The 72,089-nt window shown below is 42.5% G+C and overlaps 1 protein-coding gene across 1 annotated transcript; it reads left to right on the forward strand.

Moving 5' to 3' along the window:
* The first annotated feature begins 432 nt into the window (after window positions 1-432).
* LOC121554694 (transmembrane protein 163-like) lies at window positions 433-46,523 on the forward strand. Its single transcript, XM_041868386.2, has 8 exons — window positions 433-913; window positions 2,412-2,531; window positions 15,877-15,920; window positions 16,370-16,461; window positions 23,374-23,470; window positions 33,243-33,354; window positions 38,590-38,731; window positions 45,956-46,523. The coding sequence occupies exons 1-8, from the start codon at window positions 730-732 to the stop codon at window positions 46,014-46,016; spliced, it is 852 nt and encodes a 283-aa protein (XP_041724320.1). The 5' UTR covers window positions 433-729; the 3' UTR covers window positions 46,017-46,523.
* The last annotated feature ends 25,566 nt before the right edge of the window (window positions 46,524-72,089 follow it).

Raw genomic sequence — 72,089 nt, forward strand, 5'->3', positions numbered from 1 at the left:
CACTTTGCAAAGAGGATATTTATGTTAGCAAGAAGCTGTTTACCTGAGAGTGATTCACAGTCCAATGTCCCATACTGTCCAGGCATAATAATAGACATAAAATGTTTGTCTATTAGGCTAACATGATCATTGGTCCAGACTAGAGTGCATTTTTGTGCCTTGGTTCTCCTTGTTTTTTTGTTGTTGCATTTTGGGGATATTTGGCCCTAATTCATGTGCAGGAACACTCCATGGACTGATATAGGCCACTACATAAATACAAAAGCACATATATTTATCATTTTATGTATTTGTTTTCTTTTAACATTCTTCTGTCTTATGAGACATCGGTGCTCCTATTTGGAATCGGCTACAGTGCGCCTGTACAATTCGATGCTGTCTCTATAACTAACTGGGACAGATGTTGTTCATCATGCGCTGCGGAGTGGAACCGGGAACTGTTGTCGCGTGGCAAACATGTCTACAGTCTCCTGTCTCCACTGATAAGCAGCCTTGACATGACCATGGGTACGGATTCCACACAACCCAGAGGTCTCGTTAACTAAACTAGATTCGTAATTAGAGTCCTCTTGCTGCTGTCTTCTCACTTGACTTCGAATTCATTTCTGGCATTGGGGGACGCTATTGATACGCACAATATTGCGCTCGCTATCAGGCGCGTGAGGACCGCACTTCACGCTTTGGTGTGAGATTTTTGGAGTTGCCAAATTGGTACCGCAATTTAGGACAATGACGGACTCCACAGCCCCATACCCGGTGAGCACCATCCCGGATCCAACTATTGTCGATCCGTCGACTGTGAACTGCCAGTGCGACCCGACAAATCAACAGCCACCCAAAAGAGCAAGTCAGGGGGAACCTAAATTCAAGATGGACCAGGAGATGAAGATTAGTGATAGCGTGGAGGGGCAAGGTAGGCGGATAACTATGAGAAATCTAACAAAAATGTGTGTTATCTGTGCGCCTTCCTTGGATAATATTGCAAAGAAAATAAAGAATATAATATCTATTGTTTTTGAATTATTCAAGGAACGTTTTTATGAATGCTTTGTGCAGCAGAAAGTATTGCAGTCCACTAACACAATATAATAGTCTGTCGATAGTACAAAGTAAACCAACATTCTATGTACGTTTCGTATTGTTTTTCTTTTAGCAGAAGTATCTCAATAAACTAAACTGTCATAGCAATGCATTTGAGTTACTCTAAACGCTTATGGGCTACTCCCAGCACGTGTCAATAATTACCATTATACATTATAAGTAGTCTCTTTAAGCAGACTAGAAACAATTATGGATAAGACTTTACTTAAAGGGGGTATAGTAAGGCATCCATAACACATTTATGAAGTTTTACACTGACTGACAAACTGCTTGATAATAGCAGGGCACTATCTCCATCACTGATCCAACACATCTAAGCAACACATCTCTGAGATCATTGTCTCAATGACTGACCATTATAGTATAGCCTACATGCTGGCACTCTGATCAGCTGACTCTAAAATAAAATAATGTTCACACCCTCTAGCTCCTATATGCAATTAACCTAATTCAAAACACATTTTAAAGGACTATGTAGTCACTCAATTAATTGATCAATTCACCCTGAGATTGATTTGAATTAAACTAATAGGAATCCATAGAATAGAATAGAATAACTTTATTTTCCCCGGAGATAACTTTGATCAGTTTGCATATTGTTTAGTTTGTTTGAGGGTATCAACATGTTACAGAGTGAATTATTGTAAGGTATAAAATATAAAAATAGTGAATCCAAACGTTTCCTTACGCACACCTTTCCAGTGATTTAACCTCTCTGCTCAACGTGAAGGTCAGATCAGGGATATATTTATGATTCTGTTGCAAAATGTTTCGTCTGTTGCAAAACATTTTGCAACAGAAACGGTTTACTCCAAACGGAAAAAGTTTTGCAACGAAAAAGAGCGTTTCTATTGGACAAATTCAGGTAGGTCCCTCCCCATTTCATTCCATTTGTTCTGGTTGCTTCTGTTTGGTTCTTAAATGGTAAAATGGTTTCTGTTGTAGTGAATCCACCCCAGGCTCGTGAGGTTGCAGTCGGTAGGACTCAGCTAGTGACCAACTTAATGTAATGTCTTGAAGTGAATTCCTTTATGGCCCACAGTACCTCATCATTATCACTATTGTGAAACAGTAGTTTACTGTGTAACCATACACTATTATCACACCAGCTCCAGTCCTCACACCTTTGGGCTTTCAGTAGGCTTCAATACAAGGATGCTTCAAATTCGTGTATTGCTTCATTTTTCTTTGTTCCATAAACCAGGAAGCTTCATAGCATTCAAATAACCTTAAGTCTATTGTAGGCAATGGATAAAATATAATTATATGAGTGCTAAAAGCGTTCCAGAATACTGTGTTCCTTTTGACAGGCTTGCTGGAGAGCAGCATGAGGCTAAAGCCCCACGAAGCTCAAAGCTACCGCAAGAAAGCATTGTGGGTCTCCTGGGTTTCCATCTTTGTGACGCTGATCCTGGCAGTAGCAGCTTTCAGTGAGTATACGTTTCTTCGTTCTCTCGTTCTCTCTGAGGGATGAAGGGAATTAGCCTGGTCCCAGATCTGTTTCTGCTGCCTTTCCAACTCTGGTGAGTTGATAAGACATCACAAACAGATCTGGGACCAGGCTTTGAGGCAATGCCTTGCTGGTGATGATTTTTATATTCGACAATGTTCCCAATAGACTGTGATGAACCTGTCAATTTTGCAACTCTTATGACTATAGATAGCACGCCACCTGTTGTATGGGTGTATCTACTCTAACACATAAAATACAGTACACATACCAAACTGCAAATATTTACTAAACATACACTACATGGCCAAAAGTATGTGGACACCCCTTCAAATTAGTGGATTCAGCTATTTCAGACACACCCGTTGCTGACAGGTGTATAAAACTGAGCACACAGCCATGCAATCTCCATAGACAAACATTGGCAGTAGAATGGCCTTACTGAAGAGCTCAGAGACTTTCAACGTGGCACAGTAATAGGATGCCACCTTTCCAACAAGTCAGTTCGTCAAATTTCTGCCCTGCTAGAGCTGCCGCGGTCAACTGTAAGTGCTGTTATTGTGACGTGGAAACGTCTAGGAGCAACAACAGTTCAGCCGCAAAGTGGTAGGCCAAACAAGCTCACAGAACGGAACCGCTGAGTGCTGAAGCGTGTAGCGCGTGAAAATCGTCTGTCCTTGGTTGCAACACTCACTACCGAGTTCCAAACTGCCTCTGGAAGCAACATCAGCACAATAACTGTTCGTCGGGAGCTTCATGAAATGGGTTTCCATGGCCGAGCAGCCGCACACAAGCCTAAGATCACCATGGGCAATGCCAAGCGTCGGCTGGAGTGGTGTAACGCTCGCTGCCGTTGGACTATGGAGCAGTGGAGAGGTTTTTCTGGAGTGATGAATCACTCTTCACCTTCTGGCAGTCCAAAGGATGAATCTGGGTTTGGCAGATTCAAGGAGAACGCTACCTGCCCGTATGCATAATGCCAACTGTAAAGTTTGGTGGAGGAGGAATAATGGTCTGGGGCTGTTTTTCATGGTTCGGGTTAGGTCCCTTAGTTCCAGGGAAGGGAAATCGTAAGGCTACAGCATACAATGACATTCTAGACAATTCTGTGCTTCCAACTTTGTGGCAACAGTTTGGGGAAGGCCCTTTCCTGTTTCAGCATGACAATGCGCCCGTGCACAAAGCGAGGTCCATACAGAAATGGTTTGCTGAGATCGGTGTGGAAGAACTTGACTGGCCTGCACAGAGCCCTGACCTGAACCCCATCGAACACCTTTGGGATGAATTGGAACGCAGACTGCGAGCCAGGCCTAATGGCTCAACATCGGTGCCCGACCTCACTAATGCTCTTGTGGCTGAATGGAAGCAAGTCCCCGCAGTAATGTTCCAACATCTAGTGGAAAGCCTTCCCAGAAGAGTGGAGGCTGTTATAGCAGCAAAGGGGGGACCAACTCCATATTAATGCCTATGATTTTGGAATGAGATGTTCGACGAGCAGGTGTCCACATACTTTTGTAGTGTATCTTACAATGTTTTGACTCCTGAAATGTGCATAATGCTATTCAAATGGTTTATGATGGTCTAATATCAGTAAACAAAGCTTGGTAGCCATTTGGCTAAAGTAGAAACAGATCTGACTGCCAAGCTACAGTAAATTGACAGGAATAGAATATACACTTTATTGTCCACACACACAGTTCAGTGCCTAGAGTCAGTCCTCCGGTTGCCAGTTCAGTTAGGCACAGAGTGGACACTTTTCTTTCATGCCTGGCCATGGGATTCGAACCAACAACCATACGGCTACTGGTCTGCCTCTCTAACCTCTATGCCACCTGCCTACCCCGGAGGCTTTAATTGTGCTGGTGGTCATGGAGAGTTATTTCTAGACTGTTACTAGTTTGTGTTTCTATTGGTCTTTCCTCCTCAATGTAACACTACATCATCTGTGAGCTGGACACATTGACAATAAAGCAAACAAACAAAGCATGTTCGAATAGTTCTTGAAAAGCTCAGATTTCTCAGTATTATATTAGAGTATAGTAACTTCTATAGCTCTCACAAGCTCTTTTTTGTGTGTGTGTTTGGAGGAAGTTACTTTACTTTTAAGACCACTCTCATTCCCTCTCTCTCTCTCTCTCTCTCTCTCTCTCTCTCTCTCTCTCTCTCTCTCTCTCTCTCTCGGTTAAAAAAACTCTCTCTTTCTCTCGCTCTTTCTCTCGCTCTCTCTCACTCTCGCTCTCTTTCTCCCTGCTTAGTAAACAATGCTTAGTACATGATGTTCTGTTCATAGCATGACCCAAGAACCTGCAATAAATGACATAAGTCCAAATAGTGGCTTTACAATCCAGCATTGTAAATATACTGTACATAGGTTGCGTCCCAAATGGCACCCTATTCCTTATGTAGTGCAGTACTTTTGACCAGGGCCCATATACGGAACAGGGTGCCATTTGGGATGCAGAGATACATTAACCACATATACACAGTACACACCTCTTCACAGTTCTGAATACAATGAAATCAAATATTGATTGACAATATTGCATTATCACATCAGTGGTGTAGGCTAAGTATACAACGTTATTTGATGGAATGGGATTATATGGCTCTGCTACCCTTTATGGAATGTTAAGTGTCCCGAGTGGCGCAGTGGTCTAAGGCGCTGCATCGCAGTGCTAGCTGTGCCACTAGAGATCCTGGTTCGAATCCAGGCTCTGTCGCAGCCGGCCGCGACCGGGAGACCCATGGGGCGGCGCGCAATTGGCCCGGCGTCGTCCAGGGTAGGGGAGGGAATGGCCGGCAGGGATGTAGCTCAGTTGGTAGAGCATGGCGTTTGCAACGCCAGGGTTGTGGGTTTGATTCCCACAGGGGGTAGGAAAAAATAAAATAAAAAATAATGTATGCATTCACTAACTGTAAGTCGCTCTGGATAAGAGCGTCTGCTAAATGACTGTAATGTAAAATGGTGTGTACTGTGTCACCTTCTTCAGTGTGTATGTTCTGAGTAAGAAAAGTGACTGATTGGCTATTATGGGTATCTATAGCACCTGGAGTCTTTCTCTATAGATGTCTACCTGAACGATGGCAACTCGGGTATGCAAACAGGAAAACAATAGCATTAAGCAAACACTGTTGCAACCAGCTCCGGTTTTGGTGGGAATTCTCAGTGAGGCATGCAGTTGCACAAATACACTTGGCTTGGGTCACATAGATTCCTTGCTGCCCAGATCAATAGGCCAATATGTGTGTGTGTGTTTGTTGTACAAGGTGAGCAACGTGGACAGCACACCTACAGTAGTTTACTTGTGTGTGTTATTTAATTGTCCTCTGCTTTCTGAGTCTTCATGTGATTTCAAAGATACTCAACTACAATTAAATCACACTACGGAAATTGTATTTTCTAAGCTGCTTGTCATCTGTGACAGGTTTTTAGGGGGAAAGGGGGAGGGAGGTAGGGAGGAAGACGTGTGCATGTGAAAACGTACACCAGCCAGGCTGTGATGTAGGAATTACGAACAAATATTCCACAGATACTTCACAGCTTCCTCAGGATCCAATTAACAAGCACTCAGTGGCACGTCGTCGGCTCTCATTTGCATTTCATTTGAGGCCAGTCGATGCATGGAGGCCCTTTCTCTCTCTCTCTCTCTCTCTCTCTCTCTCTCTCTCTCTCTCTCTCTCTCTCTCCCCTAATGTGTGTGTGTGTGTCAACTTTCTCAACTCTGACTGATTGACTGATGACTGACTTTGTGGTCGTTATGTAGCTCTAAGTAGTAAACAATTTGAATCTGCCATTATACAATATGAATGTCACTTTGGCATGTCAAGCCTTGTGATGATCCCTAAGCCATATTGGCCCTTGTCAAAAGTAGTGCACTTGAATAGGGTACCGTTTGGGACACAGCCTAGATATCATCCCAAATGTACGTTGCTTATGAAAACTCACCATATCATCCCACTTTATTTACCTTGTTGGTTTCATTCAGGTGTCAGTTTCTGTTTATTTTAGTTTTTCACTAGCAGCTCCCCTGTTCCAGGAGGAGCTACTGTTTCTCTCTTCCTTCCTGCCCCCTCATTCTTTGGATGTCATAGCATAATCAGGTCCCACAATTGCCATGTTTGTGTGTGTGCACTTTTTGAAAATGTGTTGTGCTTGTTGGATTACACTAAATAATACAGTACCTTTCGAATTTCAATAGCTTTTCCTTGGTTTGTTTTACAAATACCTTTTTCCTTTGACTGCTTTTTGGCTAGCCTGAATGTCAATTTCACAACACACATCACATTACCCAACACAGGGTTTAGTGAAATACCAGCCAAATGTCACCATGCTGTCTGTTCCCAGTGTTTTGAGTGGGAGTGCCCTACCACTCTAGGTGGTGGCTGAGGGACGGATGCCAGGGCACACAGCCCTGAGGCAGACCCTGAATACAGATCACATCGCTCTGTGTACCCTGGAGAGAGACAGAGAAAGACACACACACAAATATGCACAGATGCACGCACATGCAGTTATGTACGCACGCATACACGCACACCCACACCCACACCCACACCCACAACCACACACACATACATACACACGTAATTAAGATGCTACATAGAACTTCAAGGCCGCATGCACAGTAAAAACAAACCAAAAAGGACAAATCTAAACAAGAGGGAGAGAGAGCGAGAGAGGGAGAGAGTGGCATCACAGATTAAGTCATTCAGAACTGTGCGCCTCTAAGCCCCCAAAGAGTCTGCAGTCTAAAAATAAGAGCGGCAGGAGGTGCATGTGGAGAAAAAGAGAGAGAGAGGGAGGGGAGCTCTCCCTTCTCTGTTCCCACATGAACAGCAGGAGCAGGCAGAGGGAGGGAGGGAGGCTCAGAGTAGTGGGTGTGGAGGCATGGAGTTGACTGAGTGATGATTGTCTTCTGCCATGTCCACTTCACCTACCTGCCCTTGGATGGATAGGCTGGGTATTTGCTTCTTTTCACCTACTTTTACCATTTGATTAAGCCTGACTGGAGTGCCCAATGAGTTGTGATTTTACTTTTGGGAGGTGGAGGTAGTGTGGTTTGTTGGGCTTTGTCACATGACATCAAACGCAGTATGTCCTCATACCTGGGCAGGTCAATTCCTGAGGTGGGGGGTGTTGGTGGTGGTGTGCAGAAACTCCAGATTTGAAGCACACACACACACACACACACACATACTGAATTATTAAACAATGTATAATGTACTGTATTTCTGTAAATCACAATACAATTTCACATAGTTCACCAGCGCTTGTTTTGTCAGCAATTTTAAAATCATGCTGACCAAGCAAGCATTAAACCACACCAGTAAACAAATATACAAATTAAATCGTAATATTATAGAAACTATGGAATATTACGGGAAAACGCTGTGCGGATAGATTACCTTCTGATAGTAAATAGTGTAATCTGGGAGTGGAATTTGTCTCATGTTGGTAAACAAATGGCGGAATATTGTGGAATATGGCAGAATATTATGGGAAAAACACATTTGCAGTTATATTACCCTCTGATAGTAAAGAGTGTAATGTCGGTAAACTCAATTTCAACTGATTAACCTGCTGTCAATTGCTCCACCACTGATAGAGATGCAGCTGGCACAATGACACTGCTGTACGGACCATAGGTTAAGCCTAATGCTATTGGTGGTAAACACACTGGCATTGGCCCCAACACAACAGTGGCGTGTATTCATTGATGCTAAGGGAAGCCAGGTTTCCCCCAAATATTTACCATTAAAAAAAATAGATATATACACTACCAGTCAAAAGTTTGGACACAATTTTTTACATTGTAGAATAATAGTGAAGACATCAAAACTATGAAATAACACATATGGAATCACGTAGTAACCAGAAAAGTGTTAAACAAATCAAATAGACACCCTTTGCCTTGATAACAGCTTTGCACACTCTTGGCATTCTCTCAACCAGCTTCACCTGGAATGATTTTCCAACAGTCTTGAAGGAGTTCCCACATATGCTGAGCACTTGTTGGCTGCTATTCCTTCACTCTGCGGTCCGACTCATCCCAAACCATCTCAATTTGGTTGAGGTTGGGGGATTGTGGAGGCCAGGTCATGTGATGCAGCACTCCATCACTCTCCTTCTTGGTAAAATAGGCCTTACACAGCCTGGAGATGTGTTGGGTCATTGTCCTGTTGAAAAACAAATGATAGTCCCACTAAGCCCAAACCAGATGGGATTGCGTATCGCTGCAGAATGCTGTGGTAGTCATGCTGGTTAAGTGTGTCACCAGCAAAGCACCCCCACACCATAACACCTCCTCCTCCATGCTTTACGGTGGGAAATACACATGCGGAGATCATCCGGTCACCCACACCGCGTCTCACAAAGACATGGCGGTTGGAAACCGAAATCTCTAATTTGGACTCCAGACCAAAGGACACATTTCCACCGGTCTAAAGTCCATTGCTGGTGTTTTTTGGCCCAAGTAAGATTGGTGTCCTTTAGTAGTGTTTTCTTTGCAGCAATTTGATCATGAAGGCCTGATTCACACAGTCTACTCTGAACAGTTGATGTTGAGATGTGTCTGTTACTTGAACTCTGTGAAGCATTTATTTGGGCTGCAATTTCTGAGGCTGGTAACTCTAATGAACTTATCATCTGCAGCAGAGGTAACTCTGGGTCTTCCATTCCTGTGGCGGTCTTCATGAGAGCCAGTTTCATCATAGCGCTTGATGGTTTTTGCAACTGCACTTGAAGAAACTTTCAAAGTTCTTTAAATGTTCCGTATTGACTGACCATCATGTCTTAAAGTAATGATGACTGTCTTTTCTCTTCGCTTATTTGAGCTGTTCTTGTCATAATATGGACTTGGTCTTTTACCAAAAAGGGCTATATTCTGTGAATGGTCCTGGCGCAAACAAAAAAGTGTCAAGGGAAGCCAGTTTGGATTTGGCTTCACACCAATCACATCACAATAAAAACCAAACATAATTGACAGAAAAAAACTGGAATTGTTGCATCTCGTTGTGTTGTTGTCCACCAGTGGCTAGCTAGCCAGCTAGCTAAAATTGACAATTTCCTAAATTAGCCATGGATGGGATTTGGACTTGTGGTTTTACTTAATTCTCTGTACTGGCCTATGATTATAATGACGATTCTGAGCCAACCATATATTCATACATTGTGACCCTGGCCTGAGAGGATGGAAGTTCAATATGCAGCTAGATACAGTATAGTAGGCTAATGTTAACTAGCTGGCTCATCGTTGCCCATGAAAGGAAAACATAAAGTGTGTAGCCTACTGAGTCAGACCATTTCGGCAACATGAAAAAGAGGAGGATGGCATTGGCGTTTCTCTACAAGTGAGTCAATATGTTTTTCTAATTGCACACACACACACACGCACACACGCACACACGCACACACACACACACACGCACACACGCACACACGCACACACACACACACACACACACACACACACACACACACACACACACACACACACACACACACACACACACACACACACACACACACACACACACACACACACACACACACACACACACACACACACACACACACACACACACACACACACACACACCAGTACCATGGACAGCCACATCATATTTAGCTTATGTTGATTGGACTAAATTGTTTTTGTTATCTTTTAATTGTCACTGTATTAGACTAAGCATAGGTGATTTGATGATGTTGAAGTTGAAATGGTGGTGGAATAGTGGAGGCAGCTCCTGTTTTCTTTGCGACTTGCGGTAACTCTCCGTGTTCTAAATCAATCGTTGTTTAGTAGTCCGAAAATGTAGGAAACATTAACTTGCTAGACCATGCTGTAGGTCATGTAACTGTTTGTTACATGCAATATGCTTTGTGGACAGATGTTGCTCTCCGGTTTTGTGATGAAACCAAGTTGTGGTTGAATTTATTCTGCCACTCTGTCTTCTTATTGTCTCTGCCTTAGGCCTATATATCACAGTGGCAAGGCATATGACCTAACAGGTTATAGAGCAAACAACGCAATGATCACAACACATAGGTGGTAATATAGCTTTTTTCATGCTTGGCTTCCCCAGTGATTATACCCACACACTGCTACTACAACAATAGTCTGGCTGGGTAGCTTGTCTGTTCAGCGTATTTTCTGACACTGCCCACTGTCCCATATAGGATCTTTGAACCTTTCAAAACCTAGGCAGAGCTAGCATATTTGGTTTTAAAACTCTCTCCACTCCTGATGTATTTCTTGTGACTGTGAGATGGCATTCTCTTGGAAATTGTATGATTTAATATCATAAACCAATGTCACATGGGTATATCATAACACTTGTATATAATCTTTTTGTCAGATCTGTGATCCCTGTCCAAGAATATGCTACCCCCCAAAAATAAAAAATAAAAGAAAAGAAAATATAGAATATGCTACAAAGGATTTTATCATTGTAATTGTCAGTGTCAATGCAGACAGAGGATCTGACTGAGACAATTGACACAGAAATGAAGTAATCTGGAGTGGCTGTGAGGAACCAATGACATCTGTCTCTATGATGTGGAAAGGGACTGACTTAGGTCTCCGGAGAGACAGAGAGAGTGACACATCTCCCATCTGCCCTGATGTCTCTGTCACTCTGGGCGAGTACTGACTGGAGTAGATAGAGGCAGAGGGAGGCAGAGAGAGATTGAGGGAGAGAGAAAGACAGAGAGATGTACAGGTATGTGATTAGACAGAGAGAGATTAGTGTTGTTGTCACTAGTTGTGCGCTATAGCTTGGAAAGTAAAGAAATGTGACTCTGGGTGACATTATAAGGCTGTTTGTTTCCAACAATAGGACTGTTTTCCTCAAGAAATGGAGTGCTTATAATATATTGTTTGGCCATTGTAAACGAGATGAATTGGTAAACTAACTCCTCAACCTCAAATACCGCTGCCTGAGCCATTGAATTGCTAGCTTTTCGGTGGTGCAGCTGGTTAAGGTTTGTCAATAGGGAAGTTACGTGTGTTTGTGAGACAAGGGGTGTTTCTCAATATGCTCCGAGCGCGCAAATTGAACCACGGAACGGTCGGAGTACGAGTCAAAATCAAAGTATGTGAAACGGAACACGGAGGGCAATTCTCAGATGTGTACTTCGTTTGTACATATTTCGAAGCATGCGTCGACGCAAGCTTCAACTGAAATATTCCCAGTATTGTTGACGTAATAAGACGCAACCACATAAAAAACTACGCAAAATGTCCTGAAGTCAATGGCGGCTGGTTTTGAGCTGAAGTGAGAGAAAATGAACTCCAACTTCGGAATGAAAAGTTGCCCACTCACATCTCATATAATGCCTGACTACAATATTTTATATTGATATGTTAACCATAATGTGTTCATTTTGGCCTGTTTAACTGCATAGAATATCCACTATAGTGTGCGTAGACTGACGAAAAATGTGTAGCTAGCTACCCACAAAGAATTTGTAGCTAACACTGGCCATTTACCTTTCATAACAACATTTGTTTTAGGTTGTTTCTTACATGTAAAACTAGGTTGCATTTTCTTTATGTAGTTATCTTGTTTCGTCTGTATTGGTCAAAGGTAATGCAATAGCACGGGAGTGCGCAGTGCTTCTCAAATGTACATTTTTATGCATTCTCCACACTCTCGTCTTCACAAGAACGTACTCAAGAGAACGTCCTCGGAGTACGAACTCGACGCATGAGAGTTTGGAGCGCGATAGTATGCATATTGAGAAACACCCAGAGGCCCTCCTCGTAAACCCTTTCTCTGAGACACTTGATCTGGCTTGACAAGGTGAGGAGAATTGATCACTCCTGCCTTCATTGTAAATGACTGGTCACTAACCAGATCTGTCCTGTCACATGGAGACCCTGGTTGTGTCTGAAATGGCACCCTATTCCCTATATAGTGCTTGTTCAAAAGAAGTGCACTATATAGGGGACCATTTGGGGTGTAGTCCTTCTGTTCTCGGTGTGGCTGGTGTTCTGTCAGGGTGATGTGCCAGCCTCTGTCACCGTGATGACGACTGAAGGGTGGGAGGTCTGACATGTGACATATGGACTGGGATGACCCAGAAAGATCTGTCTGTCACCCACCGTGTGTCACTGTGTTTAGAAACATAAATGGATGGGGGCTTTACACCCCAGGAGGACTGCAGAAAGAGAAAACCTGGGTCTTGTTCATTACGGCACTCAAGCGAAATCGTTTTTAAATGAAAAACGAAAATGATAGTTTCTTATTGGACATGTCGAGGTAGTCCCTCCCTGTTTCAGTCAATTTTCTTCTGTTTGGTGCCTAATGAACACGAACTAGAATAAAAGCCTTATCATTATTGGTTTCTTAAATAAAATAGTACTGTAGTGGAAAGGCCAAATCAAAGTACACTCAGGGCGCTTTCACACCAAATTGGTTTGGAGCAGTTTTTCCGAAAACTGCAGAGTTTACCCCCTTAGTTCAGTTTCTTTGGACTGGTGTGAACACACTATCCGTACGCGGGAGCACACCAAACAACGCACCGCGGTTCGCTCAAAAAGTGTGGTCTCGGTCCAATTCCATTCATACCATGGTGCAGTTCGCTGCAGGTGAGAATGCAGTCTGGACCAAACACAGGAAAAGAACAAGAGGCTTGCAGTATTATTGGTTCTTTGACTGCGAGCATTTGATGAAATGCATGCATTATCATAAGTTGAAACATTTTGTGAGTAGCAGCGCATTTATGAGCGCATCCTATGCAGATTAGGGAAGACCGGGGCTACAAGGGATATAGGCTACTGCATATATTCACTGCACGTCGCAGTTACACACCAACTCGGTGGCCTTGTGGTTAGAGTGTCTACCCTGAGATCAAATCAAATCAAATTTTATTGGTGGCGTACGCATATTTTGTTATCGCAGGTGTAGCGAAGTGCTTGTGTTTCTAGCTCCAACAGTGCAATATACCTAACAATACAAAACAATACTCACAAATCCCAAACATTTAAATTAAGAAATATCAGAACGAGCAATGTCAGAGTCCTGAATATAAATATATATACAGTACCAGTCAAAAGTTTGGACACACCTACTCATTCCAGGGTTTTTCTTTATTTTTACTATTTTCTACATTGTAGAATAATAGTGAAGACATAAAAACTATGAAATAACACATATGGAATCATGTAGTAACCAAAAAAGTGTTAAACAAATCAAAGTATATTTTATACTTGAGATTCTTCAAATAGCCACCCTTTGCCTTGATGACAGCTTTGCACACGCTTGGCATTCTCTCAACCAGCTTCATGAGAATGCATTTCAATTAACAGGTGTGCCTTAAAGTTAATTTGTGGAATTTCTTTCCTTCTTAATGCGTTTGAGCCAATCAGTTGTGTTGTGACAAGGTAGGGGGAGTATACAGAAGATAGCCCTATTTGGTAAAATACCAAGTCCATATTATGGCAAGTACAGCTCAAATAAGCAAAGAGAAACGACAGTCCATCATTACTTTAAGACATGAAGGTCAGTCAATATGGAATATGTCAAGAAAACCATCAAGCGTTATGATGAAACTGGCTCTCATGAGGACCACCAGAGTTACCTCTGCTGCAGAGGATAAGTTCATTAAAGTTACCAGCCTCAGAAATTGCAGCCCAAATAAATGCTTCACAGAGTTCAAGTAACAGACACATCCCAACATCAACTGTTCAGAAGGGACTGTGTGAATCAGGCCTTCATGGTCGAATTGCTGCAAATAAACCACTATTAAAGGACACCAATAATAATAAGAGACCTGCTTGGGCCAAGAAACACGAGCAATGGACATTAGACCAGTGGAAATTTGTCCTTTGGTCCAAATGTGAGATTTTTGGTTCCAACGGCCTTGTCTTTGTGAGACGTGGTGTGGGTGAATGGATGATCTCTGCATGTGTATTTCCCACCGTAAAGCATGGAGGAGGAGGTGTTATGGTGTGGGGGTGCTTTGCTGGTGACACTGTCTGTGATTTATTTAGAATTCAAGGCATACTTAACCAGCATGGCTACCACAGCATTCTATAACGATATGCCATTCCATCTGGTTTGGGCTTAGTGGGACTATCATTTGTTTTTCAACAGGACAATGACCCAACACACCTCCAGGCTCTGTAAGGGCTATTTTACCAAGGAGCGTGATGGAGTGCTGCATCACATGACCTAGCCTTCACAATCCCCTGACCTCAACCCAATTGAGATGGTTTGGGATGAGTCGGACCGCAGAGTGAAAGAAAAGCAGCCAACAAGTGCTCAGCATATGTGGGAACACCTTCAAGACTGTTGGAAAAGCATTCCAGGTGAAGCTGGTTGAGAGAATGCCAAGAGTGTGCAAAGCTGTCATCAAGGCAAAGGGGTGGCTATTTGAAGAATCTCAAATATAAAATATATTTTGATTTGTTGAACACTTTTTTGGTTACTACATGATTCCATATGTGTTATTTCATAGTTGTGATGTCTTTACTATTATTCTACAATGTAGAAAATAGTAAAAATAAAGAAAAACCTGGAATGAGTAGGTGGGCCCTGGTCAAAAGTAGTGCATTAAATAGGGAATAGGATGCCATTTGGAAAGCAAAGCCAGTAGTCATTAGCCTGGACCGCATTAGTATGGACATTGTCTAGTCTTCAGTGCTGGGTAATCCCTCTGGGTTAGGGTTGGATGTGCTTTGAATTCCATTATTTCTCATGACCTGTATATGGTAATCACTCTGGAGTTCAACTTGGGGTAAAGGTGGGGGTAATGTAATGTAGCCTCAGGAAAAATCTGCGTTACAAACAGCTGTGTGTCCACATTGGTGGGGTACTCAGTCCTGCTCACTACTCGCCAATTAGAAGCAGCAGCCCCGTTGTTTTCAAGGGCAAACTAAGGATTTTAACCCTGTAAACCTGACAATGGTGTGGATGCTGAATGATAACACTACATTATATCTTACTACTACACCTGCTGAATATAACAGTGTTGTAGTTGCGCCATATAAGACCTGGGTTTAAATACTTTGAGCGTTTAATTGAGCCTGTCTGTTATTTTGGACTGCCAGATGGGCGGGGTTTGCACTTTTGGGACTATTCTATTGGTCCCATTGTCCCAGTCTTAGACAAGTTCAATCAAGTGCAGCTAAAGTAGTTAAAAGAAAACAAACACTTTTTGACTCCAGGGACTACCGGCAGGCTGAGTCGGTTTCGAGCAAACCGGCCGCCAGTGTTTGGTATGCAATGGGTATTCTCAAGTAGCACTGATATAAATGCATTTCATATATGAATGTTCTTCATGTATAGTAAAACTTGTTTTTCTCTTGTTTTTTCCCCAGCTGTTTCCTTCATGAGACACAGTGCCTCGGCTTTCGGATTCGCTGTAGGTACTTTTAAAATGCATTTAAAATTAATCTGCTATTGAGTGCTATAGGGCAGAGAGTTAGTCATTACCAACACGTTACAATCAGTGTGTTTGAGGGGGTCAGTTTGAGCAAGGCGAGGCACAGGATCACTGATCTTGATCACATAATGAGTAGTAGCTCTAGTTATTTGGGATGCAAGGTGATTTGTAGATGAATGATTCTGCGCAGACCAACTGCAATGTAGTCGATCTCAAAAACACACATTGGTTCCACAAGGGCCATATCGAGTCCTGCTGCCTTAGGAGTCTAAGCTTGTAATTTAGGCTAGATTGGCATTAGCTTTTAGTTATTGGGATGAGGATAACTAAAGGGTAAAAATGTTTAAGTGAACCCTTATTTCTCATGGGTTTCCGTTGAGTAGCTGGTCAGTCTTGTTGTGGATGTTGTTGTTGTTTACCCTCTGCAGTTTGACGCTGCCCTGGATGTGCTGTCCTCCATCATCGTGGTGTGGCGCTATAGTAACGCTGCCGCCGTTCACTCTGCACACAGAGAATACATGTGAGTAGATATATCACCGCCATATTTATCATATTTGTTGTTTTTGATGACCAGCAAAACTATATAAAGCCTACAAATTATACTGCATACTAACATTATGTTGTCTCTTCAACACATACTAATCTCTCTTCAGCACAAGCGCTGCAGTTATTACAATGCATTTCATTCTTGGTGCGGGGATTGGGACTGTAGTGTACAGTATTTACAACCCCAGCATTGTCTCTCATCCCCCTTACTCAGTGCACTGTAAATGGCAATGTGTGTGTGCCCATACAAAAAAAAGACAAATTTGCAGTTTCACATGTGAAAATCGGCCCTGGTCGATCCCTGAATGGGAGACCAGATGAACAGTTCCTTCAGAAAGTATTCATACCCCTTTAATTTTTCCACATTTTGTTGTGTTACAGCATGTATTTAAAATGGATTAAATTGAGATTTTGTGTCACTGGCCTACACACAATACCCCATAATGTCAAAGTGGAAATATATTTTTAAACTTTTGAGTCAATAAGTATTCAACCCCTTTGTTATGGCAAGCTTCAATAAATTCAGGGGTAAACATTTGCTTAACAGGTCACATTATAAGTCAACCCAGTATCACAGATTATTGTGAAATAGACACAAATTACTTATTCAAAATTTGTGACAGACACATGAAAAAAGTCAATTATTTTGTGTGCAGTACACAATTTTGTATACAGTGCATTTCAATCACAGATAAAGACAGTAGGTTACTTAAGACTGAAAGAATAATTAGCTACTTTGCAACACTTTACTACTTTAAAGCTACTTTGTAACTACTTAGCATGTTAGCTAACCCTTTCCCTAACCATAACCTTAACCTAACTCCTAAACCTTTACCTTAAACCCTAACCTTAACCCCTAGCCTAGCTAATGTTAGCCACCTAGCTAGCCTAGCTAATGTTAGATACAACAAATTAGAATTTGTTTAATGTACACAAATACAGTGGGGAAAAAAAGTATTTAGTCAGCCACCAATTGTGCAAGTTCTCCCACTTAAAAAGATGAGAGAGGCCTGTAATTTTCATCATAGGTACACGTCAACTATGACAGACAAATTGAGAATTTTTTTTCCAGAAAATCACATTGTAGGATTTTTAATGAATTTATTTGCAAATTATGGTGGAAAATAAGTATTTGGTCACCTACAAACAAGCAAGATTTCTGGCTCTCACAGACCTGTAACTTCTTCTTTAAGAGGCTCCTCTGTCCTCCACTCGTTACCTGTATTAATGGCACCTGTTTGAACTTGTTATCAGTATAAAAGACACCTGTCCACAACCTCAAACAGTCACACTCCAAACTCCACTATGGCCAAGACCAAAGAGCTGTCAAAGGACACCAGAAATTTTTTTTGTAGATCTGCACCAGGCTGGGAAGACTGAATCCGCAATAGGTAAGCAGCTTGGTTTGAAGAAATCAACTGTGGGAACAATTATTAGGAAATGGAAGACATACAAGACCACTGATAATCTCCCTCGATCTGGGGCTCCACACAAGATCTCACCCTGTGGGGTCAAAATGATCACAAGAACAGTGAGCAAAAATCCCAGAACCACACGGGGGGACCTAGTGAATGACCTGCAGAGAGCTGGGACCAAAGTAACAAAGCCTACCATCAGTAACACACTACGCCGCCAGGGACTCAAATCCCGCAGTGCCAGACGTGTCCCCCCTGCTTAAGCCAGTACATGTCCAGGCCCGTCTGAAGTTTGCTAGAGTGCATTTGGATGATCCAGAAGAGGATTGGGAGAATGTCATATGGTCAGATGAAACCAAAATATAACTTTTTGGTAAAAACTCAACTCGTCGTGTTTGGAGGACAAAGAATGCTGAGTTGCATCCAAAGAACACCATACCTACTGTGAAGCATGGGGGTGGAAACAACATGCTTTGGGGCTGTTTTTCTGCAAAGGGACCAGGACGACTGATCCGTGTAAAGGAAAGAATGAATGGGGCCATGTATCGTGAGATTTTGAGTGAACACCTCCTTCCATCAGCAAGGGCATTGAAGATGAAACGTGGCTGGGTCTTTCAGCATGACAATGATCCCAAACACACCGCCCGGGCAACGAAGGAGTGGCTTCGTAAGAAGCATTTCAAGGTCCTGGGTGGCCTAGCCAGTCTCCAGATCTCAACCCCCATAGAAAATCTTTGGAGGGGAGTTGAAAGTCTGTGTTGCCCAGCGACAGCCCCAAAACATCACTGCTCTAGAGGAGATCTGCATGGAGGAATGGGCCAAAATACCAGCAACAGTGTGTGAAAACCTTGTGAAGACTTACAGAAAACGTTTGACCTGTGTCATTGCCAACAAAGGGTATATAACAAAGTATTGAGAAACTTTTGTTATTGACCAAATACTTATTTTCCACCATAATTTGCAAATAAATTCATTAAAAATCCTACAATGTGATTTTCTGGATTTTTTTTTCTCATGTTGTCTGTCATAGTTGACGTGTACCTATGATGAAAATTACAGGCCTCTCTCATCTTTTTAAGTGGGAGAACTTGCACAATTGGTGGCTGACTAAATACTTTTTTTTCCCCACTGTACGTTAAGAAGAAAGAAAATTGTGTAATATACACGAAAAAGTGAATTTTTTTGTGTGCCTGTCCGAATTTTGAATAAGTAATTTTGTCTATTTCATAATAAACTGTGATGGTGTGTTCCATAAATTGCATGGACTCACTCTGTGTGCAATCATAGTGGTCCCTCAGTCTAGCAGTGAATTTCAAACACAGATTCAACCACAAAGACCAAGGAGGTTTTCCAATGCCTCGCAAAGAAGGGGACCTATTGGTAGATGTATTAAATTATAAAAAGCAGAAATTGAATATCCCTTTGAGCATGGTGAAGTCATTCATTACACTTTGTATGGTGTATCAATACACCCAGTCACTACAAAGATACAGGTGTCCTTCCTAAACCGCTCAGAGATTTCACCATGAGGCCAATGGTGACTTTAAAACAGTGACCGAATTTAATGGCTGTGATAGGAGAAAACTGAGGATGGATCAACAACATGGTAGTTACTCCACAATACTAAGCAGAGTGAAAAGAAGGAAGCCTGTACAGAAATATTGCAATAACATGCATCCATTTTGCAACAAGGCACTAAACTAATACTGCAAAAAATGTGTCTAAGCAGTTAACTTTTTGTCCTGAATATAAATCTAATACAACACATAACTGAGTACCACTCTCCATATTTTCAATCATAGTGGTGGCTGCATCATGTTATGGGTATGCTTGTAATCGTTAAGGACTGGGGAGTTTTTCAGGATACAAAAGAAACGGAATGGAGCTACTTGTAAATTTATGGCAAGACCTGAAAATGGTTGTCTAGCAATGATCAACAACCAATTTCACAGAGCTTGAAGAATCTTTTAAAGAATAATGGGAAAATGTTGCACAATCCAGGTGTGGAAAGCGCTTAGAGACTTACCCAGAAAGACTCACAGCTGTAATCACTGCCAAACAAAGTATTGACTCAGGGGTGTGAATACTTATGTAAATGAGATATTTCTGTATTTCATTTTCAATAAATTAGAAAAAAAAACTAACATGTTTTCACTTATTGTGTGTAGATGGGTGAGAAAAATCTATTGAATTCAGGCTTTAACACAACATAATGTGGAATAAGTCAAGGGGTATGAATACTTTCTGAAGGCACTGTAGCTGGAAGTGGGTGAAAAATAATAATGTGTAAAATGTAATGTGGGGAATTTAATTAAATAAAAAATATAAAAAATTAACATGTGAAATTTCATACGTCAGTTTTTCCCCTATATTCATTTAGCAGCGGTCGCCCACCACTGCTAAATTGTTGCCACTGCTGCAGAAAATATAACGTAATTTAAAATAGATATTTCTGCTGAGATGTCCTTAAAATGGATAGTCGTGGTCAAGGTAAAAATCCTACCTGAAATGCTGCATGTTTCCGAAAACCACGTCTGACTCGTGATTATTATACTTTTTTTTCACGTGATTTGACAGAGCCCTCTTTATAATAATAATAGATTCATTTTATATAGCGCTTTTCATTACAAGTAGAATCTGAAAGTCACTTAACAAAAAATATATATAATCATAATAATTTTTTTAAATGTAGGGATCTAACTGTAAGTCGCTCTGGATAAGAGCTAAATGACTAAAATGTAAATGTAAATCTGGCAGTTGGTGTTGGTCTTCCACAACTTCATGTGATAGGCAGTTCGGAAAAGTAGTATCTTGAGTGGAGGGAGCATTGATGGTGCAGTCAGGCAGGGAGGTAGAAAACATCTGACAGACAGGCCCCGGAGCTCTTCATCGGGCACATCGTTGTCTTTATGTTCACAGCTCCTCCTTCGTAGGTAGGCTGGATCGTCCACTACCAGAAGTGTAGCACCCACCTGGGTGATATTTTGGTGACTGTAAAAGTGCCAGTAAGACCACCACACCCCGGCAGTAGTCCGGAAAAGCCCCCTACGAGGCGAGCCTCTGCATCCCCTCGCACTGCCCCACCACCCCATCCTTTTACGCTGCTGCTACTCTGTTAATTATTTATGCATAGTCACTTTAACTCTACCCACATGTACATATTACTTCAACTACCTCAACTAGCCGGTGCCCCTGCACATTGACTCTGCACCGGTACCCCCCTGTATATATAGCCTCCCTACTGTTATTTTATTTTACTTCTGCTCTTTTTTTCTCAACACTTTTTTTGTTGTTGTTTAATTTTTACTTTTTTGTTAAAAATAAATGCACTGTTGGTTTAGGGCTGTAAGTAAGCATTTCACTGTAATGTCTGCACCTGTTGTATTCGGCGCATGTGGCCAATAAAATTTGATTTGATTTGATTTGATTTAGTCTGGTTTAACCAGGCTAACCAGCATCACAACGGCAGATTGACAGCCTCTGGTTTACTGTATAAGTCTATAGCCTGGTTAAACCAGCTTGAATGCTGCTTTCACCATTGTGAGGGCAGCATTCAATCTGGTTTAACCAGGCTAATATGAGCCTTCAGTTGTACCAGTGAACATGTCTTGGGTTCAGAATCCTAATTGGAAGGTTTGTGTTACCCAGCAGCTAGTAATTAGCCTCTCCTAGGTGTGTGTGGTGGGGGGTGAACATGTGTGCGCGTGTGTATGTGTGATCCCTCAGGGGAGAGGCCAGGGAGGAGTAAGGCACTAGGCCACTAGACAATAAAATTACCAGGTCTGGAGACGAATGAGCGAGCAGCGTGAATTTGCAGCATGTTTTTCTTCCACTGTAATTGGAGGAATATTGCTTTATTAGCCTGCTGACGTGACACACAGAGCAGGAGGGAAAGAGTAGACACAGATTGGATGAGTGTGTGTGTGTGTGTGTGTGCGCATCCTCAGACTAGTCAACTACAGTTCGGCCAAGTCCGGTCAAGTCCTTGCATTTGCGACTTTGTTATCAAAACTAAATTGACTGTCTTGTGATGTTTGAAGAAAATCTAACTTGCAATGTGCTTGATGCCAATTGCCTTGAGTTGATGAGACCAAAACAATTGACTTTTCTAAGCAGCAGGATCATAGCCCAATGATGATCAAACTGATGTTTCTGTCAGCTGAGCTGTTGGTTGGGCAGGTGCGTTGTGAGGGAGAGTCTCTGTTGTTGAGCTTTACACAGCTCTAGGAGGTCTCACACACACACACACACACACACACACACACACACACACATACACACACACACATACACACACACACATACACACACACACACACACACAGAGCTCTGGGTCTCTGTCTCTCCCGCTGCACCACTGAAACCATTCCTACATGGCTCCTCTCCTCTCGCTCTACTTTGTGTTGCCTAGTTACCTTCTGGCTTGGACCCAGGGGACTGAGTGCTGCTGAGTGTGAGCCAGCTGCGAGCATAAACATAAACATACACGCACACACGCATGCACTCCCACACACACACACACACACACACACACACACACACACACACACACACACACACACACACACACACACACACACACACACACACACACACACACACACACACACACACACACACACACACACACACACACACACACACACACACACACACACACACACTTTTCCATCCATTATGTTTTTGTCTGAACATCATGTATGTTATATCTATAATACACTGGCTACTTTCAACACTTTCTCTTGTTTTTGGCCTTTTCATGGGCTCTTTGTGATAATGTGTATGGTGTGTATAGTAAGTCTGCGCTAGGCTAGGAGATGAAGTAGGGGAGAGAGAGAGCAGACAGACAGTATAAACAGTGTGCTAACCCGACCATGCCTGACCACCCCAGATGACACAGTTGACAGATTGTAGAGCTTCTCCCAGCCAGGCTTACCTAATTGGATAAAACTGTGTTTAAAGAAAATCCCCTCTTCTCAAATGGATCCTCGGAGACTGTGTTCACTCTCTAAATCAGCGACGGAGAAAAGCAAAATAGTTGTTTATTTAACAGATGCCTTTTCTCTTCCACATGCATAGAAGTAATGGAGACTATTTGCTATTGTATTACGTTGCATTATGCTTGTATGATGGGTAGTTGCAGTAGGTCTACTTTGTCATGGAAAGGTCTCCCTGTGGCCAATGATTTAGGAATGTTTCAAAATACAATATATAATCCCTCACTCTCACATCTATATAAATGACTGGTAAATGTAAACGAGTGACATATCCTTTGTCTCATGGAACTGTAGATTTTCAAAGCAGAATATCCTTAATCACTGTTCTCTCACTCTCTTTCCTTCCATTTCCCCTCTATCTACCTCCCTCACTTTCTCTCCCCTCTCTCCCCCCTCCCTTCCTCTCTCTTGCTCCCCTCCTAACTCCCCCCTCCCTCCCTCTCCACCCCTATCTATCTCTCCCTCTCTCTACAGTTCCTGTGCGATCCTGGGTGTGGTCTTCATCCTGTCCTCCCTGTGTATCCTGGGAAAGGCAATCCATGACCTGGCTACCAAGCTACTGCCTGAAGTGGTAAGAGATACCATCTCCTGCCAATGTATCCTTGAGCAAGGCACTTACCCTTAACTGCATCTATAACTCTCAATCCAGGGGCGCTGCACTGCATCTATCTATCTATCTGTCTATTTTGATGTATTACTGAACGAAAAGCTATATGGAAGCCACATGAAAAGCTCTTTTTGGTGAACAGAGCCAAACTCAACGAAAAGACTCAAAGGTAGTGCACTATGTAGGGAATAGGGTGCCGTTTGAGACACAGCCCTACTCTCCACTCTGCTCCACATGTCTGGGCATGTGGTCGTTCATTAAGGCCAGCTCTGGGTACTGTAATACCCGCCCTTGTCAGCCTTGGCAGCGCCAGCAGCCTTGGCAAAGAGGTTTTACTGCAAAAAATGAACATCTGGTTGGAGCGCTGAAATTGCTTGTCAAAAACAGAGGAGTGTAACTCGGTTTTGTGACTTGTTTTTCTTGTTGCACAGCTTTGCTTGTGTCTTGTTCATGTCATGACAAATGTGTTGGGTGTAATTTGTCAAGGCAGTGGGAGTACAGACAGTGTACTGTACATTTCACTACTGGGACAACACAAATGCATCTACAAATCTTTACAAACTCTTATTGTATCGTTGTTGTTGTTGTTGGATGGACAATATAATAAAGATTCACTGAAATGCAACATACTGTATAGTAAATCAGTCTAAATCAACCGAAATATGTAGTCTTTTCCATCTTCAAAGTTGTCATTATGGCATCCAATGCCAAATGACACCATGTTCCCAACATAGTGCACTACTTTTGATCAGAGCCCTATGGGCGGGGTCAAAAGTAGTACACTTTATAGGGAATATGGTGCCATTTGGGACACAGCTTAGTATAAACTCAGAGAGCTAATATATAGTTTCATTCTTGTATCGCCAGACTGGTCACATCAGGTGTGAATTCCATTTACAAGACTCTCAGGTGGGAACATGCGAAGAGACAACACCTCCAGAATGGAGAGAGAGACAGAGAGAGAGAGAGAGAGTGAGGACCTATTCCCACTACGAGATATGAAGGAGAGTCTGAGGAACGGGGTGGCGAACGAGAATTCTACTTTCCAATTCACATTACATCCTTGCCTTACCTTTCATTGTGGCTGGCAATGCCACATTCTTGGTCCGCAGCTCAAATTGACCATAAATATCACAGTAGCCACTAGCCAGTAAGCACAAACTATTCAACAATGACAGAACCTTTTCTTCTAAAACATATTACACTGTTGAATAGTGCAACCAAACCATATTACACTGTTGAATAATGCAACAATTCACCAGCATGTACAGTGCTGTGAAAAAGTATTTGCCCCCGTTCTAATTTTCTCTACTTTTGCATATTTTCTATATTGAATGTTATCAGATCTTCAACCAAAACCTAATATTAGAAAAAGGGAACCTGAGTGAACAAACAACAATTACACACTTATTTCATTTATTTCATGAGCAAAGTTATGCAACACCCAATGCCCCTGTGTGAAAAGTAATTGCCCCCTTACACTCAATAACTGGTTGTGCCACCTTTAGCTGCAAGAACTCCAACCAAAGCTTCCTGTAGTTGTTGATCAGTCTCTCATGTCGCTGTGGAGGAATTTTGGCCCACTCTTCCATGCAGAACTGCTTTAACTCAGCGACATTTGTGGGTTTTCAAGCATGAACTGCTCGTTTCAAGTCCTGCCACAACATCTCAATTGGGATTAGGTCTGGACTTTGACTAGGCCATTCCAAAACTTCAAATGTGTTGCTTTTTAGCCATTTTCATGTAGATTTGATTGTGTGTTTTGGATCATTGTCTTGCTGCATGACCCAGCTGCGCTTCAGCTTCAGCTCACAGAAAGATGGTCTGACATTCTCCTATAGAATTATCTGATACAGAGCAGAATTCATGGTCCCTTCTATTAAGGCAAGTCATCCAGGTCCTGAGGCAGCAAAACATCCCCAAACCATCACACTACCACCACCATGCTTGACCGTTGGTATAAGGTTCTTACTGTGGAATGCAGTGTTTGGTTTTTGCCAGGCATAATGGGACCCATGTCATCCATATTAGGTTTTGGTTGAAAATCTGATAACATTCAGTATCAAAAATATGCAAAAATAGAGAAAATCAGAAAGGGGGCAAATACTTTTTCACAGCACTGTATGTGCAGACAATTAAAGGGTATATTTTCTCGTCTGTAGGCTACACTCATTACATTTTAGCTTCAAGACAACAGCACAGAGTTGCTATAACAGCATGTCTTCATAAAGTAATGTTAGCCTATCAAAAATGAACGATTAACCCTCTCATACGAATATAAAAGTACAGTAGGCCTACCTTTCAAAATTACAAGCAGTTTTTTAATTTATTTATTTATTATTATTTTAGGGGTTAGATCAGCTTTCATATTGCAGATAGATTGTAGCTTCCATCAATGTAATTGTCTGCATCATTTCGAATCCCCCATATTTTTTAGGTATATACACTACCGGTCAAACGTTTTAGAACACCTACTCATTCAAGGGTTTTTCTTTATTTTGACTATTTTCTACATTGTAGAATAATAGTGAAGACATCAAAACTATGAAATTACACATATGGAATCATGTAGTAACCAAAAAAGTGTCGAATCGAAAATATATTTTATATCTGAGATTCTTCAAATAGCCACCCTTTGCCTTGATGACAGCTTTGCACACTCTTGGCATTCTCTCAACCAGTTTCACCTGGAATGCTTTTCCAACAGTCTTGAAGGCATTCCCACATATGCTGAGCACTTGTTGGCTGCTTTTCCTTCACTCTGCCGTCCGACTCATCCCAAACCATCTCAATTTGGTTGAGGTCGGCAGATTGTGGAGGCCAGGTCATCTGATGCAGCATTCCATCACTCTCCTTCTTGGTAAAATAGCCCTTACACAGCCTGGAGGTGTGTTGGGTCATTGTCCTGTTGAAAAACTAATGATAGTCCCACTAAGCCACACACACCAGCCTCCACTGTAATAGAATGAGCAAAAAAGGTGTGGTCACTTCCTATTTTAATTGTGTCTTTATATCCTATTATAATTGTTTCACTTTTTAATTTACACACAGCTTGGATAGTAAAATGTATGCATGCATGACTGTAAGTCGCTTTGGATAAAATCGTCTGCTAAATGGCATTTATTATAAGCCCAAACCAGATGGGATGGAATATCGCTGCAGAATGCTGTGGTAGCCATGCTGGTTAAGTGTGCCTTGAATTCTAAGTAAATCACAGACAGTGTCACCAGCAAAGCACCCCCACACCATAACACCTCCTCCTCCATGCTTTACGGTGGGAAATACACATGTGGAGATCATCTGTTCACCCACACCGCGTCTCACAAAGACACAGCGGTTGGAAACAAAAATCTCAAATTTGGACTCCAGACCACAGGACACATGTATACCGGTCTAATGTCCATTGCTCGTGTTTCTTGGCCCAAGCAAGTCTCTTATTCTCATTGGTGTCCTTTAGTAGTGGTTTCTTTGCAGCATGAAGGCCTGATTCACACAGTCCCATCTGAACAGTTGATGTTGAGATGTGTCTGTTACTTGAACTCTGTGAAGCATTTATTTGGGCTGCAATTTCTGAGGCTGGTAACTCTAATGAACTGCAGCAGAGGTAACTCTGGGTCTTCCATTCCTGTGGCGGTCCTCATGAGAGCCAATTTCATCATAGCGCCTGATGATTTTTGCGACTGCACTTGAAGAAACTTTCAAAGTTCTTGAAATGTTCTGTATTGACTGACCTTCATGTCTTAAAGTAATGATGGACTGTCGTTTCTCTTTGCTTATTTGAGCTGTTCTTGTCATAATATGGACTTGGTCTTTTACCAAATAGGCCTATCTTCTGTATAGCGAAATGCTTATGCTTCTATCTCCGACAGTGCAGTAATATCTAACAATTACACAACATATACTCAATACACACAAAAAAGTAAGGAATGGGATTTAAGAATATATACATATATGGACAAGCAATGACAGAGCGGCATGGACTAAGATACAGAAGAATATTATAGAATAGAATGCAGTATATACATATGAGATGAGTAGTGCAAGATATGTAAACATTATTAAAGTGACTAGTGTTCCATTTCTTAAAGTGGCCAGTGATTTCAATAGGCAGCAGCAGCCTCCAATGTGCTAGTGATGGCTATTTAACAGTCTGATGGCCTTGAGATAGAAGCTGTTTTTCATTCTCTCGCTCCCAGCTTTGATGCACCTGTACTGACCTCACCTTCTGGATGATAGCGGGGTGAACAGGCAGTGGCTCGGGTGGTTGATGTCCTTGATGATCTTTTTGGCCTTCCTGTGACATCGGGAATTAATCAATCAACACAATAGTGATGACATACTGTATGAGTATATTTTTAATTACAGATGCAAAGGCCTAAACGATGCAACCCTGCATACAGTGAGCTCAGCCCTGTTAGTTTTATTTATCGCAGTTGTTGTCTTTTTGTCTGTGTAAAGAGTTTTAATGTTTTCATCCTCCCTAGGGCAAGGAGTTTTTTTTAAACCATATGACCTGATTCGAAAAAAATTATCTGGTCCCATCATAGCCCATATAAAACATTTTTTTACAGCTGATTTATTACTATGTCATACGCTGCAACTACGGTCCGGAGTTGGTTATATTAGCCTACTACCAGATCAGGAAAAACGATTTCCTCCCCACCACTCTGGGACCTGTGGTGCCATCTCTGAAATCACCACACAATGTTACAAATGAAAAAACATTTTACATGTCTTTGGTGGTGGGGATGGGCTTCCTTAGTTTTACATGGCTCAGTGCAGCCGGCAGCTACTGTAACAATTTCAAAATGTAACAGGTTGTTACTGCAATTTTAGATAATAAGTAAATAAAACAAGTCTCAAATATGATCCTTTTTTTAGTACCATTTATACTGAAGGACTGTTGGCTAAATAAGACAATTCTGTTTACACTGCCCTACTTCAACGGGGGCAACTGTCGGGCTAGTGTCGTGTGCTACCTTCGGAGGTAACGGTCGAGACGTAGCAAGTACGCACGTTTACATTTGAGCAATATGTGTAGCCGACTGTATTTTTACGAAAAGTGTAGTACGTGTGAAGAGGCTCAGAGAGGGAGAGAAACACAGTGAGAGAGAGAGACAGAGGGAGAGAGAGGGAGACAGTGAGAGACAGACATGTATGAGAGAGAAATAGAAAAAACTAGATCTGTGAAGAGAAATAAGTGTTTATCTGGCAGCTGTTGGTGTGTGAGAGAGAGAGCGAGAGAGAGAGAGAGAGAAAGAGAGAGAAAGAGAGAGAAAAGCGAGCAAGAGAAAACAGAGAGAGAGAAACAGAGAGATCTGTGAAGTGAAACAAGTTGTTGTGGTCTCTCTCTTCCTGTTGGGTAATTAAAGGAGGAATGTGGCAGAGCTCAGGTGTGAAGAGAGAACCGTGGCATTCACACTACTAGAATAGCTAGCTGCATTACTCTGTTGCCAGGCAATAAACAGCAGTCAGTCTGTGTAGAAACATCAGGGAGAGAATACATTCACTTAAGTCAAAGCTAAGAGCCCGTTTTTAATAATAGAAAGCAAACAAGGTAGCCTAAGGCCATTGATGTCATAAGCACTTCTGGTGTTTGGGGTTTTTTCATCATTGGACTTGTCACGATAAAATAAAGGAGGAGCAAATTGGTCTCCAAAAACAGGCTGACAGCAAAAATGCGAAATACTAACTACGACTGAAATAACAATGAAACAGGGAGAACACTTCTCAAGTACCTGTACATACGTCTCGCAATCAGACACTGATTCGTACTGCTTGGCATCGAGAAACTAGCAGAGAAAACTGAGCAAGGGAACACAGGGAAGTGAGGGCATAAATACACAGGTGAACAGGTAGACACAGGTGACACCAATAGGATCATGATTAGTCCAGACTGTGAGTGAGGAGGTGCCTACTGGACGCTCTAGCCGAAAAGTAGGGTTGATCCGAGCGTTCTGACCTAACAGCAGTCAAGCACCCAAGCTAACTGGCTAACGTTGGCTAGCTTGCTAGCTACTTCCAGACACAAATGAGAGAACAGCTCACTCTGACCATTTTACCTGCCCTAGCAGAGCTGGTTAGGCTGTTTTTATGTTATCCAAAGCATTGGTGACTGCAACTCTGCTGCTGGTAACAATTTAATTAAGTTTTTTTGCCAACGTTTACTGACACCGGCCATATTCAGCGGGTGTTGAGCGTTCGTAAATTCGTCAGTTATTCTGCACTCTGGCATCAGTCAGGAAGTTAAAGCTTGGTCGCAAATGGGTCTTCCAAATGGACAATGACCCCAAGCACACTTCCAAAGTTGTGGCAAAATGGCTTAAGGACAACAAAGTCAAGGTATTGGGGTGGCCATCACAAAGCCCTGACCTCAATCCTATAGAAAATGTGTGGGCAGAACTGAAAAAGCGTGAGCGAGCAAGAAGGCCTACAAACCTGACTCAGTTACACCAGCTCTGTCAGGAGGAATGGGCCAAAATTCACCCAACTTATTGTGGGAAGCTTGTGGAAGGCTACCCGAAACATTTGACCCAAGTTAAACAATTTAAAGGCAATGCTACCAAATACTATTTGAGTATATGTAAACTTCTGACCCACTGGGAATGTGATGAAAGAAATAAAAGCTGAAATAAATCATTTTCTCTACTATTATTCTGACATTTCACATTCTTAAAATAAAGTGGTGATCCTAACTGACCTAAAACAGGGATTTTGTACTAGGATTAAATGTCAGGAATTGTGAAAAACTGAGTTTAATTGTATTTGGCTAAGGTGTATGTAAACTTCCGATTTCAACTGCATGAGAGGGTTAATCATTTATTTTTGATAGGCTAACGTTACTTGATGAAGACATGCTGCTATAGCAACTCTGTGCTTTTGTCTTGAAGCTAAAATGTAATGAGTGTAGCCTACAGACGAGAAAATATACCCTTTAATTGTCTGCACATGCTTGTGAATTGTTGCATTATTCAAGAGTGTAATATGGTTTGGTTGCACTATTCAACAGTGTAATATATTTTAGAAGAAACATTTCTGTCATTGTTGAATAGTTTGTTCTTACTGGTAGTGGCTACTGTGATATTTATGGTCAATTTGAGCTGCGGACCAAGAATGTCGCATTGACAGCTACAATGAAAGGTAAGGTAAGGATGTAATGTGAATTGAAAATGTGAATTCTGTTTCGCCAGCCCCGCTCCTCAGACTCTCCATATTATAGTGAGAAAAGGGCCTGAGTTGTTGGGTGCTGGGGCTGTCGTTCCGAAACGGGTGTATTCAAATTCAGTTTAAGAGGAGACACACCTTCTACATTGGATTGGACACACCTTCTACATTGGCTGGATAGATTTACCATCGTAAGATAAGACAAGTGCACACTTCGGGAGAAGGGTAGAGAATTGGGACGTAGCCTATGAAGTGTGCATTTGATTCCTCACAGAAAAGCCTGGCCTGCCAACTGTAAATGTCAGGCACTGTGTTAGAATGTTGAGTGTGTCTCTCTGTCTGCATACCAAACAACACCCTATTCCCTACTACATAGTGCACTACTTTTGACCAGAGCCATATGGACCCTGGTCAAAAGTAGTGCACTAGATGGGGAAAAGGGTGCCATTTGCGACGCAACCTGTGCATGAGAGAGAGTGACTCACCCTCCTCCATACGGCCCTGATCTCTGTTTAGCCATCTCCCATCTCATCTCCTCAGATGGCTTTTAAATGCCACGTACCGGTGCTTTGTTCAACCGAAGCACCTCAGTGCTATGAATTTTCAATCTTAAAAGGAGTGTCAGAAGAAGTCATTGGGGGAGCAGGACTTCCCTTGCCTGGTTCCAGGTCTCTTTGTGCTGTATAGCTAGCTTCTACGGCCGTAGAAGATCAAATAGATCTGGGACCATCTAGGACTTTTTGAAGACTTAGCATAGCAGGATTGGGGTCAATTCAGTTCTCAATTCTGTAAATACAGGAAGTGGAATGATTCAATTCATGAATTGAAAAATCCTCATAGAAAACAATGGCATTTAAAAAAAGTTGATCTCATATAAACAGTTATCTTTATAGACTGTGTATACTCATAGCTAACTACATATATTTACTCAGGGGGCAACAATGGTTTTAGAAGTGGGTGGGACATAAACAAAAATGATTTGTCATCTAAAGCTCATTTCCGGCATATTACAGTATTACAGTGTCAGTGTGAGAACAACAAAGTTGAAATGAATTAGCTAGGGAAATTTACAGAGCAATACATGGCTATACAGACTCACATTGCGGTTAAAAAACGTCTGAATATCGGTCTTTAATCGCTTGGCTGCTGGTTTCATTTTGATTGATTATGGTCCAGTGTGAGTGAGACAAAAATAATAGCTAGTGAGCTAGCTAACTATTGGCTAGCTCTCTGCTATAGAAAGAGCGCCACACACATACACTGACAGCAGCTGCCTCAACTCTCCCGTGGTCCTAAAGCCAGCCTTTCAGTTTGATTTCACACAGCTTGCCCGACCGCTCCGAGGCATCCGCATGGTCCTAAAGAACACTGTTGCCTCTTTTTGTATCACAGTACAATGATAAAACTAGCAATGGAATTTCAGAATGTGAGGGGGTCATGACCTCCCCCATCCATAGTGGATGTTGCGCCCCTGCACTAACATCTCAGTAATATAGAACAAAGGTTTTTCTTTCTAAGCTCAACAATGACTCGGGAATATACTGTGTGTTTACTGGGCTTACAGGTTTCACTGTCCTTCTACTTAATTGTAGTCTATCTCTGGCTGTTCTTTGTTGCCTGTTTAAAAGCTTTGAGTCCCAACATCAAGCCAGCAGGATTTAGGGCTTCTAACCCCTTGTAAACATTGTGTGTTTGAGCTACAGACTGCTTGTTGCATTTGATTGGTCTATTTGTTCTGCATCAGCTGATACCAACCATTAGGCTGTGTGATTAACGGGTACTGAGCTAGAGCGGTGTTTGTAAGACAAGGGCGGATCCCGAAAACGGTTCTTTCAACAAAAACGTCCGAATGGTTTGACCTACTAACTATTATGACCCATATATGAAAAACTGAGACTCTCAAGAACACGCACATGTAACCTGTTTTGCTCTGACGCTCACAGGCCACACAAGAGTCGTTAGAAGGCAAGGGGTTCTTCTAGATAGAAGATCATAGGAAATCCCAGGACTATAATACTGTAATAAGCTTACATAGTTTCTGTCACAAACTCCAAACTCCACACAGTTGTCAGTTACTAGTTGGATATTCATTTCCCACTGAGCAGACAATTCCTGTACTTACAGCATTCTTATAAAAACAATTTTTTATCTGAAGCCTTATTTTTTAGTTTACATTTTTCAATAAAACTCATAAATGAAACTGTTTAATAAAATGGTAAAACACTTCAATGTGAGGCTAAATAGGAGGGCAGAGCAAGCAGATGAATGAAAGTAGTGAATTTTTTCACTGGGGGATTTAATGAGACTGATGAGGTTATTAACCTTGCAGAGATGCACCTTTTCATGCTTTCAAATCTATAGTGCAATATTAATGCTACTGCGGAGGCACTAAGTACTATGCAACACTTACCCACTCTCTCACTCTTTTTCTTTCTTTCTCTCTCCCTTTCTCTCTCTCTCTCTCACTCTTTTTCTTTCTTTCTCTCTCCCTTTCTCTCTCTCTCCCTCTTCATCACCTCTCTCTCTCTCACTGCCTCCTCTCCTCTCTCATCTGCTTCTCTCTCTCGGTCAGGATGACTTCCTCTTCAGTGTGTCCATCGTCAGTGGCGTGGTGTGTGTCATTCTGTCCGTGTTCAAGTTCATGCTGGGCAGGGTGCTCACCAGCAGAGCCCTCATCACAGACGGTAGGTACCTAACTCAGTGTAGTTGCACCTAGACTCTGATCTTGGGTCAGTTTAGAATTTTTCCAACTACGATTTTGGGGAGGGGAAGATTATCTTTTATCTGTACCTAGGGGAAACTTCACCCCGGAGCTACCTAACTCCGAGGCAGCCAATCAGAACTCGTCCTCCCACTTCACCGTGGTAACAACGCATACATCTGCCTGACCTAGGCCACTCCCACTCGAGTTCAGGCCAGTCAGAGAAGAAGGGGAAGGTGGGGCACGAGGGTGAAAAACTCCATAGGGAATCATTGAGAAAAATGAAAATGGGAAAAGGTAGGAGGCTATGGCTGTGTCTGAAATGGTGCCCTATTCCCATAGTGCACGAAGATGGAAGGTGATTGGCCTTAAAGACACCATCATGAAATCTGTGGAATATATTGGGAACTACTTAGTGCACTATATAATAATAATAATAATAATAATAATACTAATAATAATAATAATAATAATATAAATAATAATATTGGGGGATATAGGGCAGGGGTCATCAACTAGATTCAGCTGTGGGCCGATTTTTTCTTGAGTGGATGGTCAGGGGGCCGGAACATAATTACAAATAATTTGTAGATGCAAACTGCCCAAAAGAAACCCAAACAGATATAATATTTGACTAAAACTTAATAATTTCAAACCTTGCTTACATCTGTACAGTATATGATCATATATATCTCTCTATTATGCGTGGGAATACTTTGGAACAGATTTCCAAAATTAAAATCACTTGGAGCTGATTTTCTTGTGTTTTTACAGTCTTTTATGTTCAACAATAATAATAACAAATAAAACATATAGGGAATAGTGTGCCATTTTGGATGCATCCCTATGAATGCTTTACTGTGTAGCAGGCAGATTGCATTACTTGTATCTGAGTGGACATGCACTCTCCTTCCATATTTTGGTGCTGGGATTTACAGTGGCTTGCAAAAGTATTCACCCCCCTTGGCATTATTCCTATTTTGTTGCCTTACAACCTGGAATTAAAATGGATTTTTTGGGGGGTTTGTATAATTTGATTTACACAACATGCCTACCACTTTGAAGATGCAAAATATGTTTTATTGTGAAACAAACAAGAAATAAGACAAAAAAAACAGAAAACTTGAGCGTGCATAACTATTCACCCCCCCAAAGTCAATACTTTGTAGAGCCACCTTTTGCAGGATTTACAGCTGCAAGTCTCTTGGGGTATGTCCCTATAAGCTTGGCCCATCTAGCCGCTGGGATTTTTGCCCATTCTTCAAGGAAAAACTGCTCCAGCTCCTTCAAGTTGGATGGGTTCCGCTGGTGTACAGCAATCTTTAAGTCATACCACAGATTCTCAATTGGATTGAGGTCTGGGCATTGACTTGGCCATTCCAAGACATTTAAATGTTTCCCCTTAAATCATCAAGTGTTGCTTTAGTAGTATGCTTAGGGTCATTGTCCTGCTGGAAGGTGAACCTCCGTCCCAGTCTCAAATCTCTGGAAGATTGAAACAGGTTTCCCTCAAGAATTTCCCAGTCCCTGCCGATGAAAAACATCCCCACAGCATGATGCTGCCACCACCATGCTTCACTGTGGGGATGGTGTTCTTGGGGTGATGAGAGGTGTTGGGTTTGCACCAGACATAGCATTTTCCTTAATGGCCAGAAAGCTCAATTTTAGTCTCATCTGACCAGAGTACCTTCTTCCATATGTTTGGGGAGTCTCCCATATGCCTTTTGGCCAACACCAAACGTATTTGGTAATTTTTTTAAGCAATGGCTTTTTTTCTGGCCACTCTTCCGTAAAGCCCAGCTCTGTGGAGTGTACGGCTTAAAGTGGTCCTATGGACAGATACTCCAATCTCCGCTGTGGAGCTCTGCAGCTCCTTCAGGGTTATCTTTGGTCTCTTTGTTGCCTCTCTGATTAATGCCCTCCTTGCCTGGTCCGTGAGTTTTGGTGGGCGGCCCTCTCTTGGCAGGTTTGTTGTGGTGCCATATTCTTTCAATTTGTTTTATAATGGATTTAATGGTGCTCCGTGGGACGTTCAAAGTTTCTGATATTTTTTTATAACCCAACCCTGATCTGTACTTCTCCACAACTTTGTCCCTGACCTGTTTGGAGAGCTCCTTGGTCTTCATGGTGCCGCTTGCTTGGTGGTGCCCCTTGCTTAGTGGTGTTGCAGACTCTGGGGCCTTTCAGAACAGGTGTGTATATACTGAGATCATGTGACAGATCATGTGACACTTAGATTGCACACAGGTGGACTTTATTTAACTAATTATGTAACTTCGGAAGGTAATTGGTTGCACCAGATCTTATTTAGGGGCTTCATAGCAAAGTGGTTGAATACATATGCACGCAGCACTTTTCCGTTATTTATTTTTTATACTTTTTTGAAATAAGTGATTTTTTAAATTTCACTTCACCAATTTGGACAATTTTGTGTATGTCCATTACATGAAATCCAAATAAAAATCCATTTAAATTACAGGTTGTAATGCAACAAAATAGGAAAAACGCCAAGGGGGATGAATACTTTTGCAAGGCACTGTATACAACAGGTGGGTCTAATCCTGAATGCTGATTGGTTAAAACCGCATTCCAGCCGGTGTCTATTCCACAAGTTACCACCGGCTACATTTATGACGTTTAAATGCCTATTTACTCTGTTCCATCTGACTGCGCAATCCACTGTCTCATCAGCCCAGCCTGTAAGGTTCTGTATTTATTTTCTTAGTCAACCTTGTGTTCTTGAACATAGCCCTGTTTCTTTGTGTTCTTGAACGTAGCCCTGTCTTGCATTTTTGTTCATTGATTTCACCTGTGTTAGTTACTCAACTGGTCTCATCAGCTCCTTATTTAGTTCAATTCATTCTGTTTGTGCCTTGTGAGGTATTGTTTGTTTTGACTCTACTAAGCCTTTTCCTAGCTCGTTTGTGAGAACCAGTTATAGTCTTCAGTCCTAGTTTTGATTCACCTGCCTGTTTGCCTACCTGTGTATGACCATTGCCTGCCTGTGACCACAATTCCTGCCTTCTGCGAAGGCGAAATAAACACCTGCCGTGCTCTGCGCGTAAATTTACACCTTTTTCTCCCTGAGTATTCATTACAAAGCCAGGCAATGTATAAACTTGATCTCCACTATAAAAAGCATCTAGACATTATCTCACATTTCTTTTAGACTAACATTTAATTTTAAACAGCAGAGATTTGTATAAACCTTGCTGTCAGTCTCTCCGACATTTGCAACCATGTTTCAATATTCAAATTCGATCTCCAGCTGTCGCATAGTAATGAATGCGTCGGGATGAGACAGACAGGCAGGCAGATTTTCTCAGCTAGTTGAAATCATGAATCAGCATAATTTTTATGGATATATACAAAGAAATATCAATAGAAAACAGGTCAGCTAGTTTGCAGTCTTTCCAGCTTCAGTTTGAAATTATTGTGTTAGCTGTGTTGTTGGCTAGCTCCTCTGAATAACAGTGTCCTGACGAGAGAGCACATTTTCTATGCCAGGCGAAATCGTGCATGTTTAGCTCATTGTTATGGATGTATCCAAATGATTGTCACGAGAAAACAGCTTAAACAAATGCAAATGCAGCTACTTTGTTGTTGTTCTGGCTGCACTGTTTGACATGGCTGTAAGTTAGTCGTAGTTGGCTAGCTATCAAGCAAGGGATAAGAACGTTGCCAGCCAGTATGGCAATAGAACATTTAGAATGAATGACCATAGATACAGAACAAAAAGACTTGACTTGGTCGCATCTCTGGCAACCGAACAGATTAGAACAAACAAACAACCAGCCGGCTTGGGTAACAACCCTAGATTTGTGTCGGAACTATATCTTGTGGAAGGATGAAATAGTATTGATAAATTCATCAAAATAACGTTTGTAATGAAAATATGTAAATCATTATTTTAATATGTTGGTAACCCGTATAAAAGTGATAATGCCTTCGAAGCCGGTGTTTGGAGGATATATTGGCACTGTTTGCCGGCCTTAGACTTAATCTCAGGCCTAACAACACTCGTGCCAATATATCCTCCAAACACCGGCTTCTCTGGCATTATCACTTAATCGTACCCACACGGACAGGATAATCGTATATAGTATGTGCTGAGGGCAGCGGCCTTAACCGCAAGGCCACCCTCAGGTACTGGGCCACATCTATTTACTTGGACACCTGAGAAAGTTGTTCACTACTTATGAGTCTCTATGGACAACTCCCTAGCTCCTTAAAATGTCCCTTCTCGTTTCAATAAGACATTTGTGGCAGACAGGCTGACATCAAACCAGTTTGAAAGATCAGCTTTGGATGGAGACACTCGCTCATTAAAGTGTGTGTGTGTGGGGCTCATTAAAGTGTGTGTGAGAGTGACAGCTAGCAGAATAGATAGGGAGTTAATTACCTACCAGCTTACCTCGTGCTGCATGACATTGAACAAGCCATAAAAGGGGCAATCTGTGATTGCTACATACATTTTTGGACTTTTAAATGAATTCTTTAAGAATATAACTTATAAATGCTTCATAAGCTTAGTTCAACTGTCGTACCCCATCAGAACCCATAATATAATCTAGTTTTACTCCATTGTTTTTAATCAATGTCATTGTAAACATGCACTGTATAGCCTCAGTATAATTTTGATCTCATAGATGGTCAGTCCTTGCATCCATAGCCCATCCCTTAGCTGTTTACCGTAACAGTGGCGGGGTGCCCCTTTGTTGTTGTTTGAACTGCAGATTGCCCCTAGGAATGCAGTGCCATAGATGATATTCTTTATTGAGGTAACTGACGTGCCCAGTCTGGTCAATTCACACGTATGTAAAAGACTGGCAGAGGTCCTCGTCAGTCGGTGTGTTTTTGAGGTGCAGAGAGAGCCAGTTGAGTGGGCTCTTATATGAATCGAATGAAGAGAGAGACATAATAGAAAAGGATTCAAAATCGTTTGTCCGTCTGTCTGATGGACTTTTGGATAAAGACTCTGTGGCAGACTACATGTAATTTCATGAAATATATGTTCATACATGTGTTCATTGTTGTTGTTAATGTTCTAGCTATTACTATATGGTGTGTTGGAATCAAATGAATTTCCCCATGTGGGATAATACAGTTGACTAAACTAAGCTGTCTGTCTACCTGTCCCTCCTCCCTCCCTCCCTCCCTCCCTCCCTCCCTCCTCCCTCCCTCCCTCCCTCCCTCCCTCCCTCCCTCCGATCTACAGGTTTCAACTCCCTGGTGGGCGGGGTCATGGGCTTCTCCATCCTAATCAGTGCCGAGGTGTTCAAGCACGATCCCGAAGTGTGGTACCTGGACGGGTCCATAGGGGTCCTGATAGGCCTCATCATCCTGGCCTACGGAGTCAAGTAAGTGGGTACATGGTGTAGGGCCCTCAAACTCAACTGCGGACCTCAAAGCCAGTTCCACTGCATTTTGTCATTGTTCCCTTCTAATCAGGGACTGATTTTAGACCTGGGACACCAGGTGTGTGCAATTAATTATCAGGTAGAACAGAAAACAAGCAGGCTCCGGACCTCGTAGGGTAAGAGTTGAGTACCCCTGGTGTAGGGGGAAGCTGCATTTAAACGCTGAACACACAGAAATATTGTCATTTAAATTGTAACCATTCAGAAGGCCCTTGGGTAAAACTTCCATTGTACATACCAGTGGTGCGACGTTTTACATTGCCCGGTGCCCCAGTGGGTGGAGATTTCACCACTTTATGACCAATGGAATGGTCTAAAATGTGCAAACTCTGCCCCCAGGGGCACCTGGTGATGCAAAACAAACACGGCCAGTGTTTCGTTTAGATTGGTTTTCAGGTGGGGCCGAAAGCAACATTCATCCACCAAAACTGTCAAAACGCTTGTAAACATTAGTGGAGCCACTTTTGGAGGCATCGTTTTGGTGCTAACTAACTGTAAAAAAAGTTACGTTAGTTAGCTAGCTACAATTATTTACAGTTAGTTAGCAACTGCTCTAAACTATTTTTTTGCCTGTAGTGTCAATAACATGCTTCCAAAAATAGAAAGGTAGTTAACATTTTACAGATTTTGACCTAATCCACTTCCCTTTTTTTCTGACTGTCCAGAGAATAGTAATGTCAAAGTATGTAGAGGAACAATTCTTGCAGCAGTAATGAATGTAGAACCACAGCGCGGCAAAGAAATAGAGCATTCCTTGCACGATCCCATCGATGGTGACCCTCATCTGACTGTGCAGTCGGGGAGAGGAGAAGGTGCTGCCACTCTCTTTCATCCTCTTCATGTGTCTTCCCAGGTAGCGCACCGTACCACAACTCAACCAAACCATCAGACAGAGACATAACATTTTAGCGATTGTTTTCAAAACAAGATATGCGTTCCTTGTGTAATACAGGCCATTTGGAGGACCAGAAGCAGGGCCATTCATTGATGTATAAGTGCTGTTAATCTTTCCTGATAAATCTTGAAAAAAAAAAAAACGATATTTGAAAGTTCAACAGCAAAGTCAAACCAACAGAACTACACCCTGTCGATAAATAGGGCCCAGTAGATGATGATTTTGATGTTCCTCTTCACCCAGGTGAAGAGCGCTCTCTGGGCAAAGACGATCTGGGTGTAGAAGAAACAATTAATCCAAATAGAGTTTGACATGCTGCCGGATACAGTGTACCCCACTATCAGATAAAAGGTAAAGATGAGCTCTAGCTGCAAACTTCCCATTGCAATACCAGAGACCAGGTAGACTGTGGTGAATCACACCATAGATCCCACTGGTATCTTCACAGGCTGTTTCAGTCTCTCTCTGCCTGGCGGTGGACGGAGCATGCAAAAGGACTAAAATAAGTTTGCCAATATGTTGAGAGCAGCGAGAGGAAAGTTGACTATGGCAAAGGCCAAGTAACTCACCTCAGTAAACTGGAACTGCATTTCTGCTCTCGTAGTGAAATCTTCTCTCTCAGCGTCCAGGTGCTCAAATGCTGGACAAGCTACCAGAGCCAGGGATTTCAGGTGTCTCTCAGGCATGACCTATTTGCATTAGAAAACTAAAAGGGAAACTATGGAAATATAGAACATTTTATATGCTTCACACTTCATTATTAAAATGACCTAATATGCTATCACTGGAGGCAGAGAGGGATTCAAATGTCCCCTGACAGCACTACTGTTGAACTACATCAACAATTATGAAAGGATCTAGAAAGATTCTGTTTATGGCGGTATCTATCAGGATGCCATGATATATCAGCTTTCATATCAGTATTGGATGAAAATGGCTTACAAATCATCATCAGTATTGGACCACCTTAAATTAGCTATCCATCTTTTTTTGCTTTTTTATTGGGTGCAATTGTGAACAAAAGCAATATCAGACAACATCCAATTGACAATTATTGGTTTCAGTGGCGGCTCCTGAAAAAAATTCTCAGGGGGGGCAATTTTTCGGATGATTTAGGTGACCTACACACATTTAAAAAAAAGATATGTCCAGCAACAACATGAAGACAGGGGCAGCATATAAGTCAATACTGATATACACATTACTTGCTTCAAAAAGGCCTCATGGTTGAATTGGAAATATGTGCACCTGAGCATAATTCACAACAAGCAAGCAGGAGCTTTTGATAGAGGCTACTGAAAACATTGATGCAAGTTATTGGTAATATTCCATATTCTGCCCTCTTGTATAGATTTGTGAAAATGAACAGTGATAGACATTTTGCCTGAAAACAGAATTTGAAAATAATTTCTAGAAAAGGTAAACACAGCTATCTGTATGGCTTTGTAAAAATGAACAACCATATTCTGGCCAATTGTATAGATTTGTAAATATGATGATGTCTCCTTTCATGCATACATTTTCAAATAAAGCTCTGCTTTGAGAAAGATCGAATGATATTGTTTAATCTTACCTTATGGCCTGCACACACTGCTTGTGAAGCTGTCGAGGGCACGTTTGATGAAGACAGCATCGATGTCCTTCTTCTGTAGCTTCTGGTACAGAATGTCGACGTGGGGCATGATTTTGTGAAAAAGCCCCAGGAAAAAAATAAAATCTTCTTGCTATCTATGTACCTCAGCACAAGCACCAGCTGTGTCTGTGTAGAAACGTCCGTGGTTCGTCAGCTTGGATAGCTACGAAGTTCGCCGACTTCACCTCCTCCACAATATGTTCCCTCATGACCGCTAGCATACACTCCAGTAGCTCGTTTTGAATGGTCTTTGATGTGCCCTTGAAAACTTTAGCATTTTTAAGATGGTCATCAAACACCTCATCTAATTGTGCCACAAAGTTGACAAGTCCAAGAAAAATACCAGGGTTGGTGGAGCCCTCAGTTTCATCTTTGCCTCGCAAAGCTAACTCAAACACTCCGCAAAACTTCACACGCTGGATTAGCCGGCTGAGGATGTGGCGGTTCTTGCTAACCTCATCGTTGGGGCAGTAGTACGTGAATTGATTGACGCTGCTACCCGCTCTTTTCTTAGTTACGTTCATGGTTATGTTACGTATGACGAAAGCGCGTAAGTGCAAGCCCTCCCGGAACCCATAGAGATTGTATTGAAAGCTCTGATATTTGAAAAAAAAAAAAAATTACATGAGAGGCTATGAGAGACTTCTGGGCGATTTTCAACCTGACTGAAATCGCCCCAAAACGGGCGGGGCCATTTGAAGCACGACTTTAGCCTGATTGGACATTTAGTGGCAGATCAGACGTCTAGATTAGAACACTGATAACTACTGTTGCCGTGATATAATTGATTAGAAAAAAAATCCCTTCCTTTTCCCGTTTGGCAGTGCGTCGCCCATATCGCCCTAATGAACACACCGCCCCTGATTGGTTTACTGCAGATCAAGGACTCAATCCTACAAGGCGTGTGGTGAAGTTAGTTGATATCTATGTGCTCGGCATTTGAAGGCCTGAAGACCAGTGTCAGTGATATCAGCAACAATGTGTTCTGTGAGGCAGTTCCATATTCAGACAGCAGACTGTAGGGGGCTTCTGTCCAGGGAATTTGCAGCTCTTCCAGAGAGGGAGTTGACGTGCTTCCACCATTTCCTACTGGTTAAGGTCTTATCAGTAAGCTGATAATTGAGCATGACGTTGCTCTTCCTTCTAGCCTGCTTCTCAGCCTGGTTGTAGGATTGTCTTGCTTGGGCATATTTTAAATGGTTGTTAGCAGTGTTGTTTTACTTAAGCTGGCGGAAGAGGTCTCGCTTCTTCCTCATAGCTCTCCTGCACTTCTTGCCTTATCTCCAGACTTTTAATTGACAATTCCGCTGAGTATGTATGTCAAATCAAATCAAATTTTATTGGCCACATGCGCGAATACAACAGGTGCAGACATTACAGTGATAGCTATATATATATATATATATATATATATATATATATATATATATATATAGAGAGAGAGAGAGTTGAAATTGGAAGTTTACATACATCTTAGCCAAATACATTTAAACTCAGTTTTTCACAATTCGGACATTTAATCGTAGTAAAAATTCCCTGTCTTAGGTCAGTTAGGATCACCACTTTATTTTAAAAATGTGAAATGTCAGAATAATAGTAGAGAGAATGATTTATTTAAGCTTTTATTTCTTTCATCACATTCCCAGTGGGTCAGAAGGTTACATACACTCAATTAGTATTTGGTAGCATTGCCTTTAAATTGTTTAACTTGGGTCAAACGTTTTGGGTAGCCTTCCACAAGCTTCCCACAATAATTTGGGTGAATTTTGGCCCATTCCTCCTGACAGAGCTGGTGTAACTGAGTCAGGTTTGTAGGCCTCCTTGCTCGCACACATTTTTTCAGTTCTGCCCACAAACTTTCTATAGGATTGAAGTCAGGGCTTTGTGATGGCCACTCCAATACCTTGACTTTGTTGTCCTTAAGCCATTTTGCCACAACTTTGGAAATATGCTTGGGGTCATTGTCCATTTGGAAGACCCATTTGCGACCAAGCTTTAACGTCCTGACTGATGTCTTGAGATGTTGCTTCAATATATCCACATAATTTTCCTTCCTCATGATGCCATCTATTTTGTGAAGTGCACCAGTCCCTCCTGCAGAAAAGCACCCCCACAGCATGATGCTGCCATCCCCGTGCTTCACGGTTGGGATGGTGTTCTTCGGCTTGCAAACGACCCCCTTTATTCTCCAAACATAACGATGGTCATTATGGCCAAACAGTTCTATTTTTGTTTCATCAGACCAGAGGACATTTCTCCAAAAAGTACGATCTTTGTCCCCATGTGCAGTTGCAAACCGTAGTCTGTCTTTTTTATGCCGGTTTTGGAGCAGTGGCATCTTCCTTGTTGAGCGGCCTTTCAGGTTATGTCGATATAGGACTCGTTTTACTGTTGATATAGATACTTTTGTACCCGTTTCCTCCAGCATCTTCACAAGGTCCTCTGGGATTGATTTGCACTTTTCGCACCAAAGTACGTTCATCTCTAGGAGACAGAACGCGTCTCCTTCCTGAGCGGTATGACGGCTGCGTGGTCCCATGGTGTTTATACTTGCGTACTATTGTTTGTACAGATGAATGTGGTACCTTCAGGCGTTTGGAAATTGCTCCCAAGGATGAACCCATTTTTTTTCTGAGGTCTTGGCTGATTTCTTTTGATTTTCCCATGATGTCAACGAAAGAGGCACTGAGTTTGAAGGTAGGCCTTGAAATACATCCACAGGTACACCTCCAATTGACTCAAATTATGTCAATTAGCTTATCAGAAGCTTCTAAAGCCATGACATCATTTTCTGGAATTTTCCAAGCTGTTTAAAGGCACAGTCAACTTAGTGTATGTAAACTTCTGACCCACTGGAATTGTGATAGTGAATTATAAGTGAAATAATCTGTCTGGAAACAATTGTTGGAAAAATTACTTGTGTCATGCACAAAGTAGATGTCCTAACCGACTTGCCAAAACTATAGTTTGTTAACAAGAAATTTGTGGAGTGGTTGAAAAACGAGTTTTAATGACTCCAACCTAAGTGTATGTAAACTTCCGACTTCAACTGTATCATTACAGATGATGTTTGTGACCTAAAAACATATCCTTATAATCTTTATCTTTGCAAACTGATAGCTGCTCAACTGAAGAACTTTAAAGATGGAAAAACAGGTACAGGAGAGTACATGCCTGGGGTATGGAAAACGCTGTCAATGTACCATAACCTGTTTGCATCTCAGATACAGACGGAAAACACAGGACCAAGTAAACACAAAAGGAATACATAAATGAACTTAGTGTATGACTCATTTGTACAGGAGAAAGCACCTCATATACTTCATTATGGACAAATTAATCCAGATGAAGGTTTAATTCTGCTTTATGTAACAAGAACTTAAAATGTGATTTCATGAACATCAACAAATCTTGGATTACAAGGTTAGTCAGGCCTATGGTCAGAGATGAGAGATGTGTATGTGTGTCATTCAGTGTGAATGGGCAAGACAAAATATTTAACTGCCTTTGAACGAGGTATGGTAGTAGGTGTAAGGCGCACCAGTTTGTGTCAAGAACTGCAACGCTGCTGGGTTTTTCAGGCTCAACAGTTTCCCGTGTGTCAAGAATGCTCCACCACCCAAAGGACATCCAGCCAACTTGACACAAATGTGGGAAGCATTGGAGTCAACATGGGCCAGCATCCCTGTGGAATGCTTTCGACACCTTGTAGAGTCCATGCCCTGACGAACTGAGGCTGTTCTGAGGGCAAAATGGGGTGAAACTCAATATTAGGAAGGTGTTCCTAATGTTTGGTATACTCAGTGTATTTTTAAATAAGATCATCTTTGAGAAATAACAACCACCAAAATAAAAACCAGACAGTTAGGGAGACTCTAAAATTACCAAAAATGTCATGGCATGGGGCGCCCATTGATTTTGTTATAATGTTTGAGTCACTCAGATAGCATAATAACACGGCATAAGCCATTGCAAAACGTGTAGAATTGCATGAAATTAGCTTTACAACTGAATTTTTTTATCTCAGTCCAATGACAAAATGTGTAGAATTGAAGGAAACAAACTTTAAAACAGCAAAATTGTGTCTCTGGTCAAGAGGAGGGCCTAAAAAAAAATTGGTCACAGACTGCGCCATTGGTCCCACTACCACAACCCCCCCTCATGCTAACTTTTCCACTGCTGCTGAAGAAAATCCTAGGGGAAACACTGCACTATACTGGCAGTGCAGCCTGTCACTAGGCTTGGCAGTGTTCTGTCCCAGGGAGCATTCCAATCACAGAACTTCAGCTTGCCTCACATGAGCTCACCTGTTAAGTAGAGTGTGATGAAATAGACTCGGGGGAGACTCAGGGGAACAACTTCCAGGAAAATAAATCAAAACGTGACACTCCAGGGTGCATCAACAAATGCATCAACAAACGCAGATGCAGTGGTTATACAAATGTACTTAAATAATCCGACATGATAAATTCATTTACTCAACACATTCTGTTTTAGATTCATTTCAGAATTTCAGAAGAAACTACGTTTTTCACTAATTGAATATTGGCAATGAAATGCAGTTGCAGCTCTCACTGTGTGTGTGCCTGTGTATGTTAGTAATTTCATTCGTATGAATGTCTCTTTCCTATCACAGGCTGCTGGTTGATATGGTCCCTCGAGTACGACAGACGAGGAACTACGAGCGATTTGAGTGACAGAAGAACACGGAAGGGCAGCGAGGGCACAGAGGGGGATGGGTTCTAGGCTACTACATACAGTATATGTACGTCCAGTGTCGGTTCTAGGATATGTATATCTACGCCCAGTCCCTATCCAGCTCAGCTCCATTCTTCCTGCTAGATCTCTCCAGTCACCATGACAAACCTATTGATTGAATTAGACCTCAAGGTGCCCGCCGAGTGGCATTTTAGTTAGACCCAAGTGGTCCATTCTGCAGCGTTCCCCCTGTCTGTCTCAGACTCCAAACCTGACCGTCCATAGAAGTCATTACGAAGTCAAAGAGAAGATGGAGGAATTTTCCTTCAATGTTTCTCCTCCTCCTCTGTCGAAGCAGGGGGAGGTAGAAGGACAGACAGAAGGACGTGGGCTGCTGAGTCGTCAGAAAATTATGTCACTGATGCTACAAAGGCACTGCACCTTTTCCACTGATTACAGTCTGGTGTTCATACAGTGGGGAAAAAAAGTATTTAGTTAGCCACCAATTGTGCAAGTTCTCCCACTTCAAAAGATGAGAGAGGCCTGTAATTTTCATCATTGGTACACGTCAACTATGACAGACAAATTGATTTTAAAAAATCCAGAAAATTACATTGTAGGAATTTTAATGAATTTATTTGCAAATTATGGTGGAAAATAACTATTTGGTCACCTACAAACAAGCAAGATTTCTGGCTCTCACAGACCTGTAACTTCTTCTTTAAGAGGCTACCTGTATTAATGGCACCTGTTTGAACTTGTTATCAGTATAAAAGACACCTGTCCACAACCTCAAACAGTCACACTCCAAACTCCACTATGGCCAAGACCAAAGAGCTGTCAAAGGACACCAGAAACAAAATTGTAGAGCTGCACCAGGCTGGGAAGACTGAATCTGCAATAGGTAAGCAGCTTGGTTTGAAGAAATCAACTGTGGGAGCAATTATTAGGAAATGGAAGACATACAAGACCACTGATAATCTCCCTCGATCTGGGGCTCCATGCAAGATCTCACCCCGTGGGGTCAAAATGATCACAAGAACGGTGAGCAAAAATCCCAGAACCACACGGGGGGACCTAGTGAATGACCTGCAGAGAGCTGGGACCAAAGTAACAAAGCCTACCATCAGTAACACACTACGCCGCCAGGGACTCAAATCCTGCAGTGCCAGACGTGTCCCCCTGCTTAAGCCAGTACATGTCCAGGCCCGTCTGAAGTTTGCTAGAGTGCATTTTGGATGATCCAGAAGAGGATTGGGAGAATGTCATATGGTCAGATGAAACCAAAATATAACTTTTTTGTAAAAGCTCAACTCGTCGTGTTTGGAGGACAAAGAATGCTGAGTTGCAACACCATACCTACTGTGAAGCATTGGGGTGGAAACATCATGCTTTGGGGCTGTTTTTCTGCAAAGGGACCAGGACGACTGATCCGTGTAAAGGAAAGAATGAATGGGGCCATGTATCATGAGATTTTGAGTGAAAACCTCCTTCCATCAGCAAGGGCATTGAAGATGAAACGTGGCTGGGTCTTTCAGCATGACAATGATCCCAAACACACCGCCCGGGCAACAAAGGAGTGGCTTCGTAAGAAGCATTTCAAGGTCCTGGAGTGGCCTAGCCAGTCTCCAGATCTCAACCCCATAGAAAATCTTTGGAGGGAGTTGAAAGTCCGTGTTGCCCAGCGACAGCCCCAAAACATCTCTGCTCTAGAGGAGATCTGCATGGAGGAAGGGCCAAAATACCAGCAACAGTGTGTGAAAACCTTGTGAAGACTTACAGAAAAAGTTTGACCTGTGTCATTGCCAACAAAGGGTATATAACAAAGTATTGAGAAACTTTTGTTATTGACCAAATACTTATTTTCCACCATAATTTGCAAATAAATTCATTAAAAATCCTACAATGTGATTTTCTGGATTTTCTTTCCTCGTTTTGTCTGTCATAGTTGACGTGTACCTATGATGAAAATTACAGGCCTCTCTCCTCTTTTTAAGTGGGAGAACTTGCACAATTGGTGGCTGACTAAATACTTTTTCCCCCACTGTATCTCTAGCTCCCCTTGGACAAGATGGCCGATTCAGATATGCATTGTAGGATCTCTCTCCTTATGGGATTTCAATGGTTTCTAATAGGCCTTTTCTTTTGTTCAGTAACACTGTGTGTCCAAAATGGCACCCTATTCCCTTTATATGCACTACTTTTGACCAGGACCCATAAAAAAGTGCACTATGTAGGAAATAGGGTGGTATTTGGCACACAGCCTATTTCTGTTTATGACACCACTGCTCAAAGTAGATGTGTTGCGTTTATGTAGGCATGATGTAGTAGCAGGTAAAGTATATTTTAGGGTGGTAGTTACTACTATTAGTAGCTATAGGACATGTTTGCTATCCCAAAAAAATCTGCAGGGAAAAGTGATTTCTGAGATGCCCATTGTATTATCAATTGTAGACACAAGAGTATAGTATGGAGGAAAATAGTGTAGCACAGATGCACAGTACAGTGTGTGCAATAACAACATGACAGAAGACTCGTCTCTATTGGGGTGTCCCAAATGCCACCCTGTTCCCTACATAGTCACTATGGGCCCTGGTCAAAAATAGTGCACTATAGAGAATAGGGTGCTATTTGGGACAAAACCTGTATCGTTTGATTAGTGAATATGAACGCACAAATGTCCCTGTCGCCAGCTCATGTTTGCTGTATTGCTTAAGAGGGTCACATTAAGGGGTGTTGAATAAAAGCCTGTGGCAGACCATCAACAAACAACATGACTGGAGCCAAAGACTCTAGCCAGAGATGATTACGCTGGAATTAAAACAAGTCATTTTCTGTGCACTGCAGCCAAATCTGTTGGCTAGAACACAACAGGTCATCCCTTTTAGGCCATTCCCTCTTCTTTATCTAATTCCTTAACCAAATCTGAGGGGGAAATACGGTCATCCTGGCAAGTAAATATACCATATATAATTATGTTGTTTTAAGCTTTCACAATCTGCCACGCTGGATGTAGGACACTACATGACCAAAAGTACATCTCATTCCAAAATCATGGGCATTAATATGGAGTTGGTCCCCCCTTTGCTGCTATAACAGCCACCACTCTAATGGGAAGCCTTTCCACTAGATGTTGGAACATTGCTGCGTGGACTTGTTTTCATTCAGCCACAAGATAATTACTGAGGTTAGGCACTGATGTTGGGCGATTAGGCCTGGCTCGCAGTCGGCATTCCAATTCATCCCGAAGGTGGTCGATGGGGTTGAGGTCAGGGCTCTGTGCAGGCCAGTCAAGTTCTTCCACACGATCTCGACAAACCATTTCTGTATGGACCTCACTTTGTGCACGGGGCATTGTCATGCTGAAACAGGAAAGGGCCTTCCCCAAACTGTTGCCACAAAGTTGGAAGCACAGAATCGTCTAGAATATCATTGTATGCTGTAGCGTTAAGATTTCCCTTCACTGGAACTAAGGGGCCTAGGCCGAACCATGAAAAACAGCCCCAGACCATTATTCCTCCTCCACCAAACTTTCAGTTGGCACTATGCATTGGGGCAGGTAGCATTCTCCTGGCATCCGCCGAATCCAGATTAGTCCGTCGGACTGCCAGACTGCTCCAGAGTCCAATGGCGCCACTCCAGCCAACGCTTGGCATTGTGCATGGTGATCTTAGGCTTGTGTGCAGCTGCTCGGCTATGGAAACCCATTTCATGAAGCTCCTGACGAACAGTTCTTGTGCTGATGTTGCTTCCAGAGGCAGTTTGGAACTCGGTAGTGAGTGTTGCAACCGAGGACAGCACTCAGCGGTCCCGTTCTGTGAGCTTGTGTGGCCTAATTTTAAGGGGTGTCCACATACTTTTGTATATATAGTGTATGTGGTTTGCAAAATGAAAATAATCCACATAAATCATTGTTAAATGAATTACATGAATACGGTAATACAATGTTGACCCATTGCACAAGGAGTGTGCTTAAGGGCTCTATTCAAGCCGTATCGCGGAAATTCAGCGTTACAGCATGATTGAAGGTAATGTTCCCGGGTTAGTGGAGACTGCATTCACGGTAAACACGGCAGATGTCGGCTCAATAGGAAATTACCTTTACATTTCTGTAAATCTTCAGGATACATATTGAATAGAGCCCTAAATTAAGATGATTGAAATCAAGCTATTAAGATGTGTATACTTATGCCGTCTTTCATAATACTGTACCAATGAAAGTTGTCCATAAGTCATTAGTTATTATAGTGCATTATAACACAAATACATTTTTGTACATATAGAAAGGGAATGTTGTTTACAGGTGGGACGGGTCATTGCGCTCACTGCAAATGGCTTTTTAGACCAGGATTCAATCCAAGGCTCATTATAGAGCAGTGCGCTGGACAGCCGACAATGCACTTTTTAAAGTTAATTTACACTTGAGCTGACATTCACAGCATTTGCCATGAATGTGATCTCCGCTAATGCCGGGGAAATTGCTTTTCAAAGGTGCATTGTCGCATGTCAACTGTGCTGCTTTATAATGCGCTTTGGATTGAATCCCGGCCTTACTCTAATTCTGACCAGCACCTTTTGTACATAGCAATGAATTATTGTACATAATGTAATATAAGTTGATATGTTTACATTGGTATTGCCAATTTAAACAGAAACTTGTTAGATAAAGGGTTGCGGTGTTGTTCTGTATTAAGAGTGCTTAAGATAAAAGTCTATATTTGTCTTCTCAAAGGAAAGTGTCATTAGATGCACTGGAAGTTCAGGATCTAGGATCTGTTTGAATTTACTACGATAATGTGATTGAGCATGAGTTGCACCACTGTAACCTTTGTTTTTTGTGACTGTTTTCAGTCGAAAAGTATGGATATTAATGCTACCCCAAAACTTTATGCCTGTTGTCAAGCACAACACTAAGGCTGCATTAAACCCCTACAACTCATCCAGAATGCCGCAGCCCGTCTGGTGTTCAACCTTCCCAAGTTCTCTCACGTCACCCCCCTCCTCCGCACACTCCACTGGCTTCCAGTTGAAGCTCGCATCCGTTACAAGACCATGGTGCTTGCCTATGGAGCAGTGAGGGGAACGGCACCTCCGTACCTTCAGGCTCTGATCAGTCCCTACACCCAGGCGAGGGCATTGCGTTCATCCACCTCTGGCCTGCTGGCTCCCCTTCCTCTGCGGAAGCATAGTTCCCGCTCAGCCCAGTCAAAGCTGTTCGCTGCTCTGGCACCCCAATGGTGGAACAAGCTCCCTCACGACGCCAGGACAGCGGAGTCACTCACCACCTTCCGGAGACATTTGAAACCCCACCTCTTTAAGGAACACCTGGGATAGGATAAAGTAATCCTTCTACCCCCCCCCCACCAAAAAAAGTATAATTGTAAAGTGGTTATCCCACTGGCTATAGGGTGAATGCACCAATTTGTAGTCGCTCTGGATAAGAGCGTCTGCTAAATGACGTAAATGTGCCCTTGAGCAAGGCACTTAACCCTAATTGCTCCTGTAAGTCGCTCTGGATAAGAGCGTCTGCTAAATGACTAAAATGTAAAAAAATGTAAATGCTGCGTTCCAGGCTGACTACATTGCAGAAGCATGCCAGATCTCACAACGCCTAACCCTAATATCAGTTTACCATATCATATGATAAAACAATCTTGATACCCGACTCTGCAGCCAATGATGTGGCACACAACCATTGGTTCATGCAATGCATGTCTGCAATGTAGTCGGCATGGAACGTGACCTAAATCACAGGCTCCTTGGAGCACCATGGCTCTTAGCCCAAAGGCCAGCAGGTGGCGATATTGAGTCATTTCATCTTACCTTCCAAAGGCATTGTATGCAGCCTGCAATTCACTCAGTATCGCTCGTGGACCGTTTCATACCTAAAACATTCTCCATTCAGGCTGCAAAGGCGTCAGTTTCCTCCTTTACTATATTTAATGGTGAGAAGGCAAAAAAAAAGGGGGAAATATGCTAACTTTTTTTTATAAAACACAATTTTCCACCACCATGCTAGAGTGGCTAATGCCTAGGAATGGTAGTCCCGGATGTTGCGTATCGTGTTCAGCCAATCAGGTTGCAGCAGTCTGTTGTTTACCCCTGGCTGAATGCAGGGCGCAACATCAGGAAGTAGCATTAGCCACTCTAGCATGATGGTGGAAAATGGTATTTCATAAAGAAAGTATGCATATTTTACCCACCTTCTCACCATTAAATATAGTTGAGGAAATCGACACCTTTGCAGCCTGAATAGAGAATGTTTTAGGTACGAACCAGTCCACGGGGGATACGAGCACTGGCATAACGCAGTTTCTCTGGACCACAGCAAGGTTCGTTTTTTTCTTTTTCAAGGCCTGACCCACAGGGCACAGACATCAATTCAACGTTTATTCCACATTGGTTCTACTTAATTTCAATGAAATTATGTGGAAACAAAGTTGATTCAATCAGTGTGTGCCCAGTGGGGAGGCACTTTTCCAGTCACATTCCTGAAGCCCAAGAAACAAACACTTAGTTTCCTAGTACATATGGAAATTAAAAAGTTTTATGAATGACTTTTAGGAGGGTTACTGTCAAAATGATGTATTACATTTTAAAAAATAGACCGATGTCAGGCACATGGTCCCTCAGAGCTTGTGGGCCCCCTGCCTTGTGGGGGTGTGTGGTAGGCCAGTGGATACCGGCTGCATACAATGTGTTTGGACGGTAAGATGAAATGACTCAATATCGCCATCTGCCAGGCCTTTGGGCTACATGGCTCGCTGGTCTCGGACACCAATCAAAGATAGTGAGGTATCAAAGGAGGCATGTCCTTTATTAGCAGATGGAAATGTCATCCTTTCCAAGCCACAATTGCACTGCACAGAAACAAAGCCTTAACCATTGACCTGGGGCACATTCTGTAAGTAAACTGCTCCAGAACTTTGCAGATAGAAATGTAATGAATAGAGCTGACATGATGTGTAACTTTACAAGACAGAAGATCATATCTGCTCTACAAAATGCATTTCTATGATAATTACATATTAATATAGTATAACATTGCACACATCTGGACAGACCCCAGAATTCTGGAAACTGTAGAATATGAACTTTGAAATTTTACTTGCAGGGAATTGCTCTTGTAAACAGTTGGAAATGCTGTTGTTTGTGATTGTCTACTTAATGTCTAGCATAGTTGGTAATGCATTCACAGAAATTATTCAGTGTTTATGGTTCATGTGAGGTCTATGCTTGCTGCTGTATGTACTCTATATTTGTTACACTTTAAACTCACTGTAACAGTCAATGTGTTAGGGGTGTTTCTACACATCTGAGAGAACTTCACTTTTTGGGAGAGCAGGGTTGTGTTCAGAAGGCACCAAATGTAAGAACACGGACAGAAACCGGGAGTGACTACCTGAACTTGGCCAATAAGAAACGCAACTTTTTATTTTCAATTGGAAAACATATTCAAATGTTTTCCTTTGCATTACTTAATAAACGCGACCCAGGTTTTTTTTTAAGGTACTGCAAAATAGTTCATTTGAGCTCCTACTTTGAACAGTAATCACACAAAACTCAGGGCTGGATTCAATCCGTATTGCCGAAGTTCAGCCACATAGCGCGCTTGAAATGTAAAGGTAATTTCCCATTGGGCCGACATACTGTACGCAGCAGCGTTTACCGTGAATGCAGTCTCCGCTAACGTGGGAACATTGCCTTTAAATGTCAATCAGGCTACAACGTGGAACTTCAGCGCTACGGATTGAATCTAACCCCCAAAATATTTGGTTTGCAATGTATCTACAATGTGGTTCAGTGGTCTCAAAGTTTTTGAGATGGCAGCAGTTAAGATTTGCATAGGCTTGTACACAATCAACTGTTAGGAAAACATTTCAGCAGAAAGGCGGACTACTCGTGTTTGCTAACACAGACACGCACAGCTGAGCGTCAGGACAATGTTGGCCACTCGGTCATGAAGTGTGTAGTTTTATGTGCGAATGTAAATATTGCAACTGTAATGCCTGTAGTGTAAACAATGTACATTTCTATAGAACACACAAGACTGAGACCCATTTGTCACAGAAAAAGTTTTATTGAAAAAATAAAGTTATATCCTGCTTATTCGTCAGAAACTGTGAAAACAAAATGTTTCTTTTTTTTGTACGGTCATAATTTAGTCCCAGAACAATCGTTGCTTTAGCTTTTCCATGATAGCTTAAAACAAGGTTGAGATTGAAAAGAAAGGTAATTATGGATATATATGAATGCAAATGCTGATTTGACAACTGAGACATTTGATGTTGGGTTAAAGAGACTTCAGGAAACCTTTTCATGCCCATAATACATCTTCCTTTCAGCTATCATTTTGAGTTCCATTAACGGTTTTAGGACAAACCAATTTAAAATAGACAATTACAGAGGCTATTTCTATTGGTGCTCAAGATCCCTAATTTATAAATAACAACCAATGAAAGGAAAGAAGCAAACAGTTGACAACATACTCTAAATAAGCCTGACTCTAATAGGAATAGAACAAGGCCACTGCCACACAGAATCAGATGCTTTTATACGCTGTATTTTACCCCACTAAAAGCCTTCGGTAAACATGTCCACAACCGCATTAAGACACATTTGCTTTAACCATCACCACTAAGTCCAACGCATACGTTACTGTTTACCTACACAGTACATTTTACAAGAAACATTATCCTTCTAGCAAACTATGTGAACTCAACTAACAATTTTCTCTGGCAGTAGGTCCGGTAGATCTATTGGGCAGGTACGATAAGCGGAGTCTAGTAATAACCATTAAAAGGCACATCATGTACTTTTTAAAATGGTAGCTTGGCTGCAGATCGTATACACAAACTTAATAAAAAATGATCTGGACAGTACGGAGAAAAAAGCAAGTCGTAAAAAGTAAGTGACCAATTAAAAGACAACGTATCTATATTTACAAATGTGCAAATGGTTTGCATTAAGATCTGAAAATAAAAACATCACAAGGTTCTTGCTGGTATTTACAATAAAAAAAAGGGTGTGCTGCTTTTGTACCAATGTTATCATCACCCCGAAAGCACAGTGATGAGAGGAGAGAGACGTGTATGTCACTACTGTCCGGTCTAACACATTTCATCAGTGTCTAAGTGGACGGTCTCAAGGTGTGTCTGAAATGACACCCTATTCCCTGTATAGTGTACTACTTTTGACCAGTTTCTATGTTTCTACATGGCCTTTTGCAGCCATGTTTCCAAAGCATTTGGATATTATCTTTGCAATTTCTCATTCTCTCTCATCACTGTTGCTGGGGGGTGGTCAGATTGGACAAACAACTCCCGTCTCATCCATCCACTTGAATGTACGCGTTATATTATATTTTGATAAATAAAATTACCCTCTGTAAAAAGAAAACTCCTTTTCTATAAATAAAAAGAAACAATTCAGCAAACACAGAGATAAAGATCTGTATACAAAATAAATAAAAAAAGAATTTAAAACCCATATGAAGAATATACAGTATTAGTAATATATTTTGTTAAACTTCAGTAAATATTTTAAAGTAGTGCATTATTTCCATTCACAACAAGGACTACTAATTCAAACTTTTATTGACGCTTTTAGAAAAAACGAATTGGCAGGCAAATTAGGACCCTAAACGATTTCCAAATGAAGGAAACAAGTCAACTGAAGTCGCAGGTGTGTGTGTTGCTCTGTCAAGAGCTATAACTTACAGTATATCCATAGAAATGACGTGTGTATGTGATCTTTCGGTCTAATGTATACATAAAGATGTAAATATCTAGAGTACAAATATTCATGATCAATATATTTATTTAGAATTTAGAATATTTTTCTGTTAAATCTATTGTGGCCAAGGCAATGGGCCTGTGTGATACCGGTGATTGAGATGACTGATTTTCGATCTGCCTGGGTCTAGGTGTGCCCTTCCCCACTGCAGCTCTGATGGTGTTCTACTGTCTACAGCACAATACCACACTATATCATCTATGTCACACAGACTCCCGTCCAAGTACAGTGAGGGAAAAAGTATTTGATCCCCTGCTGATTTTGTACGTTTGCCCACTGACAAAAGAAATGATCAGTCTATAATTTTAATGGTAGGTTTATTTGAACAGTGAGAGACAGAATAACATCAACAAAATCCAGAAAAACGCATGTCAAAAATGTTATAAATTGATTTGCATTTTAATGAGGGAAATAAGTATTTGACCCCCTCTCAATCAGAAAGATTTCTGGCTCCCAGGTGTCATTTATACAGGTAACGAGCTGAGATTAGGAGCACACTCTTAAAGGGAATGCTCCTAATCTCAGTTTGTTACCTGTAAAAAAAAGACACCTGTCCACAGAAGCAATCAATCAATCAGATTCCAAACTCTCCACCATGGCCAAGACCAAAGAGCTCTCTAAGGATGTCAGGGACAATATTGTAGACCTACACAAGGCTGGAATGGGCTACAAGACCATTGCCAAGCAGCTTGGTGAGAAGGTGACAACAGTTGGTGCGATTATTCGCAAATGGAAGAAACACAAAAGAACTGTCAATCTCCCTCGGCCTGGGGCTCCATGCAAGATCTCACCTCGTGGAGTTGCAATGATCATGAGAACGGTGAGGAATCAGCCCAGAACTACACGGGAGGATCTTGTCAATGATCTCAAGGCAGCTGGGACCATAGTCACCAAGAAAACAATTGGTAACACACTACGCCGTGAAGGACTGAAATCCTGCAGCGCCCGCAAGGTCCCCCTGCTCAAGAAAGCACATATACAAGCCCGTCAAGTTTGCCAATGAACATCTGAATGATTCAGAGGAGAACTGGGTGAAAGTGTTGTGGTCAGATGAGACTAAAATCGAGCTCTTTGGCATCAACTCAACTCGCCGTGTTTGGAGGAGGAGGAATGCTGCCTATGACCCCAAAACACCATCCCCACCGTCAAACATGGAGGTGGAAACATTATGCTTTGGGGGTGTTTTTCTGCTAAGGGGACAGGACAACTTCACAGCATCAAAGGGACAATGGACAGGGCCATGTACCGTCAAATCTTGGGTGAGAACCTCCTTCCCTCAGCCAGGGCATTGAAAATGGGTCGTGGATGGGTATTCCAGCATGACAATGACCCAAAACACACGGCCAAGGCAACAAAGGAGTGGCTCAAGAAGAAACACATTAAGGTCCTGGAGTGGCCTAGCCAGTCTCCAGACCTTAATCCCATAGAAAATCTGTGGAGGGAGCTGAAGGTTCGAGTTGCCAAACGTCAGGTTCGAAACCTTAATGACTTGGAGAAGATCTGCAAAGAGGAGTGGGACAAAATCCCTCCTGAGATGTGTGCAAACCTGGTGGCCAACTACAAGAAACGTCTGACCTCTGTGATTGCCAACAAGGGTTTTGCCACCAATACTAAGTCATGTTTTGCAGAGGGGTTATTTCCCTCTTTAAAATGCAAATCAATTTATAACATTTTTGACATGCGTTTTTCTGGATTTTTTTGTTGTTATTCTGTCTCTCACTGTTCAAATAAACCTAACTTTAAAATTATAGACTGATCATGTCTTTGTCAGTGGGCAAACGTATAAAATCAGCAGGGGATCAAATAAATTTTTCCCTCACTGTAGCTATTGCATGTGACTGATCTGACCTCCTGATGATCAATTCTTGAAACATTTGATTGAAATGTATTAATGACAAATTATTATTTTCATTGGCTACTGGCAATGTTTTGGCACACACCCCAGCACATCCCAGCTGGTCAGTCAGGTGGGTGTGGTTGTGAATGTGTGCGAGCTGAAAACTCAGCCTTTAGTCTGTACATTGGGAACATGAGGAGGGGTCAATCTACCATGCAGGGCTACAGAGGAGCCATGGTGGACTGTGTGTGTTTCTGTGTGTATGTGAGCTGTAGTTGGGAATGACCACGAGGGACAATGCCTCAGGATTAAAAGTGATTTGCGATTTGGAACATTTAAAAGCGACATTATATCTACATCTGACCGCTCCCCTGTCCAGACGCGTCTACGAGGAGCGGTACAGTTACAGTGTAAAACTGGCTCTGCTTCTTCTTCTTCACACTAGCATTCCTTTAGGTGAAGTTTCCTAGGTACAGATCTAGGATCAGCTTCCACTCCCCCAATCATGACCTTAACCATAAATAAGGGAAATGCTAAACTGGCCATAGATCAGGGTCTATGGGCAACTTCACAATACTTTAGGTTATGTTCCCAAATGGAACATACCATTCAGAATACATGCCCTGTGCATTGCTTCATCCTAAGTAGTATGCTAGTGTGGACATTGGAACAGAGCCTTATTGCCTGGGCCGGCCCCTTATGGGTCTCCAGTGCAAACCTACATAGCTAAAATAGTTCAAAGATAAAAGGGGACAGGGGGCAGAAAGGAAAGCATGCTGAGTGTGACGACACACACGATGCGACTACAAGCTTGGAGAGATACAGTGGGTGGATTCACTGGACCACAGACTGCAGTACCACCCACTGCCACACAGCCAAGGGGCAGTAGGGAGCTCTGTTGCCATGCGCTCCGCCTCAAATATACAGCGACTCCCATTGATTCAAGTAATTCAGGCCGATGCGCAATGTCTCTTTTTTCTTTACCCTCCTTTCCTCCTGCCCGTGTCTTACTGACAACTGTTCCATTGACATTCCCGTTTCCCAGAGTATGTATGTAGCTCACTGGCCTCTCTCTGTCCACCGTTTTAATTTCCACAGTTTACTGCCGATTCTGTCCGTCTGACAAGCTGATCAAAATGCCTTAAAGGTCAAAGTTCAGGCAATTAAAAACGGATGTAAATAATACAGATGTCTCCTGGTTGTCTGGTTCCCAGGCTGCTCTTCCTCCCTCCAGAGGCCTGGCTGTGGGAGGAGTTAGGCTGCAGGACTGCAGGTGTGGAGCAAGGGGGAGGAGTCAAGCCGTCTGAGTGGTTAGAACTAGAGAAACCCCATCCCCCATTCCCTGCAGCGCTCTGGTAGGGTACGGTTTCCAATCTAATCCAATTCGATCCTCTCCACACCCAAACAGACAGGGGCTATAGGCAGCCTTTGCACAGCGCCACCTGGCCCTTCATGTAGTCCCGGCAGGGGCAGACGCGTTTGAGGGAGGGGTGGGCGCCGGCGCAGCTGAACAGCAGCAGGTCCGACTGGAAGACGCAGTGATGACGCGCGTCGCTGTACGCCGGCACCACCGTGTCGCCCGACGACTCCACCGTCTGGCAGTCCATGCCGAACCTGAGACAGAAAATTGTAAATATTCAATTCTACTTTATTGTCCACACAGGGAAATTCATTATGCTGCTGGGAGTACACAAGACACAATATACAGTATACACATAACAAAGAAACACAAGTAAAAATGTATCTGTACATCTGGGATATCATATAGACAGACAGAAAGAGACAGATGGACAGACGCTGTCAGACAGACAAGCAGGTAGAAAGACAGGTAGACACAGTCAGGGCAGACAGACGGACAGATTGAGCATCACTGTGTCTGCTATGATGCACTACAGCTCAAAGAGAAAATTCCTTTAAATAATCCCCATTACATTGAGTCCTGACGTCTCAATAACCACTCACTGCTGACACTGACGAGTGAGTTTAATTTGAGATTGCTTATATTGACATTTGACAATTGCAATAAATTCTGTTTCCTTCTGAGATCTGTCTATCATTTTGTCTCTGAATCTTTATTAAGGGAATAACTTGTGTGCGACCTCTAGTGGTTTAAGAGCAAAACATATTCAGCACAGCATCAGACAGGTATTGAACGTATATTTATGCTATACCGCCATCTGTTGGGTAGAAAGCAAAATGCATGTGTGCGTGTGTCTCGGATGTGCATTTGTGTGTGTGCGAGTGCACGCGTTTGCATGCAGGTTTAGGTGTACTTTATGTGCACACACTAACCGGGCCAGGTCCTTGTCCTTGTTGAGGTGCTGGAAGAAGGAGGGCTCGCAGATGAGCTGCTCCTCCTGACACACCTGCTTACAGGAGCTCCCCGGCTCAGCCAGCTTCACCTGCAGAGCACTGAGGGGAGGCCACATCACCTGGCCATGGCAGAAATCCTAGGGAGGAAAGGAGAGAGAGGGAGGAAAGGGTGAATGGGGGGCGGGGGAGAGAAAGGGGGAGATGGGAGAGAGGGAACGGTAACGGGAGGGAGAGAGAGCGAGAGAGACAGGGAGGGAAGAAAGAGGGGACAGGGAGAGAGAAAACTGGAGAGTTATATTAAAGTAATTTCACATTCAGTACTGAATAGTCAAAATACAAGAATGAGTGAATGAAAGATAGAACGTGGATCAATTGCATAAAAAAGCTCATATTGTGGCTGCATTGCTGTAGCAATATCCCTCTATAGGACAGATGGCACTATTGACAGCTTGTTTGTTCACAGTGTGTAAAGTGACATTTCTCCTGAGACCTATTTCCCAGGGCTGGCATAGGACCCTTTTGGGACAGGACAGGGGTGCATAGGGACGTCTCTTCATGCAGACAGGATAAATCAAATGTATTTCATAAAGCCCTTTTTACATCAGCATTTCTCACAAAGTGCAGCAGAACAGATGCAGAGGAAGAGAGGGAGGGAGACACCGAGAGAGGAACGGACACAGAGCCAACTCTGCAAAAAGATACATTCAGAACCAATCTGTTCACAGTCGATGAAGAGAGAAGCAGCTGCATGCTGTCATTAGTAGCTACAAAGTCAACACCAAGATAAGAACCTGATAGAAAGATGAGATTCCCTACCAGACAGAGGTATAGTATACATGGGCATGACAAATAGACAGATGGGAGGAGAAGGAGAGGCCAGTTGGGCTCTAGTCTGAAACAGGACAGAGTTCCTTTTTTCAGTGAAAATGCACTGTAGAATACTCCGGAGGCTCTGATAACCCCTTTCACACTATTGTGCCAAACGGAACCATACTGTCCTGGCTCAGATACTTTCTTTCAATATTGTCCATTTTAGTAAGGCTCAGTTCGTTAAAAGGGGAGCCGAGCTGGCCCGCTAACATATATGGGCCTGTAATCAAGAAGCGTCTCAGAGTAGGAATACTGATCTAGGATAAAGGTCTCCCCCTCTATTTATGATGACGTAAAACAACAAACTGATCCTAGATCAGCACTCCTACTCTGAGACACTTTGTTAATATGGGCCCTGGCGCCAGTCCGCCTAAGCAAGCAGAGAGGCATAGTTAGCTAGCCATGCCCTGCCTAACCCATGCTGGAAATAAGCAGTTTGTAACAAACTATGCTGACCTTGTACCGAACTGTACTCACCGGAAAGTGAGCCAAAAAAGTACAGTTAGGGTCGGCACAATAGGTGAAAAGGCTCTGACTGCTGTACTGCGGAATGGAGAGGACCGTTATAGTGAGGTCGACTGATTCTCAATGAAGGCGTTGACTCTTTGCAGCATCCCTACAGGTGAACTCATAGGGCAGGTAGGGCTCGATCTGGGGATAGAGAGGTGAGTCAGGCTAGAGCTGGACATAAAGCTCTTCTAGGCTGTAGAATGGCACTCAGCTTGCTTAGAGTATGGGCCTGTGTCTGCTTTAGATGTGCCTATGGTGGGACAGGTACTGATGTGAGGAAAGGAAAGAGGCTGGGGGGGAGAAAAGAGAGAGAGAGAGAGAGAGGAGAGAGAGAGAAGAGAGAGAGAGAGAGAGAGAGAGAGAGAGAGAGAGAGAGAGAGAGAGAGAGAGAGAGAGAGAGAGTAGTGTGTGTGTATATGCGCGTCCACAACTCTCCAACCCTGACCGAGGTCCTCTAGACGGAAACACTCCAGAAAAATATATATATACAACTACCTACAGTAGCACCGAGGATATCAGCGAGAACTCAACATACACTATAGTCATTATGTTCTGTAGCTCGATAGAGCAAAACTCAATGAGACAAACTACTGAGCTGCATCTTTGTTCCATCTAAACAACTTGTTATACAGTGCGTGGGAAACACTCACTTGGTCGAACTAAACTCTGAGATCAATTTGTGATTGGTGGAATAACATTCATGCTCTCAGCCGTAGAGAGCGGGAGACAGAGGTTGCATCATAAATGGCACCCTATTCCCTATATACAGTGCATTTGGAAAGTATTCAGACCCCTTGACTTTTTCCACATTTTGCTACATTACAGCCTTATTCTAAAATTGATTAAATTGTTTTTTCCCCTCATCAATCTACACACAATACCCCATAATTACAAAACCAAAACAGGTTTGTAGAATACTTATGTAAATAAGGTTTTTCATTTTGTAGTTTTTGCACACCCCCAAAAAATATGCAAAAAAATGTACAAATATGTTTTCACTTTGTCATTATGGGGTATTGTGTGTAGATTGATGAGGAAAAACAATTATTTAATCAATTTTAGAATAAGGCTGTAATGTGAAAAAAGTCAAGGGGTCTGAATACTTTCTGAATGCACTGTAATGCACTACCTTTGACCAGAGCCTGGGCCCATAGGGCCCTGGTCAAAAGTAGTGCCCTATAAAGGGAACAGGGTGCCATTTGGGATGCATACAGAGAGAGAAAATTAAGCTGAGGGCTGTTAGTCTGGACATAGGTCAGAAACCATGAGACACAGTAGCCTTCTCTAATGAACAAACCCATTGTTCGGGCACCCGCAGAAGAACACGAAGTGTGTGTGTCCCCAATGGCACCATATTCCCTAATCTCTACATAGCGCACTACTTTGGACCAGAGCCCATAGAGTAGTGCACTATATAGGGAATAGGGTGCCATTGGGAACACAGACACGAGGTCTGCTTGCCCCTGGACTTAAATATGCATGGTCCCAGTGAGAGGGGAGAGAGAAAGAAAAGCTCTCACTTTGCTATTCTCAATTCATCTCTCTGTGAATTTGTCTTATTCTTCTATTCTAATCGGGCCCCCTTGTGAACACGCTCTCTGCTTCCCTGACTGGTACAATCGCTTGTGTATCTGAGGCTTTAGGAAATGAGACTGGGGAGAGTTTTCATTTCAGACTGTGCTAAAAAGAATAGAAAGGAGAGAATGTGAGCAGGGAAACCTATTATGTTTGTGTGTCTCTGTGTGTGTGTTTTAAGGGTACCTTCTGACTGAGGATTGAGCGGATGGCTCTCTCCCACCTCTGCAGGGTTGTCGATGTTCACCGTCCACACGTGGGGCTGGCTAATATACACCTCAGCATATGGGTGCTTTGGGAGGTCAACTGCATGGGAACACATTTTTATTTAATTTCTTCGACTGCCATAAAAATATTTGGCAAGCTGAAGAAAGCACACAATATATTGTTTTACGTTTATATTTGAGTCATTTAGCAGGTTTGGCAGATGCTCTTATCCAGAGTGATTATTGTGTACAATCAATCATCAACATCAGACAATACTGAAGAGTCACAGTAGCTGAATTAGCTAGTCAGCTAATAATAGACAGCTATTTTTCATCTGTAGCCCCTTGGCAGGCTAAAAACAGATAAACGCATGACAGAATCAAACACATGACACAGTAGTTCAGTAGTAGGAGAGCATTGAGGTTTCGAGTCACATCACAGATGAAGAACTACTGTGCACACATGCTCAACAAACTAGACCCTATCATTTAGCAAACACCAGACTGACTTATTACAGAGGACCTGTCATGAATAAAAGAAAGGAGAGGTAGCAGCACAGAAGAGAATAGGTTATGTCTCCTCTCACACACACACACACACGCTTTGACTGGGGTCCCTAGGCGGAGTGGCGCCTCTCACCTCTCTCAGGGTGGGCTTTCCCTTGAAGAAGTCTGTGTTCTTGCTGCTCTTGGGCGGGGTGAACTTGGGGTTGAGGAAGGCACAGCCATTAGCTATTGCCTCTAGGGGGAGGGGCCTTCGTGAGGGGGAAGGACAGGCCAACAAACAGCTGTGGAGCAAAAGAGCATTACTTTTACATTGACATTGACATTTAGCAGACACTATTGTCCAGAGCAACTTACAATTAATGCATTCAACTAAGTTTAGGTAGGAAACAACAACTACATATCAAAGTTATTGCAAGTAGACTCTTCTTTGAAATAGCCCCCATCAGCAGAATCAGTGCCAGGAAGAAAAAACTATTGCAGGACAATATTTTCTTTTCTTCTGAGAAATAAGAGCAGACACCTCTTATTTCCTAGAATTCCCACAGCCTTGCCATTGTTTTCGTTTGTTTGGTCTGCACCAGCAGCATACAGAGGCTCAGACGGCTTTTATTGGTTTTTAACTATTCCACAGTGTTCTGCTATAAAACGGTGTCGTAAAAGAGGGCTTCTCCTGTCTGGTAAGCAGAGCCACAAGTTCTCAGTCGCTTTTGAGCGTGTATGTGGTGTCGGCCCAAGGAGGGGCTAACGCTGAGTGAATGAAAATGTGCGCATACAAACAATGACCAGAGGAGGAAGTAAGGGGAGTGGTGTTGTTACCATAAGCATGCCGGGGTAAAATGTTAGTGACTGAATTAGTGAGTGGTGATTATGTTTATTTTTATTTATATATTTTTATAGCAATACAGATCTGTATTAAAAAAGCTGAATATTGGCATAGCCAGCAGAAAATGGACAGACTCTGTAAATAAGTGTGTCATGTTTTATGTACTTAACATTGAACCCATCTCGTTCAAGCACTTCTTGCACTGATACAAGTACTGTAGCTACAGTACTTGTATTACTTGTTCTACTAGCACTTTCGTGAAACACACTCTACACACAAATACGGCCCTGTCATTGGAGAGAGAAGAGGCCATGCCAATCATCACAACAAAGACTCCATACACACAGAGGACAATAGCAAACCCATTGAGTTGGATGACCAAAGCAAATATCTGAGAGGCTCCCAACAGGCTGGAACCAGAGGTGACTAGTCCGTGAAGCGTGCCACAATAATGTGTTTGTCTGAGGCCCCATTAGTAAAAAGAGAGCCATTGGAGCCGTGGTTGTTATAGCGGAGGGCCGGCGACGGCCACAATGGCTGGTCTGTGAGTCGGCAAGAGCCAGATCCCACTGGGTCAGGTCGGCCCTGCCTGGGAGACAGAGGGTTTTAGTTCGGACCACTGTTGGCAACACTGTTGTACATGGAGTCTCCCATACATCCCTTCTTCAGCCTATACCTACAGCCATATATCCTCTCCTCAGCCACTGACTCACCTAGCCACTGTACCTCACCCTCAGCCATTGTACCCCTCACCCCAGCCACTGTACTCACCCTCAGCCACTGCACCTCACCCTCAATTACTCATCTCAGCACTGTACCTCACCTCAGCCACTGTACTCACCCACCATTGTACCTCACCCTCACCACTGTACCTCACTCCTCAGCCACTGTACCTCACTCCTCAGCCACTGTACCTCACTCAGCCACTGTACCTCACACACTGTACAACTGAAAAATCAAATTGCTCCTTAAGAGCTACTGGGTGTGAGGAATTTGTTCGAGCCCTGCAGTAACACATCTAATTCAGCTAGTCATGGTCCAGAGTTAAATCCTTATCATGATTATATAAATCAGGTGTGTTAGTGACGAGCTGGAGCAAAAGCCTGCAGTCCAAGGACAGTAGCTCCCCAGAACCGGAGTTGGAGAACCCCAATGCAAACAATGAACAGCAGTGGGACAGACAGTATTGACTGCAGCTGTCAGCGTTTTGTCAACAGGTGGCAGCAGAGGCTGAGTGGTGGTGTTTCCTCCAAGGCAGTGAGTGTGGAAGACTGCAGTCCAGTGAGCACACAGGCCTGACAAACAGCTGCTATTTATAGAGCAAACTCCTCTCAGATAGTGTAGTGTAGCATAGCACAGCATAGAATTGCACAGCATACAAAAGCATAGCATAGTATATGCTAAATGGATATTGTGAGAAGGAATCTATATGGGGGGTGGTGAGAAGGTGAGAGGCAACCAGGCTAGTTGTAAGTGCCCTTCAATGAAATACAGTACTTCAACTACAGTGAACAACTTCAGAAGAAGAATGTGGTCATATGCCAGTATAAAGAAGGCTGAGACCTAGGAGAGAAAAGCCAGTGATCCACCACTAAATACTGCAGACCAATGCATCACATTGGGCTGTTATTTCAACAGAAGGGCCCTTTGCAATGGCATGGTTCTGGAGTGAAGTTTCCCCCTAGTAACAGAATAGATGCTTGTAAAGCAAGCATGTCACTGTACTGCTTACACCTGTTGTATGCTGTGCACGTGACAAATAAACTCTGATTTGATTTTGTTCAAGGGTCCCTGAATCTTAACCATAACAATTAGTGGGGAAAAATGCCAAACTGACCCAAGATCAGAGTGTACAGGCAACGTCACCCTACTCCAGACCAATGCATCATCTTGAACTGGTATTTCAATAGAAGGGCACTTTTCCATAGCATGACAGAGGAGATGCAAACAGCCCATGGTTAAACCTCCATCCACATTCCACACAAAGGGAAGGCAAATTGCATGTAGAGCGGGAGGACAATAATTGTAGCCAACTTCCTTCTAGGTACAAAGCTGAATTCTGTTTCTCACAAGTCATAAAGAGAGAATAGGACCTTAGAGCCAATGAAAGCGGGACAACATGAGCCCTGTCTTCGATTCAGTTGGAAACGCAAATTAGTATATGTTTTGTGAGATTTAGTATTTAATTAGGATCCGCATTAGCTACAGCCAAAGCATTCTTAATACCAATGCCATATAATATTATACTAAGGCAGTATAATGCTGGCTAATTTCATTCAAAAGTCCCTTCCACCCCTGCCCTATTTTATACTTTATCTATGTATTCCGTGTCGTTTTGCCAAAAATCTCGGGGGAACAATTAACACAAGCAATCTGTTAGCAGGGTAAATGCTTTATTCATAAAGAGGAGCAGGGAGGAAAGGTGGCTGGAAAACACCTTGCCTCGTTCTTGTTATCTCAACAACACAATACTGCTGCTAAACAGGTCGGATTTATGGCGAATTAATTAGCCCTCCCCCGTCCGGGCTTCCATAACGAGGTAATGAGAAGATCTTGAAGATCTCCCTCATCTCTTTCTCTCCTTCCAAAGATCTCTCCACTCTCTCCCTCTCCTTCCAAAGATATCCGATCGCTCTCTCTTTTCAAGCCGATCTTGCTGGTTTCCAGATTTTACACAGTTGACAGGTTTGCACAGAATCACAGCATCTTTTCAGACTATTTAGGACAGGTGTAGCCTGGCCCCAGATCTGTTTGTGTGCCGACCATAGGAGTTAGGCTATACAGCACAAACAGACCAGTTGTGTGGCTTGAGAACAGGCATTGTGGTTGGAGCTTCAGAGGGTCATTGGGCTATACAGTACAAATAGATCTGGGACCAGTTGTATGGCTAGAAATCAGGCAGTGTGGTTGGAGGCGCTCAGAAGAAGTGAACCTTGAGCAGTTGCATTGTGTCAAGAGCAGTCGCAGGTCTGGGCATGACATGAATGGAGGCCCCTGGCTAGCATACGGCCCTGTTGAGGCGCTCTGGGCGAGATCACTATGATTAATGATGACGTGCTGAGAGATCCTGACACTGCCTTGGACACTTTGAGTGACTTCATTATGGCAGCGACATCACACACCATCCACGGGGGTGTGTCGCACTCCCAACAAACAGAGTGTCGGTGTGTGTGTGTGTGTGTGTGTGTGTGTGTATGTACATCTTAGAACATTCTGTGGTGTTCAGCTAACTGCTATTAAGAACAAACTGCTCATAACATTCTCGTTTGAATAATCATCCCACTGCCCACGAAACTTCAGGATTTTTTTTTACCACTTATTGTTGATTGTTGTCTTTTTCGTGACTGTGTGTACATGCTGTTCACTGGCAAACCAACTTCCATCCGGGGGATTAATAAAGTATTTCTTACGTCTTATCTTATCAGGAACCTATGCCCCCGGAGTCCTACAGTGTGGCAAGTGTGGTTTCCTCTCTAGGGCAGGAGTCTTCAACTCTGGTGTCTGTGTGTGTGTCCTGTGTACTGTATATGTGTGTGTGTGTGTGTGTGTTTGCAAGCTCTCACCCTGTGTGTTTGTGTGTGTGTGTGTGATGCTCTCACCTTGGTCTCCCTGAGGAGGAACTGCAGGTCACGGCCGCTCAGGATGCCGTAGTTTCTCACATAGCTGGGTAAGTGCACAGTGCTGGTGCCGTGCACAGTGGCGTGCACCTCCGTGTAGGTGTGGATGATGTCAAGGTAGGTCTTCTTGTCCTGAAACACACAGTAAGAAAACAACCAGTCAGATAGACCCTACCACTGTACATACTGTAGTCCACACTGTGTATTGTACACAGTACATAACCTCCTTAAAATTATTCTGATTAAATAACAGCCATAACATATTATAAGGCCTATTATAAGACATAAAGGTTCGTACATGCTTATTACAAAAAAAGTGTCCTCCCTCAAACTGGAAATGTCTAGACTATTTTAGCTGAGACTACCACAGGAAATTATTTCAGGCAAGGAGCTCATTGCTAATCAGAGATGGCTCCTCGCTGGAGTAAACTGACTCAAAACACTTTCGAGCAAAACAAACGGAGAGAGTGTACTGTTGGATCAACATGATCTCTCTCACAAACAAAGGGAGATAAGCAGAGAGCCCTGCGTCCCAAATGGCACCCTATTCCCTATAAAGTGCACTACTTTTGACTTGGGCGCATAGGGCTCTGGTCAAAAGTAGTGCACTATGCAGTAGGAAAAGTGGATGCAGAAATACGTTTCAGGAGAATGATGATGGATACTAATATCCACTGAGAGATGAAAGATGAAACTGGAATCATGGATATTCTTTGGGCTGGCGACAATATACAGTAAATATCAAATAAGAGATTAGTTCATTCGATTTGAGAAATCTTTGGGAAGGCCTAGTGTATGCAACAATTTCCTGAGCAGTCAGACCTAATGCTTTGAATGGAGAACATTCCTAAATTAGTCCATAAGGTAGGCTAGTACTCCTCAGGCATATTTCTCACTGCACTGCTCGTAGAAAGAAAAATGCAATAGCTAAGGATAGGATTCAGGCGACAGCAGACAGCGGGAGGGGATAACCAGTTTGATCAAGCATCGATTGTGACATCCTCCCCGACTTTACACAAAATAGCCCACATTTGTAAAAAAATATTTTTTATAGCTCAGGTCTTGAAAATATTGGCAACCCATTTCACCTCCGTATCCACAATGTGCATAAATGAGGCCCATTTAGAAGATTTGCCTTTTGATTTTTCCTCCCTGTACTCGCTTTCATTCAGTGTCTTCTTCACATCAGCAAGAAACAACTCCATATTTCAGAAACACTTTATATAGGCTTTCACTCTTTTCCGCTGCGTCCTCCTCCTCTCTCACAACAGTAGCCTAGTTAACCCTCAGTGGGTTTTGCCACAAAATTATATTTTGCCATATTTGGTTTGATGAAAGGGGACCCAATGACAATCATTTAAGATAATAAAATGTAAATGTGTGAAATTTGCATTTATGTTGTTCAGGAACGAAACTCTTCAAATATAATTTAGGATCTGGTCAGAATTTCACATATTTTCACACAGGGATCTGAGGTTTAACTACAACATTCTGGATCCTGGGTCGGATCAAGGGTAATCGGGTTCGGGTAGATCCGTGAAGACCTCTAGCACAGAGTAGTAGCTATGTCTCCAGCGCACACAGCATCCGTTGACCTTCTAACTCCAAGACAAATCAATTTCTAAACAACATTCTAACTACCATACAAATCAATATCTTAGACACCGTTCCCAAAATAAATTATAACTTCTATGAAAATCCATATTCTAAACAACATTCCAAAAACAAATACAAATCAACCTGCCGCCAAGCTAATTCTTTCTAAGCAAAGCAGGCTGATACAGTATGTCTCCAGCGCACACGGCATCCTTTGTTAGCTTTAGTAACAGGAAGGAGAACAGTGGAGTGACTACAGTACATCAGGCTCTCCTTTGAGTGGGTCTTACACAGGCCAGTCGCCCGGCCCCTTGGGATGCCCTATCAGATGCCTCCATCAGATGCCTCCTGGCAGCCTGTTGTAATGGGAGACTTAGAGGTTGCATTCCAAATGGCAACCTATTCCCTATATAGTGCACTACTTTTGACCAGAGCCCAATAGGCCCTGGTCAACAGTAGTGCACTATAAAGGGAATAGGTGCCATTTGGGACTCAGCTTAGAGAGAGCAGAGATCCAGGCAGGGTTGAGGGTAGTGTGGAGGTGGCTACCTGTAATTAGATAGTGAAATGTCTACTTTCTAATATGTGCCTGAATAGGTGTGCGTGTGGAGGGTTAGAGGAAGGTTACGGTGGAAGAGTGGAGGGAAGGAAGGAGTGGATTGTCTACACACACACGTGCATATGTACGTACACATCTACACACACACACACACACACACACACACTAAACCATGATGTGGCACTGAGAATGGCAGAAGTAGGGAAACAGTGATGATGATGATACATGATTACTACAGTGAATCCCACAAAGTCACTGCAGTGCAGACTGATTGGTCATTCTCTGTGCCATGCCTCTGAGGGTAAGGTGAGGGAGGTTTAGGCCAGTAGTATGGATACAGGCTAGGGCTCTGATGTTTGTAGTCTAGCTGTCACAGAGAGAGGGTACAGTAATACTCCCCACTGCACCAGACTGCAGCCCTGACTGTCACATCAGACAGTCACAGAGCTGTTCCCCTGCGGCCTGCAGCTCAGTCTGGCTCCAACGGGGAGGGACAGTGACAAAGACCCACAGTAACACTGATGGCACCTGACGGGGGCTGCAGTGTGTGTGTGTGTGAGTGACCTGGTTTCAAATACTATTTTGGGTATTTCAATTATTTTCAAAGACATTTCGAAGTAAGTACTTGGACATTTTTGTATTTGAAGTAAGTCACATTGGAATGTATTTGGAAATACACTTCAAAAGTATTGGTATGTATTTGTCTGTGCATTTTTAAATACAAATATTTAAATACTCCATGTATTTGAACCCAGGGGAATTTGAAATAATGTATTTGTAAACAAGTATTTGAAAATAGTTTTAAATAGTAGGCTATTTATAGGAAATCATTTGAAAATAATACATCAAATAGAAGTAGTTGATTCGGCCACATTTGAAAATTACTTAAATACACAGAAAATAAGTATTTCAAATACAAATACACAGGGGCGGAACATTCACTAGGGACGAGGGGGTCATGTCCACAATTTTTGATTAGCGTAACTATTTTCTTCCGACAAATGTGTGTGATGGGGCGGCAGGTAGCTTAGTGGTTAAGAGCGTTGTGCCAGTAACCGAAAGGTCGCTGGTTCTAATCCCCGAACCGACTAGGTGAAAAATCTGTCGATGTGCCCTTGAGCAAGGCACTTAACCCTAATTGCTCCTGTAAGTCGCTCTGGATAAGAGCGTCTGCTAAATGACTAAAATGTAAAATGTAAATGTAATAAATGTGTGTGCATGCTTTCTAGTCTTGATCTATAGTCTTGGATGGATTCAGTTATAATTTTTGTCAATGATCTACACTATATACTATATACTGTCAAAGTGGAAGAAAACATAAAAAGAAAAAAAAATAGATAAATGAAAGACTACTATATCTTCATTAAATAAGTATTTACCCCCTTGAGTCAATACATGTTAGAAACACCTTTTGAGTTTTTTGGGGTATATTGCACACCTGGATTGTGCAATATTTGCCCATTATACTGTCAAGTTGGTTGTTGATCATTGCTAGACAGCTATTTTCAAGTCTTGCCATAGATTTTTTAGTTAAAACTGTAATTCGCCCACTCAGGAACATTCACTAGAAAAAGTTAGAATAGCAAAGGACTGGAGGAAAGGAGGAAAGGAAAGGGAGCCATCATAGGAGGAAAGGGATCTAGGAAAGAAAAGGAGGAAAGGGATCTAGGAAAGAAAAGGAGGAAAGGGATCTAAGAAAGGAGGAAATTAAGCTAGAAATGGAGGAAAGGAGAGTCATCTCCTGCTTAGACTGAGGCTGTCCTAACATGGACACTATAGCCACATTTGTGGATTGTACAACATAAAACCAGTGGAAAAGAGAGTCTGAAAATCCTGTAAACAACGAATACAGATCCACATGCAT

Source organism: Coregonus clupeaformis, chromosome 29 (genome assembly GCF_020615455.1).
Source record: "Coregonus clupeaformis isolate EN_2021a chromosome 29, ASM2061545v1, whole genome shotgun sequence".
NCBI lineage: Eukaryota > Metazoa > Chordata > Actinopteri > Salmoniformes > Salmonidae > Coregonus > Coregonus clupeaformis.

Excerpts from the sequence above, each read along its gene's own strand:
- LOC121554694 (XM_041868386.2), top strand. The coding sequence starts at position 730 with ATGACGGACTCCACAGCCCCATACCCGGTGAGCACCATCCCGGATCCA. Across the intron at positions 2,532-15,876 it reads CCTGGCAGTAGCAGCTTTCA|CTGTTTCCTTCATGAGACAC; the intron begins GTGAGTATACGT and ends TTTTTTCCCCAG. Across the intron at positions 16,462-23,373 it reads TCTGCACACAGAGAATACAT|TTCCTGTGCGATCCTGGGTG; the intron begins GTGAGTAGATAT and ends CTCTCTCTACAG.